This window comes from Nipponia nippon, unplaced genomic scaffold (genome assembly GCF_047370975.1).
Source record: "Nipponia nippon isolate SJK-2023a ecotype South Korea unplaced genomic scaffold, ASM4737097v1 scaffold_1, whole genome shotgun sequence".
Classification (NCBI taxonomy): domain Eukaryota; kingdom Metazoa; phylum Chordata; class Aves; order Pelecaniformes; family Threskiornithidae; genus Nipponia; species Nipponia nippon.
In genome coordinates, this window is record NW_028262290.1 from 63,785,318 (window position 1) to 63,857,406 (window position 72,089).

The window sequence follows — 72,089 nt, forward strand, 5'->3', positions numbered from 1 at the left end:
AGTACCCATAGAACACCACAAGGTCAGCAAACTCTGTCAGAACAACATATGCAAAACCGCCCAACACATCTCCACGCTGGCCAGGATGTGTAACCCCACAACAAAATCTGCAAATGCATGGGTCCTACCCACGCACGCATTAGGTTATCACGCACTGCTCGGTGCCCCAGGGAAGGTAACGGGCGATGCCGCCGCCCCTGTCCCCTCGCTAATGCCTCCCCTCTGCTTTGCAGGCACCAGCCACGGCTCCTCTCAAGTCTGATTAAGGCAATTACTCAGTCTTTTCTGAGCAGCTGTTCTCAGTGTGTATTTAGCTTCACAAGTTGCCAAGAATTTAAAATCCAAAGACCTTTTGCTGTACTTGCACAACAGAGTGTTTGTTGCAGAAAGTGAGTGCACGTACACCCACCATTTCAGCTTGAACTGTATCCCAAAATTGCCAACTGTGCTTTTAGACCTGAGAAGTCATGGAAGAGACAGACCACTCTCATGAAAGTAACCTGAAGCTAACACATCCCACGCCCCCAGCCAGCACTGCCAATATCCAAACAAATGGTAAATGGAAATAAATGAAATGGAAACTAAGTTGAAAATATGTTGTAACTAAAATATTTGCAGCATGTTTATCAAAAACAGCTAGGGACTTTCCAGAAATGTAAAACAGGATCATCTTTTCCCTGAAGAAACTACTAAACAAGGGCAAATAAATGTCAGGGGATTCTTATACCTGAGATACACTAGAAGGTCACCAGAAGTTATTTAATTAGAGAAAATCAGAAAAATTAATTTTCATCAACAGTGGGAAAGTTCTTAAACAACCACTGAATCCAACTGAATTATTTTTCACCCAAAGTTATTCTTACAAAATTTTGCATCACATAGCATAACTTTTAATAAATGGCTGAAGAGTCATTTCACATGAAAAAAATTGTCCTTTGGGATCACAGGATAATTCCGGCTGGATGGACGCTCAAAGCACCTCAGTCCAACCTTGTGCTCGCAGTGGGGCCAGCTCAGAGCTCAGACTTCATTGCTCAGGGTTTGTCCACTTCATCCACCTCTTACCACAATGAACTTTTTTCCACCTCAAAGTAAGAGAAAGAGAAAAACACGAGAAGAAGCTGTACTGATTCAAAGTGAGGAACCACCTAGGCCAGGATGTCGTCTCCAGTGGTGCTCCACCAGCTGGGGCATCAAGGGCTGCCTTCGTTCGTGTTCTTCGCGTGTGGCCCCAGGCGGCTTCACCTGATACCCCAGTGCTGTACGGAGAGAGAAGGTGTCAGTCTCCCTCTAACCTAGTCCTACCAACCATGATTTTATACCACTGACGAGCTACAACAATGGAATTTCCTCCTTTACTTTCCTGGATTGTTCCATTTCTTCTGTTGTTTAATTAAAAAATACCCACTAATGAGCCCATAGATCAACAGTACCCGGTGTCTGAGCTTTCAAATATGACAGAAAGGACATATTCAAACATGACCAGATTAAGAGCAGCCAAATTATTGCCTATCAGAAAATAACACAGGCCTAGCAAAATACAGGTTCTTGTATAACCTTCAGGGTAAGAAGTTTGCAAAAAATGAACACATCAAATAATTTTTTTTTTCCCAGAAGATAAAGTTCTAGGAATGAATAAACATCCATACTACAGAAACTTTATATGATTTTATACTAAATTTGGTCTTCCAGAAAAATCTAAACTGCCATGTTGAACAGGAAGAGGGGGCTTAAAAATGCTACTAACTTAAAATTCATCACTGCTCTAGCAAAGGCCCCTAGTAGTGTTGTAAAATAAGTACTTTTGAAGGCCACAAGAGAGGTCCACCCAGAAGCCTGAAGGGAACTGAAGCACCTTCTGTAGGACATAAACAGAGTGGAACAGACATCTCAGAATCCGACTTGCGCAAATGTGAACAAGCTCAAATTGCTTGCTTTACTTTCATGGAGGATATCAACTTCTGATCTAGTAAAAAATGCTTACAAAAATGTTTTTTATTTATGAAAATGAAGTCCCAATTGTTAGGGTAACTCATTCCTCCTGCAAAATCCATGTATTTGTATTGCTGTTACCTTAAATATTTTTCAGCTGCAGGTAAAGACTTTTAACTTGGGTTTGAAAGAAAACACTCTCAAATTCACCATTAACTCACATCGTTCACCAGCTTATAGATGTGCTGCTTGTGAGACTGAACTGCTGCCATATCTACTGCCATACTGCAAAGAAATTTTGATAGCATTTATCTTGGCCATGTCCCTTGGAGGTGATGGGTTGCCCCAGTTCACTCGTAGCTCCTGCCAAGGCCTGGGGTGGCAGTTTGCTACCTGCAAATAACAGAAGAGAATAAATCCCAAAGAAAAAGAATTGCTGGCCTGTTTTTATATGTGATTGATTTGGTAGTTTGGGGCACAGAAACATGTTATTCCTTTGTATGTTACTAGCAGAAAGTTAATAGCTCCTTTCTTTCGCTACAAGGGCAGCAGCGATAGCTGCTTGCCTAGCGAAGTCTGTCCTGTTTCTCAGCTTATTTATGAGGAATGAGATCAGATGAGGAGCATTTTGGATCCTATTCTTTAGTTGAATAAATCATGATTAATTCTTTTGGGACATTTCAGCCCTGTTGTGTTTTACACCCTTCTCCAGAACATATGCAGTGACACACAACTCATCCCTGGCAGCTGCTTATTTTTACAGTCAGTTTTGTACACCTTGCTTTATAGTAGGCTAACACATGCGAATATCCACTGAAACGCATTTAGCAGCTTTCCTCTCCTTGTATTTATCTAAAGCTTTTGTGGTCTGTTCTTCTTGTTGTTCCCGGACATGGGAGTTTTCGACACGCCAAGCAAAGCTGCTTTGGCATCTTGCTGCTGAAATGTAAAGCTGCAAGGCATATAGAAGTTGATCTGAGTTTCCTGGTTTAAGGAATGCTACTGCATGCCTTAAGTCAAAATGGTTGTAAGAGAACAATTCTTGCCTTAAAGAAACTGAAATCACACAACATTGTGTGGAAGTAGCTAAAGCGGGCACAAAATAGGTATTGTGGATACAATTCAGCAAAAATTAATTTTATCAAAATGTACTCAAATAAAACCTCTGATACATTTTTTTAATGAAGGTTTATATATACCTGAAGATGCAAGTTTGTTTCGAACAGACAGGTTTTAAGCAAGTATGGGAATGAGGTTGGGTACCTACAGCGTCTCTCAAATGCATTTTAGATCTGCTGAGTTTACAAGGTCAAACAGCTCTTACATAGTCATCCCTGCAAAGCCTGCCAGAGAGCTGTCAAATTAGGTTGTGGTTTTTTGGGTGGGTTTTTTTTTTTTTTTTGTATCTTCATTAATTAAGGTCTCACAGGAGAGAAGGTTTCCATGTTCCAGCAGCACCAACTGTATCCTACTCTTCGTTAAGCTATTTAAACTACACTGAAAACTATGCAGTGGCTTGAGAGTTTTTGACTGGCTTCCTGATTGCAATACAACATCAATTCTGGTCCCAAGTGCACTTGCGGGAGAAAAATAACTTGTTCTGAGCTCTTAGCTTATGGGTCTTGCCTACATTAGGGAGTTTTTTACACAAGAATCCTCAGTATTGCAAGTAAAACTGAGAAGACATGCATTTAATGTGCTGCTGAAAAAAAAAAAAGTGAGGTGCCCTGAAGTTTTGTATGGTAATATATCCAAAATTAACATTTGAAGATGTGATCTCATCAGAGGGAATGAAAAAGATCTAATTACAGATGGATCTTTTTATGTCAGTATTGCGATGCTAACAACTCTAAAAGCCAGAAATAATTTATTTTAATTTCTAAAATATGCATAATTGACTTCATATACAGCCTGGATGCAAATTTACTGACACAGAAGACACCATTCTTGTTGTCATGTGCAAGAGAAGAACTGCTCTTTAAATATAATTAAAATCCTCAGAGAGACTAGTTTAAATATTTAATGATTTTTCAGGTCTTGCTAAAGTGATGCTGATGATTTTTCAGATTCTGAACCCTTCCAGCTTTGGGAGATGTTTTTGCTGTGAGTGTTACGTGTTAGCATAAATATCTCATAACCACTGAGACTGAAATTTAAAATTATCAGGGTGGTGGTTTTTTCCTGATTGTAATGGCCACAGTGCACAGGATGTGCATGGTAGCTGACAACTGTAATGTCCCTCCTCCTCCCACCTCCCCTTACTGGATTTGCAGAAAATACTGCTTTTCAAAGTGCATAAAGAAATCAGTGGAAACTCTTTAAATATTTGTTAACTCTGTCTTTCTGCACATGCTGAGTATTCTGTGGATGAAAACACATTAAATAATAAGAGTATAATGTGTGTGGAGAGAGATGGGGGCTGGGAAAGAGGCAGATCGCTAGAGGAGCAAGCTGGAAGGAAGACATGGGATGATACATCAGGGCTGCAGGAAAAGAGCTGGTCCCTGGCCCGCGCTGATGCTGTCTCAGCAGGACATGGAGAAATTGCTGGAGGTGACAAATGGCAGTGGGAGAAACTGGCAAAAGTTAGGGGGAGAGCCAGGAGGGATGGCTGGATTTCACAGGGGGCTAAGGGGAAGGTATGTGAGAAAGGGCCAGCTGAAGGTTGCACGGGGGACTTTTGTACCTCGCGAGGCCAACAAGGCCTGGGGATCCACCTCAGTAATGCCCTCCAAGGCTGACGTTATTTCAGTAACAGTATCACAAATCACAAAATTGAGGTGGGATGCAGCAAAACTGGGAGTAATGAGGAAAAAGTGATTAGGGACAGGCTGTTTATCTGAGTGGAGATAGGGGGAGGTGGAGAAAGAGATATAAAAGAGCAGCTAAAAAAGTGATCAAGAAATAGGAAAAAGGAAGAGAAAGTATACAAATTATGTGATCTGGGCAGTCTGGAGGTACTTGCAGAGCAGCCCAGCATTTGGTGAGAAGGCTCGCAGGACCATTCAGGCTGGAAGATAGCTCAGGAGGTCTCAGTCCAGCCTCCTCCTCACAGCTCTGAGGTTAGTCCTGGTTGCTGAGGGCTTTGTCCAGTTGGGTCCTGAAAACCGCCAAGGACTGCCAGAACCAAGATGCTTAAACCACATCAGTTGCCTTGCCCACACCATGTCTGAGCCCTGCTGCCATGGCCCAGAGGCTTGGAGGCAGGGGAGTGCTTTCCTCCCCAAGCCGCAGGTGGTCCCAGGGTACACACCAAGCATGGACTCACTTACCAAAGCTGCATGTTATGGTAATGCAACCCTCCAAAACTGTGTTTGGCATGTCCTGGATGGCTGTCTGAAAGCTCACTATCCCTTTAGCCCTGCCTCGCCCCTTCTCTCAAGTCATCTCAATGGACGCAGACACAGGGCAGGGTTTAGCCAGTGGCGAGTGACTGTCAGGGTACAAGTCAGGGTTAACCAAAAATTTGACCACAGCTAATTCTCCTTTAGCACTTTGCATCAAGCCTTTCCTGCAGAACTAAGGATAATTCACAAGAAAGTGGTTTTAATCAGGATACAAGCCACTTATGCAAATCAGGCTGCCTATCCAGTGTTTTAAAGTTTAGTAACTTGTGACCAGTTCCTAACATTAAAAATTTTGGTACCTAATCCATCATTTAATCACTCAGTTCTCTGCATTCATAAAATTAACCAGGACTAGAGATGCCCCATTTCCTTACATTTCATTTTTGATTGACTCTTTACATGAATCACTCTGGGACCGCAATGCCAACACCTCTTCCTCAGGCATCAGACATTACGATTTAACCACAGGAAACATCATCCATGTAGCCATAAGGCAGTAAAAGACCACAAGAGGTCAGCTAGTCTCGGCCCTGCTTCAAGGCCAGGGAAAAGTACACCTAAAAATAAACTATCTATCTAACCTGAAGACCTTTGGCTGTGGCAGCTCCATAACCACCTGCTCAGCCTCTTCCACTGCTTCCTTGATACGTTATTGCAGTACTGTTGGACCTGCAATCCCCAAATGTCCTCTGATCTTTTCCTGCAGAAGAGAAAGGGCTGTTCCCTGTGCAGTGGTGGTACTCAGTGACTCCTGCCCAACTGTACCACCTTTCTTTTATCTCCATGATAAAAGTCCTCCGTATCTCCAGTTTCTCAAAATTTTTGAATTCTGACCTCGTTCTGCTGTGTCCACACCTTCTTGTATCCAAGGAAATCTGCACAAGAGACACCTTGAGCAAGGTGTGAATTACCTGCTCTCTAATCAGGTATGAGCCACTAGCAAAGGTCTGGCTGGGCACTCTCCATGTCAGCCTCCCACGGGTACTCTGTGTCTGCACAGACTCTGGTCATACACTGCTGTCGCTCAGGGCATGCATTAGTGGCTTTTCCTTTGTAGCTGGCTAGCTATTTTTACAAGTAGTGTCAAAATTTAATATCTCCAAAACATTTTTCCTACTGCCAAGTTATTTGACACTAGCCAATAATTTCTAATTTTTTCAGGGGAAATAATACACACTTTTGATTCCAAAAGTAACAGTTCTTTAGAAAATAATAAAAGCAAAAGATGGGTTAATACATTTTGCACTCACATTAAGTAAATAATTTCTTCAGTGGCTGAGCAAAATTAGATGAATCCACACCTGAATCTAACATTTTGAGCCCTCGAGCATCTATTTCTGCTATGATTTTAAAATCCCGGCATAGGACAACTCTTAAAACAGTGACATTCTCAGGCCTGGAGAAGATGAGATATTTTCTAAACACTAAGAAAAGAACTGATGAGTTACCTGTTCCACCAGAAAATGCATTATGATACTCGTCTTGCTTTCAGACATAGTGGGTTTTTTTATGCAGAATAACAAACCTGGTGGGAATGCATATTTAGTGCACAACTTTGTTTTTAATTTGAAATAGTTTTGTTTGTTTGTTTGTTTTTTTAATGGTAAAGAGTCCTATTGTTGATGCTTTGACTTCATAGTGTTCCAGATCCAATAAACTTCTGATTTTCTTTTCCTCCCCTCTTAAAGTAGCTGTTTGAAAGGAAGGGAGAAACAACTACTCTTGCTGCACCAGTACTTTAGATAATGTAGAATAATCTGTAGTTGACATATTTCATCACTAGAGGGAAATCCATCACAGCGCTCCACTCAGTAATGCTGGTAGGCACACTATTCTCCAGAGCTGCAAAATGCGCGACAAGCTTGAGTTTGGATGCAAAAATTGTAGCAACCGAGTATGACATAGGGAAGACTGTTTTTCCCTTTCTTAGAAGGGTGCTCAGGGGAATTGTCCCTAGTCTCATCACATCACACCAAAAAATAAGAAGGAAGAGGCTGGAGCACAAGTGTTCCCAGGAAAGAGAAAACCCGAAACTGGGCCAGCCTTAGCAGTTCAATTGTCCTACAGCAGGGTCTCCACGCCAACGCCAGGACAGAAAGCTATCTCCTTGAGGGGAGCACAGGAAAGGAGAGAGTGAAGCCTATTTGCACCACCAGCCCTCAAACCATGGACATTTGGAAGAAACAGCAGCATTTTGAGACACCTGTAAAAACCAATTCCAGCTGCTCTTTCCCTAGCTAGTCTCCATCTTACACCAGAGCTCATGTTGCTGTTGACCATCAAACAAGATACTGAAGACACCTTGTTCTGTCCAGTTTTAAAGGCCTGGGACCAAAAAGCCAATTTGGAAATTAATGGTCATAAATGAAAAGCATGGCAAGCAGAGAGCTGGGATGCTGCGAAGGCAAATTGAGGCACTCTGCCTCATAGCCTTGATTGTCACCTTGCGTATTCCTGTACTCACTCCCTGTCTGCTATGCGCACTGTGAGCTTTTGGGACATGAACACGCTGGATGCGTGCATCCTTGCCTCACTGAGCCTGCTGGCTGCCAGCCCTGCTGCCTGGGGCAGCCGCTCGCTCCAGCTCCTGCCGCACATGCCGGCGCAAGCGCAGCACCCGCCCGCGCCCGGCTCCCCAAGGGGAGAGTCCCAGCCGGCACCTGCCCCAGGCACTGCTCCAGCCCTTGCATCGCTGAGGACGACCTGCGTTGCTAAGAGAAAGAAAAAAATGAAAGAGAACTGCTAACTGCTAACCTGATTTTCAGTGCTGGCTCTTAGGGATTTTATAGTACATTTTATCTTTGACCTCATTTGGTAGGAGTCAAAGCAAGTCAAAGAGAGAATAGAAGAGGATTGCATGAGCCATTGCCATTTTTCATGACGGTTTGTCCATTTCTAGTTTAAATGTTTCATTTCAAGATAATAAATTGAACTTGACTCCAGAAAGACCATTTGATGCTGTTTTTACAGTGACTTTCTGTGGCAAAGCACTATAGAAATCGGTATTGTGTGTGTAGCTGGCATTAATTATGCTCCTTTTAATCAAAAACTCATTTTTAATGAAACATAGTTGCCACAATTCAATTCTTACTACTTTTATTTTCCTTTTTAATTAGTGTTATGCTCCTTACCATTCAAATATCGCATCCAAATATCAGGACATTCTAAACCCTGAACTTCATGCTATGAATGAAAGAAATAATAAAGAGATTTCTGAGTGATTTCTTGATAGACAGATCCTCACTTTACCATCCATGCTTTCTGTTTTTTTGTTTTTCTCTCCACTGCAGTTGTATACACTAGTAACTACTTTGCTACTCTGGTGTCCTACGTACAGATGCTGAAAAATGGAGTAAATCTTTGGATTGACACAGGATTACATTGACTTATAGTAGGAACACCCTAAGCTCTGATCAGCCTTCTATATAATTTCCCAATTATATTGTTCCTTTAACACACTGCAAAGCGATTTTCATCTTCTTATGCAACTTTGAATGCAGCTGAGCATTACGGTACAAAATTTCAGGCTTCACAGATGAATGCCTGAACCTAAGAATCATCAAATCCTGAGAGATCAGACTGAAGAAATACTTGCTATAATTCTGGTTTTGAACAGCTGTCAAAATCCGTTTAACTTTCAAGGTTTCTTATTCTGTTCCAAAAACTGGAGTAGCTCTGTGTTTGCACATTGAACAGCTGAAAAACCAAGACACAGTTATACATCATGTGTCCTAGGAGGCTTTTTCTAGAGTACTCTAAGAGTATTTTCTTTTCCTATGAACATATATTTTAACACACATATTACAGCCATTTAAAAAGGACTTATATGGGATTGAAGTGCTATTCCTAGAGAATAGCAACTGGCAGAGAAAAGAAGATGAAGAAGAGCAGGAATAGAGGGAGGAAAAGAAAAAACTAGGGAAATTGCAAACAGGTTATCAGCAAAGGCTGATCAAGACGGGCTGGTGGAGACACCAACAACCTGCCTCCACCCTGTCTTAGGCCACCACCTCCGTCTTGTTGCTGCAGGTCACTTTTTGCTGTGCAGACAGGCAGGACTTCTAGATTTGCCTGTTTTGGAGCTAGAAATGCCAAAACACCCAGGATTCAAGCCTGTTTCTAGATTTTTTTTCCTCCAAGAAACAAATATCTTGGGAAAAAGAAATTTAAATTGCAGAAATCCATAAACAGTAGCCCCTTAGTCACATGGGTTGGTTGTCCTATAGCTGGTTTTCCATACTTATATGCTTTAGAATAGCAAAGAAATTTACAATAATTTTCTTTACTCACTGATTTAGCCAGAATGCCTTTTGACAAATTTCATGCTGATGTTTTCAGGGAAAATTATATCCTTAGGCTGGAGCCAAGGAGCAACCTTCTTTCCATACTTGTTTGTATACACATATACACATACAGAGAAACTCACAGAAAACCTCGGTCAGAAGGATCCTCCTGATCTCATCTAGTCCAATCCTTGCTCAAAGCAGGGCCAACCTTGAAGTTAGATTCAACGTTAAAATTAGATCAAATTGCTCAGGGTCATGTCTAGTCAAGTTCTTATTATCCCCAAGGATGGAGAGACATGCTCTTTCCATAATAAACAAGTGGCTTAGATACAGAGCAGGCAGCTCAAGGACTTAACCTTTTGGAGTTTATCTGCAAAATAAATTAAGAACACTAAAAGAAGGGATTATGTGGAAGCAAAGACACTTCATCCCATTCACTAGACTCAGATCTGGGCTTGGTTTATAATCTACTGTTCTGTGATTAATTTTGCTTTTCCATTCCCAATGTTTTACTCTCACCCTAATAACACAAAAATCATGGCTATTTTTTTCCCTCAGGGGAAAAAATTAATTACATTATATACAGGTATGCAATTTAAGGGCTAAAATTAAAATTGTATCAAGATGTTTCCTTTTATGTTCTCTCTCACACACAGACTCTGAAAAACTTCCTTTACTGATTAATAGACTTCTGGCAATCAAACAGTCCAAAGTTTTACTGGAAGGACTGAACTCTTTTGCTCTTTATCAATGATGAGCCCTTTCAAAGAGCTGTAAAAGTAATCAGTTAGGCTTTTTAATAAATTACCTGGGGAAAAAAATTTCCTTTTCACCAGCTCAGAGTTATCAGTAAGCAAAATAATAAAATCAATTGGCAAAAAAATAGGTTCATTTCAAGATAAGTTTCAAAATGTTGTGGCATTTGATGTGTTCCACATTTATTTTGAAAGGCTATGCAAAATGTTGTTATTTTGCATTATAAAATATAATTGCTTAAAAATATGAATTGTTTTGGAAAACGTTAGCACAGACAATGTTTTAAATACACAAAATATTGAATAGCAACATGAAATTTTTCAGCTAGGTAGGACCCAGGTGAAATACAGGGTCAGACTAGAAAACAAGGGTTGCTGTAGCTTAAGCCAAAGTTGTTTCAAATATTCTTGACCCCGCTGAAGGTCTCTCTTCCCTGCTGAAGGTTGCTGAGCCCATCCCTGTCTCCATTCTTCATCCCTCACAATCATGGCCACTGCAAACCTCTCTCTTATAAAGACGGGCTTATACTAATATGCTGATTTGTAAACTGGGATATATGCCAGCTGCCACTGGCACAGAGCTGCGACCTCCAGCAGAATGGGGCTAAATCCACCATCACACATCTGTCAAAGTTATTAGGCTCAGCAGCAGACAACATTAAAGCATTTGTCCTCAAATTAGGAACAGACCCCAGATTCCTTCTCCCTTTACCTGCCCCTCATCTCTTAAAAGAAAACTTTATCCCCACCTGTGTAGCATGCTGAGCCTCAGCCTGTCCATGTTCTCAAAGGATACCAAAGCCATTCCTCTCAGATCAAGCCCTCAGGGACTTTAAGCAGAAGGACATCTATTTTATGGTTCACATGATCAAAGTATCAATTTTCTCAGCCTGGTTAATGCTGGGATACCTCTGGATGCACATACAAATGCTACTGTAGTCACGGGGAAACCTAAGTCAGACAGAGAGGTTTTTCTCTGGCTACTAAGAGATTCCCGGGATAAGCAACACCCAGGCATGGTTTTCAGGACCTCTAGTTTTGGACATTGGGTGATACTTTCATCTGGCTTCCAGCACCATCAGCAACAGTACATCAAGAGAAGGAAATAAAACAGGACCAGGGCACAGGTCCCCACTGTATAGACCTAGCCCAGGCAGCCCTACACAGCTAGGAGGGTTGTGGATGGTGCAACATGCACAGTGGCAGGCAAACTACCTGCAGAGGAGGAGCGCATCTGAGGAGGCTGGTCGCAGCTTGCTGATGTAGTACCATTGCTCCACAGAGCAGTAGGCAAGTGAGACGGCATCCTGCAGAGATGACCACAAACCAGGAAAGTCACTTGGTGCAATGCCAGCTGACTTCCCTCTGCTAGCCTGGGCCTCTGGTAAACTGGGATTGCCATCAGCTCCTTTTTGTCCTCACTTCCAGGCAGAGTATCCTGCACATCAATCTGTCAGTAGGTCGAGAAGCGTGATCCTAAATCATTTAACAAGCCTCATTTCTCATTGCCTGAGCAAAGGCAGCCTTTACTGCAAGGCTAACCCAAGCCCTAGCGCAGCCTGTGCCATACCATCCCCAAGTTGTTTGCATGCCATTTCCCTGTTGGGACATCAGAAGGCTCCCACGACCCACCAGGACACTTGTCCTGTGCTCAGTCTCCAGCCTCCAAAAGCTAAAAACACAACTGCAGCATCAGCCATAATCTTACCCCACTGGCTGTAGCACAGAACATGGCAAGAAGTCCCAAACTTGATCCCTTGGGGCTTCTTCTAACTGAGGCCTTATTCTTGTTCAGTGAACTCAAGTACACAACTCATGCACTAACTCCCCTGCCCCCCAAATCAACCTATGCTGATTTCCAAATCAGCTCCCTGTCTGTCCCAGGCCTTATTCCTATTGAATGTCCCATCATTGCAGCCCAAAAGCAAAAAGCTGCAGTTCCCTCCAAAACAAAATGTTACCTGTTCACATCAACTTCCAGCAAACCAAATGCATCTAAACTATGGCACTAATCCTTTACACATGCTTAGAAAGGCAAATCTGATCTAGCCGTCTTCCTCAACACATTTCACTCAAGGTATTCTGAGACTCCAGACTTACCACTTAAAAATAAATAACCAATAGCTCAATCTAGAAATTAGAAAATTATGTCTTAAATATTCATTTTATTTCCCTAACTCCTCACTTCTTTAACTGAAACCTGTAATTAACTCTAACTACAAATTATGCAAAGGCACTTCTATCAGCTCAAGAGGAAAATCAAGCTAGGACATATTCAACAAAACTGGGCATTTTTTCTGAATGCAAGACTTACCTCTATATTTAGATCACTGAAAGAAACTACTCCTGCAAAGTCCAATCAAACATTGTACCTATTACTAGGAAAAAAGGTGCTTTGCGAGCCCAAAATGCACGAATGCTAACCTGAGCCCTGGAGGAAGGGCCTTTTGAAGGTGGAGACTTAAAAAAATGCCCTCAGACCATGCCAGTGCACACCCATAGCTTGGCGTAGCTGCCCTTTACACCAACTTACTCCACTGGAGAAAAAGGTGATCCTTCCACAAGAGACTCGGAGGAGCAACCCCATGCGTTAGCCTAAACTCATGGTAGCTCAAGTCAGCCGTTTCTGTAAAAGCAACCAATGTGTGCCAGAAGCACTCTACCAAACCTCATTTCAGAAAAATGGAGTCCGAAACATATAGCAATAAATTCAAATCTTCCTCAGACCTAAACCCAGAGCCCCAATATAAAAATTTTTTCTGCCTGCATCATCCTTCCACCACCACTAAAAACTGTCAAATCCCAAACCAAACCTCCAAATAAGTCTTATTTTTTCTAAATGGCTCCAAAACATACACACCTTCCAAAGTATCCCCCACTCAGAAATCAGGCTGATCAAGGAATGAGACTGGGGATAAAGTTAGGAATACAAGTTACTGAAACAATAGCCAAGAATGTAATATGATAATTACAAAATAAATTAATCCTCCCCTCCCGCCTAACAGGATTAAAAATTTATCTGAAAAACCTTGGCCACCAAACCCATGAAGGATCCCACGCTTCTTTGCAAAGTTGTCATGGCAAGGGGATCCCGGCACACGACCCATGTCAACCCTAGGCCAAAACAGAGAGAAAACAGCCTCCTCTGGTTTTGCCAACACAAAATTCACCTTGCTACCTCTGACGGATCTCTAACACCTCCAGTCCTCTCCCACCTCTCTCTGAAGCTGCCATGAGTTGGTGGCTCCTGGCCCAGGATAGCTGAAGGTGTTGGGGCTTCCCCCACAGACCTCAGGCCAAGGCGAAAATCTGCCTTCAGGCAGGGTCCCCACCACCGCGGGAGGTCACTGCCCCAGTGCCAAGGATGGGGTGAGGGATGAGAGCACAGCACCATAACCCAAGGCGGTTTAGAAGGCACCGGGGACTGACTGGCAGGCTGATGCCTACACGGATCTCTGGACAAGCCTGAACTTGCTTTCTTGTGTGAACCCACACACCAGCACCCCATCCCATAGGGGATGGTCGTGCTGGGTCACAGGCTCATCCTGAGAGAAAGCGAAGGCCTGGGATGAACCCTGAGGCCACTTGCACATGGGGCCAGGAGCTCAAGGTGGGGTTTCAGACCCTGCAAAGCCCGATGCAGGCAGGTGACTCAGCCGATACAGGCTCACCGGGCTGGACCAAGGACTGCTCTCCGTGTTCGGCACCATGACGTTTCAGCACTTGAGGCTACATGGGATGCCTAGACTAGGATTAGGTTTGAGGTAACTTTTCAGGATGGCGTGAGTACTCAGGTTTAAAAACTGGGGTGTCTAGGACACGCTGCAGGCTGCAGCCTCGTAAAGATGGCACAGCTGTTGCAGGTAACAGGGCACAGGCTTTGCTTTGACTTTGCAGAGCCTCAGGACGGAGGTTTACCAGGCTTGCTTTGCCTGAATTTGTCTAGACCTGCTCGAAGCTTTCCTTTTATTCGGTTTGATTTGTTGCTGTAGCAGCCATTTTCCTAATGACCAGGTAGCTACGCCTAACTTGCTTTGCTTATCTTCATACAGCATAGCCATAGCTTTTATACAGATAGTAGTAACATGCAGCTGTTATGTGTAGTGTGAAATGTTTATGACCTTAGCAGAATGATGTAATTCAGAGAAGTGCAGGCCTGGTATGAGAGCAGAGGCCCTGAAGGTGGGCTCGCAAGGGGTGGTGTAGAGGGGTATAGGCACAGGATGGCAGAGACGGGGCATGGGATAATGAATGCTGAGGGCTGCAGGGCTATAACCAGCGCACCAGGGGTCAGCTAGACAAGGACCGACCTGGGAGCTGAACAAAACCCATCTTAGGAGCAACAAAAAGTAACTAAAAGAAGAAAGGACAAATTTCTAACATATTTAAAGTGCACCATATATAGTAAATTAAGATGTAACGTAGAATTGCAGACTGATAAAGAAAGAAAAAAGTGAAAATGGCATTGGGAAACATAAAAATGACCCTAAGTGGATCCTAGAGAAGGAGGAAGAAACCTCCAACACCATACTCCTCCCAGCGAAGGACTTGGGATGCTGTTGCCTCGCCATACCCGCTCCCCCCAGGCTGAAGCCATTGACCCAGATGAGCAGTGGAAGGGTGAATGGAACACGAGGGGAAAGGGGTAGATCCTAGACAGTGCATGCATAACAGTTTTGACTGTAGTATTATTATTATTACTGAGGCATTCCATAAATAATAATATTCCTATTTTTTCCCCCTTCTTGTGTTTTGAAAAACAAACAAAAAGAATCGATCTGCATAATAACAATTTTTTTATTAGCCTGCTAAGACCTCAGTTATACTAACAACTAAATTCTTGGTATAGCCTGCCCTCCCCCCATAAGATGATTTTGAATGTCACAAGGCTTGTACAAGCATGAATGTATTTAGGCAAAGGGCAGCAAGGGTTGCTGGACTGGCTAAGGCTGGAGTCAGAGTTTGGTTTAAGGTTGGGTTCATAGCTCAGGTTTGAAGGGCTCTTCCAGAAAGCATAGAGCTTGGGGTCCAAATGGTCTGTCCGGTGTGGCTGAGCTAAACCAATGTCATTCACTGTGATCCCTTCACATCTGCAGCTACATTTTTGCAGGCATCCCTCACTCTAACAAAAGCCTTGGTCCTTGTTCAGTGACCCTGTGCAGAGGCAGAGCTCAGTGACCTACGCAGGCATCAGCTGACAGCTTAACCTGCCACCACATTTTTAACCTATCTGTTGCCTTAGAGTATCCCAAATCCTAGCTGCGGCCAGGTTGCAGGTAAGGATGATGGCTCAGGCTTGCACACACCCGTGAGCAGGAGTAGGCTGGAGGTGACCCTAGCTGGTACTGCCTCCTCTGCTGCTGCTGCCCAAATCTGGGGGCCTGAAGCTCAGCAAAGGGTCATGCTGTGCCAACAGGAGGGGAAAAGGAGAGAGGCTGCCCAGGGAGAGCCCGAATCAGTTCACTGTCCCCAGGACAGTCTCACCTTTTCCTGGGGCTTCCTGCTCTCTGGTGTCACTGAACTTGGTTTAGGTCTTGGGGAATGCATTACTCTGGATATTTTTCCTTCCAGTTTGGATACTGGACCATGACAATGGCTCTTAGGCAACAGAAACAGTTAATTAAGCAGCGAACCTCTGAATGGAGTTGTCATGCAACAGGGTCGATTTAATTCTTTTGCCTTGGACCCTGGCCCGGGGCCATTGCCTCCACACAGTCCACAAGGACACAGTCAAAGTTCAGGTAAACAAAAGATTATTGGTCTGCTTGGGCAACTGGAAGAAGAGGAAAGGTAAATTAAACTCCCTGGATAACCATAAAAAGATTGATTGTTGTTACCAGTGTAGGACAAAGATAGAGAGAGGATAAGAGGTTTATCCAAGTTTTGCAGTGACAAAATATAGAAAAAACATCAAGAACAAAGCCTTATCTACTTATATTTATATGACAATTATTCTACACATAGACACTGAGTTAAAAATTTTACCGAATGAGTAGGAGGGAAAAGCTTTTTATCATTTTCCCCCTTTTTTAAAAGGAATCAAAAACAAGTGTAAAGACCTTGTTTACTTTAAAAAAAGAACAAACACATTATATTCTTTTCTGTTTATACACTTCATATTTTCAAATAATTTACTAAACCAAAAAAATATTCTGACCTACCATTACACTGAAAAAAAAAAATAGATCTTAAGGGGTTTTTCCCATCTTCTTTCTGCTTTGGATGTTTTAGCAAATGGTAATTTTTACAGAACAAAAGACAACACTACTCTTGTTCAAGACATCAGCTTCATTATGTCTCTCTAGTTAAGCCCAGAGCCTGACATAACTATATTCCTCATCACCGTAGAAAACCTTTTTGACAGTTAATCAACTTAACAAGATTCTTGCAAAGATCCCAGCATTTGCTGTTCCCTTAGTGCAACTTTATGATGCTTCTGGCTTCTAAGGTCACTGAATTTCTTTTCATTAATATGCACTTGCGTGACAGAGCTGATCCTGGCACACCTTCAAAAGAAACGCCTGAGCAGCCTCTCACAACCCCCCAGAGAAACGTTTGCTCTGAGAGATTAGCAGTCTTCAGAGGTGCCTGGGAAAGGAGACTTGCAAATAAAGACATAGTAGCAGAAAAGAAAGAATTATGGAAACACAACAGGCAGCCCTAAAACATCACCTTTATGACCCAGCTCCTATGCATTTTTTTAAACAGACATTTGTTTAAAAAAAACCCTCAGCTGTAGCTAATTAAACCCTTGGCCACAGAGGGAGTCAGAGAAGTGCCTTCAGCCAACAAGCCAGCGCTGGCAAGCATTGAGAAAACACACATGAATACAAAATTTCCTCCACTGTGGTGGGTGTGCAGCATTTCTTCCTCCTCTGAATTTTGAATACTGAAAAAAAAAAAGTCCACTAAGACTGAGAGAATCATCCAAAAACTCCAACAAACAGACCAAGCCTCGCCACAGCTCAGAGCCCTGTTATTTCAAGCAAGGTCAGTGGGAGTTACCCTGAACTTACAGTCAAGGAGCATTTGGCCCAACATTTTTTTAAAGGCACTGAGTTTTCTTCTGCCTCTGCCTAACTTTCAATTAAAGGTATAGTAAAACTGAGGGAGTGGGACTGAGCAGGGCATTTATACTAATCACCCAGCCGCCCCTGCCTGTGGCATGCTCTGCATCACCAATACTGGGGAGGAAAACACTTTGAAGGAAAAAAACACAGCAGCGGCACTTAAAAAAGCCAGGTAACACCATATCACACATATTTCTGTAATTTTATCTTGACAAGGAAAAAAATTAATAGATCACCTCAACCTTTTAGAAAACCTTTTGTTCCTCACTTGTCGTGTTGTCTGGCAACAGAGCAGCTCTGTGTTTGGGCCGAGACCTGTGTCAGCTCTGTTTTGGCACAGATACAAAATCCAGACACAGGGTTTGCCCCACAGAAGGCAGCATTAAGGACTTGAGAGAGAAGACAGAAGAGAGCTATTCATTCTTAGGTAAAAATTTGAATGGATGTTTTCAAAAAGAAAAGGATTTTTCAGTGCTCAGTTCTCAGGAAGAGCAGATAAGCTTCAGAAATGATTTTGCTGTGAGTGCTTTCCCTGTTTCTGTTATTAACATGTATCTATATATATGTGGCTAGATACACAATTAGGAAGATATCTAGGTCCTTTCAGCAGCACAGAGCAATAATCCAACTAGTTTTTGGCATTAAGCAACCTTAAGACCCTGATACCTTAGCTTAGTAAATGTCTGCTTCACTCAAGTATTTCTAATAAATACTGTGTCTCCTTCATGGTTGTGGCTCTGAGAAGTGCAGCTACCTCAGCACTACGTTGCAAGAGGCTTGGAGTATATGTAGAACAAGTGGATGAAGGTGGATGAAGGTGGATGAAATGCTCTGGAGTAAGGATACCCTCTGGCACCTGAGGAAGCTATGGCAGCCCAAGCATGGTGGCTTAGTAGAGTACAGGAGCTGCAACGTGCGAGGAGCGGGGCAGGAAGACTGTCACCACCCAAAGGTAACTCTAGAAATCCTCTGCTTTCAAAAATTGGCACCAGCGAAGTGTTGCAGGACACTGAGAAGGTGGCATAAGAAAAGCAACTCTTACTTATTGAGAAGAGTTTCCCAGAGTTTTCAAATCCATGTGCACTGTCTTTGACGCACACTGCCTGGAGCAAACCTTACTTTTATTTTACCAATTAAAACTTGTTAAACTTGCACTTACCTTCCTTATTCTTTTCTACTGCCAGCAATTTAAAGAGCCCTGATGAATCCCATATAGTATTTCTCTTTTACTGTGATACTTCTAATCTCTGAACTGCTTGGTGACATGGTTACTCACAATATCATTAGAAACTGGAGGAACTTTTGGATGCAAACTTCAGTATTTGAAATACTACGGTTTAAAAAAAAAAAGCAATGTAATATGTTGGCGAAGCTTTCGTTTGTCTTTTAGAATGGAAATCAAATCAAGTTCTGACCCTGTGAAGTCATTGAATGTACCTTATGAAATTTCTATTACTGGGGCAGAGATATGAAATGCCTGCATTCTGGCTTGGGCACATTCAGTTGTAATAATAAGACTCAAACTATTTTGTGAAATGGAGAAATCAGGAGGAGGATGATAACCCAGGTATACAGTATATCTTTTGCTAATGTCTTAGCCATTTAGACAAAAGACACTAAAACTTGTTTTGATACTACTTTCTATTTATATTGTTTATAGTGCAACACATTGATAAAGATGATGCCTATTTTCTTTTACTCGTAGGAGACAAAATTTGTCATATGCTGAGCAGCTGCTTGAATGGATTTGTGGTCTACACATGGCTGATTTATGCAACAAGATGCTAAAAAGATATGTATGCCTAAGCGAATGTGTTTCTGGAAGAAGGCTATCCTTATTCCAGCGCATTTTGACAGCACTTTGTTGCATAGACTGGGTTGATCCCTCTAAAATGAACATTGTTGCCTCAGTTAGAAGTTTATTTAAAGTTAAAAATTAAAAAAGAAAGCATTTTTATGACAGAACAATCTAATTTCTGTGGAAATACTGTTTTCTTCATGACATCCCTGGTCACTGATCTCCATCACAGCCAGGATATGACCAATGAATATTAGAACTCATAACACTTATGTGACACTTTAAAAACCAAGAAGTCCTTTTTTATTGTGTTAATAAAACAAGTATTAAAGTAAATTTTGCTGAGCAACATACGTACTCCCTTTGCTTACTTTTAAATAACACTCCATAGCACGGCACACAGCCACAGTTCATCACAACGTTCACACATGGTGTCTCATTTTGTGCTCAGTTTCAAGACAAAGTTTGTAATCTTAATTCATTTCATACTTCAGATTTTTAATTGTTCTGGTAGTTTACATAGTCAACAAAAAATCTAATACTGACACATACAAATTTGTATTCGTAAGGGAATTCAGACTCAGCCGCTTGCCTGCAAGCCCCGTTAGTGATACCCTTTTCAGCAGTGTTATTAGAACTAATGAGCACTCCAAACAAGATCAGGATCTGTTTGCACTAGGTATTTTACACACGAGAGTGAAGTCCCTGCACCGACAGGTTTAAAATATGTGGATTTTTGAAGTACAAAAAGAACGTAGTGTGGCGATTTGTTATTAATGTTAACCCTATGCTTTTTTTTTTTTTTTTTTTTAATTCATATTGGCAGCTGGAAATAAGAAGGCCACCTGTTTTTAAGGGATTCATAATGAGTTCACGCCAACTTCAAGAACAAACCGAAAGGTTCCCCCTTGGAAGTCTGCAACAAGTCTGGAGCTGTATTCGTGTGCTTCATGCAAACCAGAACTGAGGCCCAGTGGAAACCAGTAGGGTCACGCCTGCGGGAACGATGCAGACGCATCCAAGCTTGCTCTAAACTAGGCCAGAGTTCACCCAGGCTGTAAAACTTTGTCCAAGAACCAGGGTAAATATTCAAGCATTTCATCTCTTCCAGCAAGAGAAAAAACAATGCCGGATTCATAGCGCAGAGGAGAGTAAGACTCTCTGTAGCTTAGCAGTTAGGGCACAGAGCTCAGAAAGAAAATTCTAGATGATAGTCTTTGCTTTGCAGGCTATTTCTCTTTTCTCCAGTGACTGTTCCCACTCTTTTTCACCTGCTGACACTTATTTGTGAATACCAACTTACTGTATGAAAAAGCACAATTTGTTGTGAAGAGTCTGATCCTGTTGATGTGTGTTGTATGTGATCTGAGACACCATCCTGGATCAAGACTCCCATGGGACCTCGAGGCAGCAAGGTCTTGTTTGGCCAGACTTACACATCTACTAGATGTTGAGCTTCTCAAGCATCTGATTATATATCCTTCAGCAAAGGTGCAATAAATTATCTTGCATGCAACCAAGACTTGGAGCAGCCCATCATCAGGATCCACCTGGGAGTAGCTAGCTTTAAATCTACACACCCTAGCTTGGATTCTATTAACGTGTTCACCCATAGCCTCAGGCCTGAGGATCTCCTCACCATGACAACAAAGTATATAATAAGCTGTATTACTCAAGTGTCTTCGTTACATCAACAGGGTCAAAAAGTAGTTCTGCAGAATCACCTAAAAATAAAACAAGGTTTTCTCATTCTAATCCCAGAAGCTGTGACTGCTCAAATGCCAACTTCCCTGTATTATTCATAAATTGCTCGTCCTCCTCAGGCTGATGCAGAGGATGTTACTCATTGCCAACACTACTCTGAAAATGGATCAAAAAAAATACAAGTTGGGAATCCATTCAGTTTACAAATGAAAGGACACATTTTCTTGTTTCCAGTTAACCAGTCCACCAGCCTGCGGGCTTCTAAGCAGCAGGCTAAGCTCTTATTTCATGTCCGCCCTCAACGCACCTATCATGCCCTTATGGACACCCCTGCAAGCCATGTTAAGACTTGAGTAACAATAAAAGCATCAACTGGCTTCTGAAATTTGCGACAACTGAATGCGACAGAATGTCCTCTCCTTATTTTCCAGAAGTCACTTAGGAAAGAACTCCCCATGCTTGGCTTACCTTTTTCTTTCCAACCAATCCCTCCTAGACCTTGAAGCAGTTTCCAGAACACATTCTCTTTAAAGAGGCATTTTCCCACGGTGGACAGGTAAAAACCTTGTCATTTCAAACAATACAAGGCTGCAGTTATCCAGGACCTAAGTAGGTGGAACTCCAGAGATGCTGTGGAATGCTCTCATCTTGCAATAGGATCAGTCGATCAATCAGCTTTATCCATAGCCCGTGGTCTAGGGAAAAAGGCGAGATTTCTGTGGTAACACTGCTACTGGGTACCGTTCCTGGGCTCTGGGGGGCCGCACACGTCCTGTGGTGTTCTGCCTGGAGATAACAAAACCCCTGCCCTCGGGTTTCCCTGTGCGTAACTCTTCCTGCCTGGCAGTGCTACTTTCCTCTCAGCAAACAGAACTGACAGGTCTTGGCAGTACGCTGTCCGCCTAAGTGCAGTAAATTGTAAGACACAGGCACAGAAATTATAGTACACAGGGTAAAAGTCAGAATCTGCTCCTTATACGTGAGACTCTGCAGTGCAATTGAGTCCATTCTGACCTCTGTTTAGCAGCCATCGATAGAGACCCGTAGTTGCATTATACGTCCCCAGTTTTAGAAAGCTGGCAAAGAAAATGTCAAGGGTTGTTTTATGCACACTCTTACATGTAAGAAGATTAAGAACAAGTCTAACTAGTTTTCAGAAAGAACAGAAAATCCAGCATTAATCATCTACTGAGATCCAATGTTCCAACATTTCTCATGAATTCATGTGCTTGTCTGCCAACCTACTTAGAAACCAGGTCATTCGAAACTCAAAAAGTATTTCAACACATAATGAATTAATCATGAGAAGGAATGTAATGTAGTATGAAAGGAAAGTAAAACGAGGAAAGTAAAATTCAAATATATGATCTGTCAGTTACTACCTTCACCTCAGATCTGGCCAGGCATTAAAGCTAAGCATACAGCAGTATGAGCCTCCTTCCCCTCCTTGTTCCTTCTATACTGTTTCTGAAATCCTTTTCTATATTCAGGAGAAAATGCTGTAATACTATTAACGTTCTACACGTTTTGTATGATACTTTGATACAGCTCATTCATTCTCACTGAGTTTTGGTTAATAATCTTCATTGCCAGCCTTGCAGAAAATACAGAAAGTTTTGCTCAAAATGGCCAAGAATTTTTAAGCATTCATTTACCCTCAGTAGTCAAACATTCAGAAAATAAAACCAATAGCACCTTCACATTTTTTTGCCTCTGAAGAAAGATACACTATGACTTAAAATATGTGATCAGCTTCCATTTGCCTAGCTTTTACCCCCTTGCCAGTTCCTCCCTAGCATTCTGCAAAGTCCTGACTGCGGCACGGCATTCAGCACTATAGAAAGGCATTGCCTCGCTGTGCCGAAGCAAGTGAGCCAGAGAACAGGACAGCAGACCATTTTTTTCTCATCATAGCAGAGGGAGCAAGTGAACACGTTGTGCTGGCTTTACTCCACAGACACAAGAGGAAGCCAAGGCCACCTCCACTTAAGGGAGCTCTCTGTCACTATGCATTCTCATTAACAACAGAGGAGAGGCAAATGAAGGCCAAAAAGGCAATGCCTAAAAAATTTATTTCAGTTTCAAAGCCAGTATAAACATTGTGAAGTTGCACAAGTAAACAACATGAGATGACATCTGATTTAAAGCATCGACCACCAAAACCAGCCTGTCCAAACAAAAATGAGTATTAAAGCTAATTGCCAGACAATTAGAGCAAGCACCTTCAGATCGGATCTGGGGACAAAGGATTTTGTTTTGAGAAGAAAGCAGACTCTGTCCCTTCTTTTCTTGTTGCTGTCAGACCATAAAAACATTGACTATCCTCAATTCATTCGACTAGTTTTTCAATAGCATAGTTATTCATTCTTCACCACGCACATATACCTTTTTGCTTCTTCTCATTCATAATCAAAAGCTAAAGCCACATAAAAACTCCTGTATGACCCTTTATGGAAAGCAGCTCTAACCTTAGGGTATTAAAGAGGAAAATTATAAGCCTGATTATTTTTTGAGTTTACAAATTTATCAGTTTACATTTAAAAACCTGAAACAGTCATGTCCACCTCTGAGGAAAAACTTACCCACACTGGTGGAAGGGAATATGAACAGACCAACTACAGGGAACAAGCTGCGTGCTCTACACGAGCACTTTAACTTGTGTCAGGTTTTGAAGCATTGCCTGCTCATCTCCACTCACTACGCTTTTGGTTCATTGCGGAAATTCCCTGCGCATACCAGCTGGGCTGCTTTTAGATGGAACCGAGCTTGCACAGGGACTCCAGGAGATTGCATAACACGCTCCAGCCCCCAGTAAACACCCAGTATATGGGACCCAAACAGAGCTATACTATACTAAAACTCCCAAAACCTACACAGCATGGAAAAAAAGCTTTTTGCAAGAACTTTGATTGCACTACCCTCTCTGCTGATGGGGACATAATTATCCCAGTCTGAAATTCTTAAAAAAAAAAAAAAAAGAGATGAAAGGTTAAGCTGTCTAAAGTTGTTGTTTTAGTGTTTTTTTGCCTTGCCTAGACATACAAACTTAAATATTTTAAAAACAAACAGAAAATTCAGAACTTCAAACTTGATTTATGAGTCTAAACACCAACTCAGAGTTAATAAATCATTTTTAAAAGTTATTGTAAAAAGTCAATAAAGCCTGAATTTTTAAACTCAGCTTCACCACATTCAGAGGAAAAGCTAGTGCAAGAACAGGACAAAATAAGTTAGTGCTAGACACAGTCCCCAACACTGCCATTTATACTGCTGGTTAAAATTTCCAAGGTAAAGAAATTGATGGGATCTACTGTGAGTGCATGTGTCTATATTTAAACCACATCTGACAGAACACATGACTACAAATGTAGAGATCCTAAACACTTTCACAGTTGAAGCTGTATGAGATCTCCTTACTTGCTATAACAGTAAAGGAATTCCCACAACAGGAATCCCACAGTAAAGAATTCTTAAAGGATTCATGTATTGACATATTCCTACATATGTACAAGACAGTCTCCTGAAGTCACAGCACTTTCCTCCCCCATTTTTTTTTTTTTTTTTTTTTTAAAGCTGGTGTTTACAGTTACCATCTTTCAATTTGATTTGACTTGACACAGGGCCTAAACTGCATGCATCTTCCCTGGTGCTGTGAAGAGGCAGCCCTTGGAATAGTGTTTCAAGTCCTGATGTATGTCAGGGAGGCAGAGGTTGCAGTGCAAACCCACTGTTAAGTCATTAGTTGGTGTTGGGGTTACGCTGATGAAAACATTTATCTATGCTAACTGCTCCATAGTACACTCTTCCCACTTTTTATATGCAACTTTCCTGCATAAGCGAAGCGTCTTGACTTTCAGGATGCACCAAACAGGTACTCCTGAGAAGTGTGCCAATATGCAAGAGCATCCCTTCCAAGGCCTTCAAAAAAGTTTGAAATGAATGTATTTGATACAGCAAGAGTAAGGAATTAAACTTTTATTCATGATCATTTACATATTACTAAAAATGTTCACCACAAAATGGAAATTTTTAGTTACCTTGTATTTAGCAGTGAAAATAGTCATCTCTGTAGTAAAGCACCAAGGAGCACACCACAGAACAGTCAGAAACAGATTCCATGTATCAGTTTTTCCCCTCACAATGTACATGACAAAGATTTTATAAAAAGTCTAGAAGTTCCAGAACAAATTCTAGAGTCACCTGAGTGCCTGGCAGGAACAGTATTATTTAGTAGCAGTTACATTACCTGTACTTACGTAACACCTTTTTCTGCCTTTTTTTTTTTTTGCAAAAAAGAGCTACTTTTCATAAAACTGAGACAGAACTAGTTGGGCCAAACATTGGGTTTCACAGTTCACCTGAATTTTTCAATGGGAACCAAACAGAACAGTTTGCTAGTAGGAATATCTACAACAACTATAAAAGCAGATGTCAAGAGGAATGGGGAAAAAAAAAAAAAATCAGCTCATTATAGCCTGATTGGTAGGGCCCAACTGCTTACAGGCACCTATATCCACTACTCCACTCAGCTTTTTCCATTACATTTAATTAGCATTTCATTCAAACATACTACATTTAAGACAACAACATGATTTTTCAACTTAAGCGAAGTTGTATACATGGACAAAATACATGTACACAGTTTTGGTAGTCATTTAAAGCTGTAAAATTTATACGTAAAGAGAGTCCTATGGACCCCATTACAGATTACAGAGAAATAACCAGAATCAGAGTGTTAAGTACAAAACAATATTCTAACACAGAAACCAATACAGTTATCAAATAATTCATTAGAGAATAAAATTGTTATACAAAAGGAGAAATGCTGCCTTTTTATCACTTCAGAACAGCAAATAAGAAGGCAACATTAAGAAAAGTGCACAGCAGAAAAGAATTGTTCAGTATTCTGAAAAAGTTGAATTTTTCTTCAGACATCAGGCTTTTGTCTGGAAACATATTGGGTTAGGATTGCTTGTATTCTCTCCTAGATCAGTCTCTTCTTGCATTAGTTCTCAGTAAGGCGCTTACTCTGACATGTAGGAGCGATACATCAGGGCCACGATAATTGCTGCTACTGCCGGGATCACCCAGTTGGACCATGAACTAGAAGGAAGTTTTTGAAACAGCAGTTTAGGAAGTGACAACTAGCAAGTTTAAAAAAAAAAAAAGTCACTGCTTAAAGAAGTCCTTCCTCCCTGCCCCAACAAATACTTCAAATTTAGGGCAACAGAACACCTGGGCTGGCCAGTAATACTCCAGCCAAGTAAAAAAGCTTGTACTATTAAGGCTTTGTACTAGAGCTTACAAGAAGTTTACTTACTAGAGAAGAGTAAGCCTCTAGACATGTTTAAAGTCATGGCATGCTGCCCAGAATATTATTCATTCAAAGGCCATTTAAGCAGCAGCATCACATGATGCTTTCAAGCACCCAAGCTCCCCACTCAGAGGGGCATGGGAACAGTCCTCTACAGTTTCAGCAGTAAGCAATTGTCAGCAGGATATAACTTTCTAAAGTTTGATTCAGTGGTGTTCCAAAGTGTTCCCCCCACCAATTCCAACAGGTTTTCCTTCTTATAGACACAATCCTCTTATTTCCCTTAGATGCAACAGTCATAGCAAATTTTAAAAGTGAGGTGTGCATGTCAGTAAAAAGTCAGTAATGGCACAAAGCGTCTTCTATTCACCTGATAGCCTCCAGAAATGAAGGCCTGTGCAACATAAACCATTTGGTAGAGACTGATACATATCAATGTGAGAAAAAAAATCTAGACAGTAAGCTAACTAATCCTTGTGAAGTGGTACACAGATGCCAACTTGGACTTTACGTAGAACAGAAATTTTCATGCACCATCCTGACATCTAAGCTTCCAGCAGAGAGAAGCTATTCAGCTTTCTAAGCTTCAGAAACAAAATCACGAGGAACTTCAAGTTTGACATCAAGTGCAATACTATACCTGGTGTTAGACTGAGCAGTGGTAATAAGAGTTTCCTGGAAAGCAAAGCATAAAAAAAGATATTTACATCAGGCAGACATCCCTCTCCATCTTAACTAGCCCCTCAGCTTCTCAAAACTCATTAAGTGGGACTAATTTAAAAGCAACTCGGTGCACTGCATTTGGAAAGCATTTTCTCAGAATTCCTATAACAGACTGCTGTATTAGAAGATAGCTAGCAGCAGTTTCTCTAGTCAACACTGCATCAAAAGTTATTAAAAAATATCATCACAAGGAATTTTGCTGCAAGTTTTCCATGATGTTAACTTTAACCTCAGGTGACATTTGAAAAGCTTTAGTCACCTAAAAGACAAAGATCCATTACTTGCCCAAAATCTAATTGAAAAGACTCTGAATTAATACACAAATATTTCTTATATGGAACCTACACGAAGCAAGCTACTAATTTACATCCACAAGGCTTATTAAACTCATTTTTTAGTGTGGTGTTTCAGATTGCATAAGAATCAGTCAAATTATTATAGTTGTTTCTGATAGTGATTTGGACTTCTTGTTCAGTTTCCACAGAAAAAGAAGCACTACAAGATTAAATCCCAGTTGGGTACATGTGAACAGTTTATATGAAGACTTATTAAGTTGAATACTACTAATTGCACTAAGTGCATTTAAAAGGTCCAGGCATTAAAACTGTACTTACATTTAGTGGTACAAGATCCATCACTGAGAAATTAATTGCTTCACTATCAGAATATTTGCAACTCATTTAAAGAGCAAAAGACTCCAAACATCCTCTCACAGGTTCAAACAGGCTACTTTTTCAAGCACCCAAATCATCACAGTTTTACAGATGACAAATACCATGTTTAAAAGAATTAGACTCAGTGATTACATCTATATTGGTTTTGTAAACACCTCCACAAAAAAACTAATCCCAAAGCCAAACCATATGGAACAGCTTGTGCCCACACTATCAAGGCTAACACCTTCTACAACAGACTTGCCACTTCCAGGGCCAGGGGATGGTACCCCCCACACCAAGACAGTAAAAAACATGGCCCAGCTCAAAAACCTGTTTTTAAACAGTATGACACTGGACATGTACACTGAGGGTACTTTAAATACAGTCCAAGGACGAGAAGGACATTTGAAAGCACAAGGCCTTCTGAGGGCTTCTAGAGAGCCAGGGCACACAGGGCCTAAACCTGTCACGTTACACAGAGCGCAATGCAAAGTGAAACTTATCAGCTACACCCACACGTCCTGCTGGAGGAAAGTGCTCCGGCTTCCTTCTGGAAGGATGGAACACACAGGTAGTGTAGGTAACTATGACCAGCACTAAAACAAGGGGATAAGCCAAATAGGAGTGTAGTAAAAAGTCATTTGGATACATCTTAACTCCCAACTGCCCACGCTTTGGCCAAACTAATATTCTAAGTACTTCAGTTTAGTAAATTCCTGTGAGCTTAAACAAAGGATTTTATTACTACAACTTGCACTGGGCACTCTGTTTACCAGTTGCATTTATGGCTGCTGCTCTTACAACCTAGGTGTAAATTGCCCTGAATTTCAAAAGAAATCTGAATAGCAGATGTTATTCTTGGTGGGAAGAAGCTCTGAATTCCAGTCACCACTCCATTTCTTATTTTTATTAGTATACTAGTTCCAGTCCTTAATTAATAATAAAATTAATAATTGGTACAGCAAACATTTCAGTGTATATTTTTTTACTTTCTTTCCTTTAAACTTATTCATATTATTGGAAGGTCTTACAAAAGTGATTACTTTTAAGAAACAATCTCTCAAACAGCAAGAGTAAGATCCTATTCCTACTACACTTCATGTAAAAATAATCTTCAACTATTTCTTAAGCACACTGCTGTACTGTTAAGCCAGCCCTGAGCAAACATCCTCTATACACACAGCAGAAGCAACTATACAAATCAATGCCTGATGCACTTGCTCCTTTAAGGGACATCTGAATTTTATGAGTTTGGTAGTTGAGTGCCAATGCAACTGTATTCTAGTAAAAGATAAAAAATTAGAAAAGAAGTGCAATACTGCATTGACAGGACACTCAAAATCTACTGAAACAGTCAGGAAGCTAGCAGTATTTTCGCCTTGAAAAGGGTTTGCAATTGCAAATTAACTGATCTCTAATACCGCAATCAAATGCCTCTATATTCTATATCTACTAGTGTTACCAATATATTGTTAAGCACCATATTTTTTCCCCACAAACACATATTAGTTTAATCCATTCTGTCTACAAGCTGATTTTTTTCTTAAACTGAATACTAGAAAACCATTGACTGATTCTAGATTCACCTTTTTGCTATAGTGTAACGCCATCACACTTAGCAACCACACAAATCAAAGAAAAGAACAGCTAACAGGAAAAATAAGTTGAAGCCAGATTAACAGGTTTAAGAGATTTATGACCCGAAACACTACACTTAAATCAAGGTGAATTATTTTTGCCTCTGGGGTGCACCATTTATAGAGAGACACCGCTCCTAATGCTTACAAGAAACAATGTGGCATTTCAAGAAACACACTTACTGTTGGTTTCTGAAGCTTTTCTCTATCATCCTGCAAGAAAACAAGCAGAAAAAAAAAAAACATTTAGACAGAAACCCAAAGCATTCAAATAACAGTTATCACTAAATTCAGTTTGCAGTTCTATTCTGTTAGTGCATACCTATTTTTACCTAGGAAACAGACTGGCAAAAGAACAGATGTCAGTGTATGATTTTGAGCTACCATAAACAAGATCACTTCCTTAAATAATACTTCTCAGTATACAATAACAACTGAAACCCAAGTCCCCAACATATTTCATTATTTCTTGTGCCCATGTTTTTGCATTTCCTTTGTCTCTAAACAGTACACATAGCCTTAGCTTATGCACCAATTACAATCATATTAGTTTACTTCTACCTAGTCTACTCATATTATTGGGCAAAGTCATCTAACTAGTTTTGGTCCAATGTCCAGTACAAAGGTCCCAAATTCTATGGATCTTTCATAAACTCATTAGGTTTTACCAGAAACAGTCACATTTGTTACAAAAAAGCCCAACAGTATATAACCTTGGCAGTGCTGTATTTGTACATTAAACTATCAAGCCACTTGTTTCATATCAAACAAAAACAGGTACTTGTCAAACAATGAGGAACTGGACTGATAGCCAGGTTAAGAACAACTTTACTGGCATCAACTGCAATCCTAAATAGATGACAAGCCTGAAAGGTTACAGATGTGCATCCAAGCAGAATTATTTCTTATTACGAGAAGCTACACAATTAATATTTATCAAGAGAGGACCTAAGACAGATACAGGATCAGGAACCTTACTGTGAAATATGCTACTCAAGACAGTGATATTTACCCTGAATGCAAGACAAAACATACACAAGACAGAAGAGAAAAAGAGAAGAAGAGGCAGGGACGGGCAGTAGAGTAGAGCAGGCAGGCACACTAGCAGCCTAAGTCCCCAACAAGTGGTTTTCAACTATTAAGATGAAGAGCTTAAAAAAGGCCTATCTGAAGGAAGCCAAGGCAGCAGCTCTGTAGCTAGAAATAAAGCCTTCAAAGCTTGAAGCAGGCGAAAGGTGCTTGTTAAAAGTACAGGAAATGGTAAGGACAGTACAGAAAAGAAGAAGTGACTGATGATCCAGTGGGAACTGATCATAAACAACCCTGACAACTACAAGTAGGGAACACAGATACAGGACAAAACAGGGGGAGCCAGGGAGGGGGAAGACAGAGCATCAAACTAGAAGTAAGATGCTTACAGTAGCCGTTTTCTAAACATACATATGAAAAGCCAGGATTGTACTTTTAGATCCAGATGGAAGCCTGGCATATATATTTACAATGAATAAAGAATGAAAGCAGCTGTTAGTAATCACTCTGTATATTGATACAATAAAAGGTCTAGACATTGACATATCACCTTCAGGTGTTAGTCTCTTTATAATGTCTCATTAAAGCCCACAGGGTACACCAGAAATGGCATGATTCCATATTCAGTTTATTCAAGAAGGGGGCTGTAAAATATTTCAAAGCAGGAAACTTAGATGTGACCATCCTTATGCTACACTAATCAAATCCCTTCACATTGGGGGAACCCACCTTCAGTCCAAGTACATCCACAAACAGCCGCAGGGCTGGCATCCAACCAAGCTAGCAGCTCTCCTTTATTTTCATTTACCAGAGAAGTAACTAGACACAAGAACTATAGTAAACAGCAAGTACTGGTACTCTCACATACTCACCGGATGAAGTTCCCCAACAATAAAGGTTTCTGACAGTGTCCTTGCATCTGTGGAATGGCCAACATCTTCAAAGTTCTCAGTAGCATCTCCTCCAGCTTGCTCTCTGAGGACCTCTTCACCACCTGGGTGCTGCAATTTTTAATGTTTGAATTTGTTACTGAAAACCATTCCACATTCTAAAAGCGGAATTCTTCATTTCTACATTTCTAAAAATAAAAGAAATTGCCCATGCAAAATCAGCTGCTAGATTTCTTAGAGCAAACATAAGCCTCTCTGAATAACTAGAGAGCTTTACATACTCTCAGTGAAAGAGCAGTAAGAGGCATTACCCCTAGCAACTGAAGCATTTAGAACATCATGGGAATCAGTCAGTCTTTTAATAGCCCAACTATTATCTAAAGTTACATTCCATGTCCTTCCTTCTGCAGGAAATGTATATTTTTATCCAAACAACACTTCATACAGCAAAAAGATAAAAGCCAAAAGGTGTAAGTTGTAGCAAGAACATTCCAGGTAGATATATAAAAAAGCTATTCACAAGAAGAGCAATCAAGCACTGAAACAAGTTGGCAAGGGAGCATACAGAATCTTCATCCTTTGAGGTTGCCTAGACAAGGCACTAAGGAACCTGACCTTCAAATTAATCCTAGTTTGAGCTGGGGGTTGGACCAGATAACCTTCAAGGGTCCTTTCCAGAAGAAATTATTGTATGGTTATCTAGTAAGACAGCTACTTTGGAACTGCTTAAGCACAACTGAAAGCTCATAAAAGAGAGCAGAATAGCAATTTGGTTTTAGCAGACTATGGAATCCCAAAGCCACATTGCTGGTAAAACCATTGAGATGTAGAGAAGTCATCTCCCAGTATCTCCTAACACCTCAACCCATCACCATTCCTTTAACATAAATCCCTGCTCTCCATTGACTTTTATTCTTCCCCAGGATGAACTTGAATCTTTGCATTAAAGGCAAACATTTATTTTAACAAATTAGAGGAAGTTGCCTTTTTTTTTTCTCTATTTCGAGGAAAAAAAAAACCACACGCTTTTTTTAAAGAGCCAGCTAGAATGGTAAGGGATCCCTACCATGACTAAGCAAAAGCAAGATTAAGCAATTGATAGAGAGATCAGGCACAGCAGCTGAGCCAAAAAAGGTTAGAAGAGTGCATGCAGAGTAAAGATTATGCAAGCAGACACGCAAATATGACACGCTCACTAAAATCCTGCCCTTGAATCCATTCTGATAAGTATTCAAGGAAAGAACTAGACAAAAGTTGAGGGATCACTCAAGTTCAGTGCCTTGAAATGTGTAGTACGTTTAAGAAGCTGAACTTGGGTCTAACAGGCTCTCCCAGATATTGCCACAACTAAGTCTTCAAAGAATTCCTTCAGCAATGTGGAGTTTGGGATTTGTTTTATTTTTTTGATACCACGCTAAAGAATTGCACTCCCCAAAATAGAAGAAATATGTAGCATCTTCAGCAAAAAGGAAGGCAAAACTCCTTGGAAAACATACTTAACACATAACACATCAACAAGTAGCAAAAGGCACCAAAGTTAAATTACCCATAAAGCACGAGTAGCGTGCACACTCATACTCATGCATTGCAATGAACCCAAACCCTACTTATACAAGTAGATAAAACATCAGTTACACCAGCAAGCTGTCAAGATCACATGGTTTACACTAGTTCCCCACAAAAATTTACCAACCAGCCAAACAAGTGGATACCTACCAGTATAACCGCATCTACATTAAAACTATTCCACAGAGTACTTAAACTACCTGTAGGTTGCTCACTACAGAATGATCATATATTAATTTGTTCCCAAATCCCTCCCTTGTGCCCCTACAAAGCAATCATGTAGCTACATGAGCAGCTTCACTGAGGCACTCCAGCTTTTCTCTGGAGGATTAGGTTTTGGTCTAATTACTAACTGATCCCTCTGTCTACAAAACCACAATATTAGTGTCACCACAGTGACTGTGACCAACCCTCTCAGTGGGTATCATGTATCAGCTGAAGGGGACAAATTCACCCTGGCCTCTGCTACGATAGCTGGACAACTGATAGTATTTTTTCCTCACATCAGCAAGACTAAGGTAGAGAGAATCAGATAAGGAGCTCCTAACTTAAGCCGTCTAGTAGATGTTACTAGTAACCTAATGTACATACATAAAAGTACTTCGAAGCTAAACACTTCTTTTAGATGACACTTCCACTTAGATGCAAACAACTAGCACATGATACAAACAATTAATGAAAAGACTTTGCCTCCCCTAATGAAAGGGAACAACTGTAATGTCTCACAAAGGGCACGAAGTGACTTCTCTATCAAGAGCTGAGCGTTTTCCATGGTTCCATGAGTTTCTCAAAGGTTGTTTATACAGGGCCTTTGTTCACACTTCTGCATGGTAAGCAAAACTTGCTATCAGAATTTCTATTTTAGTGAAGAGCCTCTGGATAGACCCTGAAACTGGAAGCCCACAAGACTATGCAGATAATGACTCCTAAACAAAAATCTTGCTGATACCAATAACTAAAGTGGTTTTGCAGGTAAAACAATGGTTCAAGGGAAGTGAAAAAGCTTTTGCTGATAAATTAAGCTAGTCTAGCTCATTCCTAGGACATTCCCAATATAATAACTTTGATATTTAAGTAACATGCATAACAGAAGTCTGTACAAAGCCAGCACTAGCACGTAGCATAGACTAATTCCTAACAGCAGCACATTAGAAAGTTTTAGATAAACCAAATGAGCAGTTAAACTCACTGCTCTCATCTGGGTCAGAAGTCTGATTACTTCATCATGAACGCCTATCACCTCTCCTCTCCCTCGCTACATGCGACTTCCTCTGTATCATAGTTCAGACTCTATTAAAGTGTAACTACCCTAATTCACAATTCCTGGCCCCTCCTGCCTCCCATACTGGAAGAATCAAATCTAGGGTTCAGTTTAACTTTTGGGGAGATCAGCAGGTCTCCACCAGTGGCAGTCTTATAAAGTCAAGTTTTGCTTTCTGCACTACAGGGAATGAGAAGCAGAAAGGGGCAGCGACAGACCCAGAGAACTTCAGCTTCACTGTGCAAAACAGACAGACTAACACTTGTTTGTTTTAAGAGCACTTTCTTGTAGTCTGAAGAGTCCTCCAAATTATTTCTATCACCTATTTAAGTTACAAGACAAATTCTGTACTCATGTAAAATTTTAGGAGCATAGGAGAGTGTATCTCTATGAGAATATACTTTTGAAGACCTTCATTAGGGTATTAGATGAACTGCAAAAGAAATGCCCAGTAGCTGGGTGCCCATTTCCCCACTTACAAAACAATTATAGCTTGCAGCATCTTGCACAAAGGACTGCTAAGAAGTGCTGTTTTTCAAAGTATTTTCAGATCTTCCTGCAAGCTTCATCAGAGCTTAAGGAAGTGATAACACGAGGTTTGATCCTTAGACTGCAAGGTTCTGAAATAAAAATTCACATGGTACACTGACAGACTTCACAACATGCTAGTACCGGCACCTTTCAGTGTAAGCTATTCATTACCTTAAACATGGAAGGTATTATGCTACTCCTCCATGATATCATCATACTGGATGAATGTAACTTATCACCACATAGTGGAGAGAACATTTTTCATTCTGACAGAGTAAAACAATATTTGTTTTTCTGCGCTTTATTTGATCAGCATTACAAAACACATTTTGTGGGAGCTGTTCATTCTGTTTAGAAACAGTGCTATGAAAGCACAAGTTCACACATGAAAAACCCATTTTCATTGGCCATTATTTTCGCTAAATTATGACACCACCAACAATTGAAGTAACCTAAACAAAGTTAGCTGAATATTAAATACATACCATAGTGAGTTTCCAGAATAAGAAATTTCTCTCAGGTAGAGATGTTCCTATTCTTGTTAGCTTCTCTGCCTAGCTTAAGGAATCCAACCAAGTTCCCACAAAAGCCATAGGGAGGACTCTCACCCCAATGGGAAGTGAAGCAGGACACTGATCATTTCATTCTTATTTTTATAGGCCCAGCTACTCTTGTTTAGCTCATTAGATTGATGTCAAAGCCTGACTAGAGGGATTGCCTTATTAAACTATGGAGAAATACTATCAAGCATTACCAACATACTTAATCCATTAATTGACATTTAATATTATTCACATATATAATTACCTGTAATACAGATAAGCCATAAGATCCCTCTGTGAGTACACATGCATTTCTAGTAGCTATTTTCCCTTAAATGATGTAGGACCTGAAACTATGAAAAGGTTTCCCAAATTTTCTGTAATACAGGTCTGACAGCCTTTGAATGAAAAAGATAACATACAAGTTTCTGGTCTCAAGAATACTCTTTCACGCCAAGAGCTTTCAGATATTGCGCTCCAAAAGCTGAGGTCTCTGAATTTCCTCTCCTAGAGGATTTTCTTTGATTATCAAAGAAAATTCAGATAAATATATTCAAGTTATAAAATTTTCCCGAGATCTGCCATTTAAAAAAATACATAAAAGAAAAGCAGTCACTGGAATTTTCATCTTCAGTAACCCCTAGGATAAGGTGTCAAAGTGCACAATCCTTTCCTCCTCCAGCACTTCAGCTGCATTTCAAATGATCTTTTTTAAGCCTTGTCCTTAGGAAGCCGAACTAATACAGTCACACTACGCAATGCCTCCACTCCTTTTCAGCCTCACCGCTCCCAACACACATACATCACCACCCCCAGTCCACTTACTATCCAGCTTCAATCAAGTGTTCACATAGGCAGATGGTTCCCAAAAACCAAACAAGTTTCACTAAACATCTACAAGCTTGAAGAGACAACAGCTGGACAAAGGAAACACACCCTTTAAGTATTGTAATGGAGTGAAAGGCAGCAGCATACTTTCACTTACTAGGCATGAGAGCATCCAGGGTGTCTTTAGCACTGAAGCACTGTAAAGTTTTCAGCTTCATAATCAACAAGAAAATATTTCCATAGGTTAATGCTCTGGCTGGAAAGATTGCTTGTCAAATTAAGACAATGGGACTGGTGAAGTCAGCTTCCATTCCCAGTTCTTCACTCCCTCATAAACTGATACTTTTACTTACTTACTACTTGGGAAGAGCAGGAGTGAGGTAATGCTTTAGCAGTGCATCCTCTTTAGTACTACTAGACTTATTTCAGTAGCCTACATTTAATTCTTGAAATATTTTAAGTTTTCCACTCCTGCAAGGAAATGCAAGAAGTAAAACCCAATTTGACCAATAACGCTATTGAAACAACTAACGTAATCCCCATTTCACTGAGAAGCGTTGACTGTACTCCAGAACACACCAGCAAGAGGCTAGCTCCAATTTCTTCTCATCTGTCACATGGAAATGACTCAGGGTGTCTGACAGTGTCAAAAGAATTAGCACATCACTTGATAAATTAACCAGGTATCAAAAACATTCCAAAAAAGGTAAAAAAAGTGTCCTATGAAATATTTTAATCCAAGGGTTCCATCCCAAAAATCACCAACACAATAAACATGACAATATCCAAGAGCTTTCCTTAGGAGTATAGCTTCATCTAGATACTTTGTTGAAAATAGTTATCCAGTCTCATTCATTTATTATCTCAGAATATGACCCAGAAATTTCAGCTCCAGAACCACCCAGATTCTATTCAAAACTGTTTAGTGTGAGGCTAAAGTTTGACCCATGTGTACCAGAGTGCATCAGACATCCCACAGTTGTCCAATAAACAACTATTCAACTGCTTACAGACAAAGTGAATTCTTTTGAATATGCTGCTAAGTAAGCAACATTAGCCTGAAGGCTGAATTTGCTCATTAGATCCTGGATTTTTTTAAGTGTGTTTTTTTTCTTGGGTTGGGGGCTTTGGGGTGTTTTATCTTTTTTTTTATGTGTGGGTACCCCCCAATCTGGAAGCGCTTATACAATTGTATATCAGCCAAAACTGATCAAGTTTCCAAGAACAGCTACTTCAATTTCTCAGACTGCATGAAAAACTGCATTCTGCTGCAGGGCTTCGATAATTAAATTGGCCTTGCCTGCATAACCAAACACTTCCATAACTAAAGGATGAACCAGACCAGGGACAGAGCCAGTTGAAAAATAATCAAGAAAGAGTCAGTAGATCAGTTTCACAATCCACCTTGCTGAAAAGCCAAACAATTTGTGCTGGCATACAGCTTAAGAATGAAACACTACCTGTGTCAACACTGTCTTTGACAATTGCTTGCCGACCTCTATTTGCAAAATGCTCAATCTATACTTCAAATTTCAAGTGTTTGCAACCACAAAAATCAAGATGGGGCTACAGAACTCATGAGGCTTGAATTCTGTCATGCCTTTACTGCTCTGAACTGCATTGTCAAAGAAATTAATGTAAGTCTACCACAACACTTTTTAATTGGATGCCAGATCTTTGCAGATCGGGAATAACAGGAGTGAAGGAGAAAACTCAAAATATCACTAATAAATCCTAGCTACATTTAACACCCCCAAAAAATTGCTCAGAAGTTGCACTTCTGCATTGCCACAGAAGCATGTTTTAGTCCAATAACTAAACCGCTTCTTTATTAACCATGACTATCAAGGATCACATCAATTGTTCATCAGCAGCATGCGATCAAAACCGCCAGTCGTTAACAGGGGAAAAAAACAAAACCAAAAGCCGCACGCAAAGGCATTCAGCCTGGCCGCGGCCCTCTACCGGAGCCTGAGCTTCCGCGGCACGGCGCTGCACGCCCACGCCCGTTAGGACGGCGGGACGAGCACAAAGCCTTCGGGGAAGTTCGGTTTCTACGACGGCAGAAAGTTTAACGGCAGGTGAAGGGAGAGAGCTGTTCCCAGCGGCGGGTCAGACGCGAGGGAGGGCGGCGGGCTCAGCGCACTCGGGTTTTTCCCGCCTGAGTAGGCGGCCGCTGCCCGGCCGGGGCGTCCGGAGCCGGCCCCGCGGCCCCCGGGTGCTGCAGCCCGGGCCCAGGCCGCCGGCCGGCCGTTTCTGAGGAGCACCATGGCGGCAGGCTGCGCTGCACCCGCCTCCCGCCCGCCGTCCGGGGGAGGCCGACGAGATCCCGCGGGGAGCCAGCCGGCCGGCCGGCCTGCGCCGCCCCAGGGGGCTCAGGCACCCGCAGCGCCCCAGTGGCGCCGGGCCCCCCGCCTCTCCTTCGCCCGCCCCGGACACCCACCTCGTCCAGAAACTTGGTGACATCGTAGATGCGGTGGTGCAAGATGATCCAGGTGCTCTGGCTGTTGTTGTGCTTCTGCACCTCCTCCAGCCGGTAATACCGGCCCCGCCACGACTCGCCCCCGGCCTCGCTGGCGCCCACCATCTCCCCTCGGCGGCCGCCGCCGGCTCCGCAACGGGCTATAGCCCCGCTCCCACCCGCGGACGCCGACCGCAGCCCAATCACCGCCCGCCCCCGCCCCTCCCCTCCGCCCGCCCCCTTCTTTCCGCCTTCTCATTGGCGGAGCGAAATGCCTTTCAAAGGAGGCGTCGGGCTGGCGACCGCGGTGACCGCGGGGGAGGGAGTTGCGGGGTGAGTCGGCGGCCTCGTGCCCCGCCCCCTCCCCCCCTCGCTCCTCCCCGCCGCGGGGAGGCGTGAGCGGCGCCCTCCGCGTGACTCAGCCGGCGTCACGTGCCGCGCTGGGTTGTACCGCGGCTCGCGGGAAGCGCGCGGTTGCTTCGGTCCCTCGCGTGGCCCCTGAGGGAGCGTCCCCGCCGGCGGTGCTTCCTCACAGCTCCTCGGGTCCCCCAGGAGCCCCTCGCCCTTTAACCCTAACCCACCCTGCTTTCCTTCAGTTTCGTTGAAGCTAAAGCCTGGTTCCTTCACTCCGGCTTCAGATGTGTTTGCTGGCTTTGTTTGCTTGTTGGGCCTGAATGGGTCCCCCCCATCCCCTTCACGCCAGCGCCCTGTGCTGCGCTGCTGGCGCTGGGTAATGGCCGTATGCTACTTGGGTGACTCAACAGCAATAGCTGCGCATACATGCTCTGGTGTGATTACAGGCCGGGTTTTTTTTGTGGTGTTTATTTACAGCATAACTTTACTGACATAGAATATAGCCAATGTGACTTGTCGAGACCCCTTTCCTCAAAGCTGGTGCTTAGGTAGTTGTTTTATACCCTGTGCGCTTGTTGTTGGTTATCAGTGTGCAGGACAGCTTCATACTTCCTCGCTGAACACCACCGTGATCTTCGGATCCCCTCTCCAGTTCGTTACAGTCAGCCTAACGGGAAGAGTAGCTACTGTCCCTCACAGCTTGGTGTCGTTCTCCACTTTAATAAGGTCGTTACTGAAAATAACAAATATTGCCACCAAGCTCTGTGATTTACCTGGCTGTTATGACAGAAAACCAGTGATAGCCATTCTTTGACTGATGTCATGTTCAGCTTAGCAGCAGCTCTGTGGTGGTTTTAAGTTCATGTGTTGTGATTATCAGCTTCTAAAGATGTAATTTCTCCCACACACGTTAAGTTCTCCTACTTGTACAGAAGACAGTTGGGTTTATTTCCTATGATTTATAACTGATAGTGCTATGTTAACGGTACTTCTCTCTTTATCCTCTCCCCTGAAGGGAGAAGCCATTTGCAAGCACTCTGTCCCATTAGCTTTTAAGATGACTGGGAAGATTTGACTTACGCTGAACACAGCAAGTGGTGCCCATGGGGGAGTTGGCATCAAACAGCAAGCGGATCACTGGAGCGTTGCAGCATGTGTTTTACAACATCTTTGCCACAAAAGTCCTTGGTTGGACATTTAGGATTCTTTTAAACATTATGAAAGCTGAGGACACAGCCTTTCTTTTCTGTGTTTCCCAACAGACAAGATTTTTTTCTCATTTGTTTAAAATGGTCCTTTTCCTTAAGCGGTAGCTTTTGGAATTCTCTGATGAAGTGATAGTCTTGGCTGGCATTTTAAAAAAACTTACTTTTCGTAATTGCTAGAAAAAACGTGAAATGTGTTTTCTTTTAAGGGTAAGAAACAAGGAAACATTATTTTCTTTAAAAATTACAGTTATAAAGCACTGATCTTGTGATTTTTCTAGGATACAAATGAGGTTAATCTTTTTCATGTGTTACACTGTAAGCAAGGCAAAGCAAAATCAGAACAGCAAAGTTATCTTTGACATTGTTCCCCAAAAAATGTTTCCAGTTCATCATTTTTGGATCACAATTTGCAATATTGCTTTTCAGGTGAATACCTGGTGACTTCATAAAATTTGGAAATAAAATATCTATTGCTATCTTCACTGCGCTGGTAAGACCATTTCCAAAAAGGATTTTAGGGTTTGGAGGGGAGAGGACTATTAAAACAGCTTTTTCTGGTGTGCAGTGTTTGTTCCTGGCTTTTCATAACAAGCAGACTTTCTACCTTCCTGTTTTTCTTTGAAACACTTCGATTGAGAAAGGTGCTATAGTTAAAAGGTGTATTTTCTTTAAATAATGAAATGTTAGATGTTCTTTTTTGTCATAAATATTCTCGTTCCTTTATACTGAGCCTGGCCTGTGCTGCAATACATAGGAGCGTACAACAGGCAGCCAACAGGTCAGATAACAGCCATAACATCATATAACTCCCGCTCACATGAAATTTATTAGTATTGCATCAAAGGATCACATTCTCAGTCTGAAATTCTGGTTCTTTCAGTTCTTCTTTTTGGTGCTTTTTAGGAAGTTCCAAAAATGACAGAGTTGCAGCACATCTGCTCAGTGGTATGGCAGTGAACATACATGTACTCTGTATTCTAACTTGGCGTGAAATATCAGGTCATGTGCACTTCAAGATAATGATTGTGGCCTAAGCCCCAAACTGCCTCATGCTCTTGAACACAAAATATAGTCAATAATTTCTATTATAAGCCAAAGCTTAGGATGTGTGAGACAACTTTGTCAGAACCACTATATGTCTAATCACATTCCACTCCAAATACCAGCTGTGTTTTCTTCATCTTTTGATAAGTATGTAGGAGTGTCCCTGTTAAAAATTCTCACCAAGACAAAATGCTTCCCTTCATACATTTTTCCTTTGAGAGCAAGAACGGGAGAACAAATTGTCTGTGTTCATTATTAATCATATAGCTGAATGCAATTCTGGATTAGTACAGCTTTCGGTACAGTGTAAGAATGTACTCAGTTCTGCGTAGGTTAGAATACAGTGTTCACCTGTTGCTTGAGAAGAGAGATGGATTTAAGCAGGGAGCACAAAAGTTCCCTGTACCACTAGGAAGGGAGCCTGCTGTGGGGAAAAAGGAAAAGATTTCCAGTGTGCCTCCGTGTTTCTGTGGTTTTCGTTCTCTCCAACAGGCCAGCCATAGTCTTTGTATGACTTACTGAGGACATCACTGTAGAGCTCCCGGGAATTAAACTTTCTTGCCAGACAGGAGGGGACCAACATCACAGAGGGATTCCTCAGCTCTTGGTTCCCAGATAGATTCTAGCCCCAACGTAGACAGAAGGAGGTGGAAAGGATGCTTTTGTCATTGCCTTTACTCTGAATGTTTTGACTCTTGTAAATAATTATTTTTTCAAGTATAATGCATTATTTATAGCAAAAGTATATTGAGCTGTCTGTTTTAGTTGACCAGATTCTGTTACATTGCCTACCTAATCTTAATCAGAAGATAACTGATGATTCATTTACCTGATACCATATACTTATAAAGTTCTGTAAACAAATATCAGCCTTATAAAAATGAATTAAATTTTTTCTTTTAAGACCCAGGTGCTGCTTTGGGGCAATCAAGAGTATAACATGAATAACACCAGGCACCAGTCTCTGTTCTTTGTCAGTCTGCCGGAGCTGCAGAAACTCTGTGCCACTACAGTAACACTGAGTTCGCAGATACCGGAAACTGAGGCAAGGAGTACACAGATAAAGATTTGCAGGTAAAGAATTGTGAGGGTTATTATTTTCAGAAGCTATTGGTGGTTGTTATTAAAAGATTTTATTAGCAGTACTAGAATTAACTGTAATAAAATCAGCAAAATTCTTATCAGCAGCAAACAGTATAAAATTGTTCAAATTTTTTTTTTTTTTTGGTGGGGAACTTGCTGGCTATTGGGGAAAAAAGACACTTTTCTATTATGTTTGTAATGTCATCAGGTAAAAATAACAAGGCCACCTACTTCAAATTAATAAATAGTTAAAATTAATCTGTGTTCACTTGCAAAGTTTGAATGCTTTAGGTACATCATTGGAGTTATTGTATTACTTTATGTAGGTTGAGACTGAGTGAAAAGAATACTCAGGAGGCATATGTACGCTCCTTAGTGTTCACCAAGAATTGTCTCATTCCCTTTAATAGGAAAGGGAAGAAATGAGAAATTCTGCCAGAAGGAACACTTTTGGAGAGTTCTGTTCATGTGCCAAAGCCCTGTAGTCTTTGTCTTGGACCACTTTGGGTGGGTTAAGAGCAAGTAACTTGGACTAGTCCAATATATTATACTGAACCACTGGAAACCAATTAAAAATGGAATGTATTATGTTTGCAGAAGGTGAAGAAAATAAATTTAAGCTGAGAAAATCAAGTACGTAAAATTATTTTTGATTTTTTTTCTAACTTTTTTTTTTTAATAGACAGTTACTATTCCTGCATCAAGACGTCCTTTCTGCACCTGTTCTTGGAACACCAAATCAGATTTCCATTGTAATGGCGGTCAGTATCACTGTGTAAATAAGTATATGTAGTTACATACTGTCGCGGATGAGCGGAACGCACCTCACTCAAAAGAGAGAAGCAGCAATATATATTATTGAGGTAAAATAATAATTTGATAGAGTTCAATAAGATCGATGGCAAGGTTCATCTTAGTAATTACTACGTGGAAGAAATATACAAAGGAAAATTGAGTTAGAATGACTCATACAAAGACCAGAGGCATGAAGAGTAAAGCGGACCCTTCCGTTGAGTCACGAGGTTCGGAGTGGACCCCCTCGCTTTCTAAACTCCTTTTTGGAGCCTAGGTGCAGCTGGATCCAATCTTAGTCTCAGACTTGGTCAATTCATGTCTAATGGAATTATCCATACAATGTTTATAATATCTGAGTAGATACATGGGTTAGTAATGCTTCATAGTATTAATTCAGCATGCTGTCAGTCACTGAGGATCTGCCGTGGGTAAGGGATCTCTCCGCCTTGGGTAAGGAAGGACCTCTTAGTCTCAGGTAAGGAGTCGGTAACCATGAGAGGCGTCCCTGCTCAAGGGGAGAGTCGCCTGGCGTGTAGGCCAGCTGCCATTCAGGGAGAGCTCAAATTGGGCCCATCCTGATTTCATTATTTATAGGGTGAAGTAGTTGGCTGCTAGTCAATAGTATAGACAAGACAGATGTCTTCGGTTTAACTCTGATATCTTGTTCTGTACTTTGGTTAGCTTGTACTTTCAGGTTTCAAAACCACCTTTCAAAATATTTTTCAAGGCACTTTCACTCCCTTGTACATAAGCCAGGGGCTTTCCAGCTCTCAAGTTCACTCCAAGGACATGAGGCACGCTGCTTCTTGGTCAGCCTGAACCAAAGTACGGCTAGGAGTCAAGTGTATCCGTCACACATGCATGCATGTTTCTCTAAGGAGTGTTTTGTTTGAGGATCAAGGATAAGTAAAACTATGCCATTTAAAACAAACTTTTATTTTTGTGCATTAGTAAAGTAGATGACAGCTTATGTCTTCTACTCTTGTGATGAAATGGCCTTTTCAGATGGTGAACCTTTTGTGGAACAGAATGGACTCAATTGGTAAGATGCCACCCAATTCACAATGAGAGCAGCAGGGGCAGAGTTCTGTGATTTTGTTTTGGGCAGTCTTTTGCTTGCTTGTTAATGTATCTTTAGCTGGAAATGAGATTACACTATGAAAAATGCCTGCACTAATTTTAGTTATCATTTTCCTTTAAAATACAGGACATGGTGTTTGCTTTAACTATTCCTTAGCATGTTTTTCTTGGGCAAAGTCACTGATGGACCAGAATTTAATTTATGGTTTGCTAAAACACCCCTTAACTTCAGACACTTGATTTTTTCTTTTATTTTTAGATACCATTTTACAAATCAGGAATATGTCAAGCCTATATAGAGAAACAAGGAGCTACTGTAAGTGCTGAAAGATGTCACAGTTCTTAAGACTGTTACGCTTGTCTGCAATTGCTGTTGCCAGAGATGAGTATTTTTCATAGGGCATGCAATTTGTACTGCAGAAGCCAAGTTTCAGGGTAAAAAAAGTCTGTCCCATAGACAAAATGTCTCTCATGAATCTGGGTTAGTAAGTATACTTTGTCAGAGTCAAAAGTTTTAAGAAGTTCTTAAGCAGTTTCACTAGATTTCTCTGCTGCAGTGGGATCCTGATCCTGTTCAGGGGCATTGGGGTTTGACCTCGAGGCAACGACAGACCTGGCCTTTGGGCCACAGACCTGCAGCTCCCCTGCTGGTGTCACCCCTTCTGCGTGTACCCTAGAGGTTCCACAGGTGGAGGCGTTCAGACGTCTGAACTATCTCCCCATTCACGTTTTGGGTCTATCCAACCGGTGTAGGACAGTCTCAGAGAAACAAAACAAAAACATAGAGAAGAAATGGAACCCATGAGCTTAACAGCTGATATATTTTTAGACCATTATGCATATGCTTTACTATCTTCTAGTATGCACTGTGTGAGTTTTATGAATGTATGTGTGGATGCACTAAAATTGCTGAGCCAAAAGACTGGTTGTAAGCAAAGCCAGAATCTTGGGATTCATTTGCACAGCCAGTTGGGTGTATTTTTCTTTGTTCCAGGAAGTGTAACTGCATATCTGGATTAGTAAGACATGTACTGCTCAAATATGCTTAGCTTACAAAACTGCTTTATGTTGGTATGTGTAACTGACCTGTCATTGTTATATTTTCCAACACCAGCAGATTAGTAGTATGAAGTGTAATTAATAATTGTGAGCTGCAAGCAGATCCTTGTAGGATCTCATTAGAAACATCCTCTTGGAGGTGTATTAGTTAACTGGTTTTAACCCATTGTAATTAGTTTATTTTTCTTGACTAATGCTAATTGTCGATAGAAAGCCATGCAGGACAGGCAAGCAGTCAGGCAGGTAGTACTGCTGGGTGAACAAAGCTACATTTATCTATTGTTCTTGTGATTGCAAGAAAATGTCTCTGGTCTTGAGTTTGGCAGCAGAGTTAATATATGTAAATTTTGGATGTTGTGCCTGTTGTCTGGAAAGAGATGCATATCTAGTAAAGTACTCCATATAGTTCAATTAATCTTTTCCCCAAGTCTATTATCAGCCTTGTGAAAACATTAAATGAATTGTAGCGCACCTTACTTTGATGACGCATGAAATCTAAATGCCTACATCAAATAACGTGCTAACTTCTTGAAGATGAAAAGTAAAGATGTGTAACATATACTAGGATTTGGCTCCAAGATGCAGTAGCAATATCTTTGATTAAATTTTGATTGAAGCCTTTAAAAAAAAACGTTAAATTAATAATTACATATATTTTTCATTTCTCACTGATGTTATTAGCTGGAAGCACCACAAACAGTTAGTCCAGCCATTCTCCAAACCTGTCTCTCGTACACACTTACAGCCAGACTTGCACCCAGATGGAACAAGGCTGGTCATCTCTTGGTGCAAGGTATTTGACTCACGTGGGTCAGGGATCAAGCATTTAGTTTTCAGTTCTTTATTGTTGCATTTATTTTCCATAATTTAAATTCCAGAATTATTTCATTTCCATCATTATTTCATTCATTATATTCAATTATTTCATTCATTTAATCTATGATTTTTTTCTTTGATTGCATTTTTATTGTTCCTTTATCCAAGTTCAATATTCAAGTTAACAATTGGAATGGATGTATCATTCACTTTTTCATCTTCCTCCTCATCTTTGTAATAGATCAAATAATTATTTCAACTGAAAGCAACATACCAGATTAATGATTTCCAAATCAAATATTGTTGGATAGTAAATGTCTTCTAAAAATGGGGCCTGTTTTTCAGATTCATGCTTTCATCAGTGGCACTTCTGCACATGGTTTGCATGCTTTTCTAATACAGCAGTGTTTTTCTGTCAGACCACCTCCTTCTACCAGGCTCCGTCTTTTTAGATGGTGGTTCCTTTGCCTGACATCTCTCTACTAACTCCTGTGTAGGATAAATGTGAATTACCGAAGTATGGAAAAACAGACGTGTTTCAGATACTGTGGTGTGCTCTTATTAAGCTGAGTAATTTTATAGTTCATTCCAAATATACATTGAGAAAAGTGTATATGTTATTGTCTTATTTCCAGCCACAATATTAAGACTATCTTGTTTTCAGTATCTTCAAAATATATAGCTCTCTGAATGAAATCAACTTATTCAGGAATAGCAGCTAGAAGTAGAGGGCTAGATGGTAGCTGATATAAAACGGGTTTCAATGAAAGACATTGACTAACAGCAATATGACCCTGGTACATGCAGCTTGTCTAATCATCTACGTTGCTAAAGCTGGGCAAAACTGATGATAGATGGCAAAATATGTAGTAATACTATACAGATTTGCTTTTGAACCGGAGAAATTTGTCAACTGTTAGTCAATTAAAAATAGTTCTATGTATAAATTCCTTACCAGGAGGAAAAAACGATACATAAATTGCTGTCCACTAATATACTTTCATATTATCTTTCTTCTTTATATAAGATGTTAATGAATCAGTGAAAAGTTAATTGATAGAGGGGTTTTTCTCTCCTTAAAAGTAACAAACCTTTCAGCACTCATGACACACACAAACAAAACTGAGTGATTTCTCCTTTTTTTTGCATAAAGACATTAGGCATGTGGTTTAGAAAATAATGTCTATCTATTTTATTTATTAAGGAGAAGATTTTTTGTCTCATTCAGGAAGGCAAAATGCTGTTGGTAAGTACAATATTCTGTTCGTGGTAAACTTGTGAGAGCAAGATATAGTTATGTGCTTTCATACTGCCATGATCATGGCATTACCACCACAATGTCTTTTCGTTTCTCATTCTGAAAGAATCTCAGTCAAAATACACTTGGTGGCAGATGGTGCTCTGTATGTAATAGTAGTCAGCTCAACCGCACCTCTGAAAAATTGCCCACAGAAAAGGTAATTTTTCTACTATTAATCTACAGCCGTAGATTGAAATTTACCATTTAAAACTTATGATTATTACAATTAAATGCACTTGCATCAAATTATGAGTCTTGCAAGTGATGTGAATGTTCCATAGTAATAGATAGGAAAATGACCTGAAGTGACTGTCCTGTATGTACTACGTTTGCTGCTCACAAAAGTTAAGTCACAAAACATGCTGCTTAGCTATTGCAAAAATTACAAAGTAATATTTTTGTTCCAGTGTAAATGTTAAAGATTACATTTGGGGATATTGAAGCCTAAATTTGTAACAGAGACATATGTTGAGGAATATAATACATTCAGTTCCTGTGCTAGAGCTTGCTCAGAGCTGGGTGGACGTTCTGGACGTGTGTCAATAAATGCTTGCCTTGCTCATATAGTCTTTCCTGTTGACCACTTCTGGATGCATAATACTGGGCTAGATGACTCAGTACAGCCAATGGTTATCATAACTACATTTGCTTTGAAAATGGGTGTTTGTGTATCAAGGATATGAGTATCAAGCATCCAGTTGCATGGACAGCCATGAGTTCCTAGGGAGGTGTACTGTATGGATGGTAATTCATTATTATTTTAATTTTTCATAGTTAAAATTAAATTAATTTTAATTTCCATGCTGAGGAATTCTAGCCTTTTGATTTTCCAATGCAGCATTTTGACTAACAATTACTTTAAGTAAACATTTGGATTAGCTTTCTGTCTAACAGATGAACTGTAGTTCAAAACAGGGCTTTGTGCTTTGTTTTTATTGTAGTTATAGACCTCAATGTATCAGAGAGACAGCTTTGCATCAGTGTGGAGGCTTGCTCAATTCGGTTGCCACCCCCTGAGGTATAAAACAGCTATATTTTCTGTGACTGTATTTGTCTTATTCATCTTTATCTTCTTTTCTGTTAGGTGACTTGCAATTAGCATGATGGGGATAGAAGTGCTTATTTCTGCTTGTATTGAGAGTAATATTCATTGACTATCTGCATCTGCTCTAAGTGCATAACATCCATATTTTATCTATATTGATGCATTCTAGCAAGCATTGTAAAACTGAGATTCTAGACTAATTAAGAGACCTTTCTAAATGCTAACAGAATACAGTAGTGAAGTGTCTTTATGATTCTAGATTTTCTTCTAGCACTGTTTTCTAGAAGGCATTCACTGTCTCACTGTAATACATAGACAGTTTTGAGTCACATCTTAAAAGTGAAGCCATGGGTAAGTTGTCAGCACTATGTTTAAAGTTCCTGTATATAATTATTCTGGAATCTGCTTCATTTTCTATGCAGCTTCCAAAATATGGGAGCAGCCTGGATTACGCTGCATGTAAGCATAATTAATAAATTGTTTAAGAAATTGTGGTTGAGGTTGAAAAGTTACCATTCTTTCTGACGGCGATGTCACCTTTGTTGAATATGTCCATACATACAGGGGCATATTTGTCAGGCTTGCTGGTTTCTTCCAAAATAAGTATTTCTGATCCAAATTTTTCTTTCTTAGAATAGAAGAATAGGATTTTTTCTGTGACCTAGTTGGACAGCACAAACATTAAAGCTATCTTTAGGAATCCAATTCCAAAATGACACAAAGCAATGATGGGAGCGATCATGATGTGGCTTCATTATCAGTTTGATCATTTTAATACTTTTCTGAAACAGAAATGGCCAGATTTTCTTGTCAGTGAATAAATGCAAACCCTGGTAGAACATAGAGAGAGAAAATGTTTCTCAAATCTCACTGTTTGATTGGCCCCTGCAGTCAACTATTTTCACATTGTGAAAATGCGTGGTTTTTTTGACTTCTCACGGGGTGAAACTGTATGTCCCATTAATGCTGTTGCTTGGATCTTTGCACTTGTTTAGGCAAGGTGGCATACACGGTTACTAGACTGTCAAACACATGTTTCTGATTTGAATTTTTAAAAATGTGCATGGAAGTGAGACAGTTCTTAGTTTGAGAAATTCCTTCTGTACTCTTACTTATTAAAACACTTCAAATAAAGTTTAAATCTCATTGATTTAAATAAGCTTTAAACCTTGTACTTTCATAACTTTTGGAAGTGTCGGCTCTAACGTAAGATAATGTGCAATTTCATAATGGGAATAGCTTCTGAAATAAGCACTTTGTGAGAGCTGATAGAATAATAATGTATAAACTTCAGTGTATTGTGATACACAATTATTTTTGAAAATTTAAATTTTGTACTGCTGTAGAAGTATTTGCAAATAACTTTTTTTTTTTCTGTTTTAAGCTGGGAGATTTTGATATTTCACCAAACACCTTAAAGCTGTTTGACAGCAGTGAAAATACAGTTATTCACCAACATTCCATATCAAGTAACTGGTGCTATGTTTTGCCAAGGTAGGAATGTTTGTCATACAAATTGTGAATTTGATACTAGTGATAAGAACACTTCTGTTTTACAGTCTGTTTTACATTCAGGAATCTTTCTTTTTTACTTTTATGGTCTCAGTGTTATGGAAAATGAGAAAAATTAATCAGTCAATCATAAATTACAGATTTAAATATTATTTCAGTTTTAGTAATCTCTCTGCTACTTCTGTGATATTCAAGAGCATTAATTTTTCTCAAATATAATTTTAGCAGAAAGTGTCAATTTAAAGAAAAAACATATTTCCACCTTTGCCACAAAGTATCTCTATTTACACCTATGATTTTCATCATAAAAATATGAGAAGTAAAGATATATTTTTGTTCTACATTCACTGGTAGTGAGTATTATAGACAAGAAAAATTAGACCTGTAGGTGCCAAGTTCTTTTCCATACTTCAGGAAATATTGCTATTTTTCTGTCATAAACTTATAAGCTAAAGGTATTAGCCTCAAAACATAAAAATAATCCATAAATACTTTCAATGCCAAAAATTAGATTTTTTTTTTCCAAAAGTCCACTAAGTTTTCAGCTGAGTGTTATGACACCCTTTCTAAGCATCCCTTCTTTACCTATGCACAGCATGAAAATGGGTCAGATCATAAACATCAGCCACATAATTCCTCCAGAATCTCCTTTCCGTTCATATAAAGAATTTCAGATGCACTGGAAGAATCTGGTAAGAAAAAAAAATACACTGCTTTCGTTTTTGCCTCCCTTTTTTGTACCTATTGAATTTGTATTTGTAATACACGATTGTGGTTTCTTTTCTTTTAAGTATGGATATATTCTTCCAGAGGATCTTGAAGAGACAAAAATATACTTCAGTGTTTACTTCAAGCCAATAGGGGAAAGGTTCTTTACGTATCCTTTCAGAATATTTTTGTTACATTTCCTCTACTACACCTCTAGCAAATATCTAATTTTTCATTTTTGATTGTGCCACATCTTCTTCTTCCATAATTTCATAGAAGTCCGTGGAGAATTGTTTCACTAGACAAATTGGAACAAAGTATTTAGTCAAGTCTCTTTGTCCCAGTATTGAATAATAGTAAGTCAAATAGATCAGTTTGCTTCACAGCTTCTGTAACCATGATAATGCCACTCTAAATGGTGATGTAAAAGGAAGAGTTAAATTCCTGTAAAAATATGGCCAACAAAGACTTATAAAGAGAATTTTCCTCCTAGGAAAGACTAGACTAAGGATTACTTATATTGAATAATCATTGCTATGGTAGATTAGTGTGGTATAATCATGTTGAAGCCCTGTAACTTTATAAGCTTCAGAAAGCTTAAGAAAGTAAAAGTGCTTTTGTTCACCTTTTTTCAAAAAGCTTTAGATGTGTTCGTGCTCAACGAAGGATGATTCATAGTTATAGAAATGTAAAGAAACTTGTTACGTGTACCTGAACACTTACTCAGGTACCCTTTAAGTTGTATTCGAAGTCAGCCAGTGCAGTATTTCCCTAGAACAGATTCAGAAAGTGTGTTGAACTCTTTTCTTTCCGACATGAAGCGTAAACTTTCACATCTATGTGGATTTCCAGTAAAGATGACAAGTAAAGCACTTTATGCTACACAGGAACTCTCCAGGGCTCTGGTGTGTGTAAGGTTTTTTTATAAACATATTCATGACATGTACTTTGTTCACTGTATGAAGTGGTCTTTATCATGTTCAGAACACAGTAAAAGCATAAAACTATGCTTTTCACAACAAATAACTATAAATCATGTAACTTTAATTAAATGTGTAATTAAATACTACATTGCTATTTGTTATGTTGTTGTTCACATCACAAATACATTAAAAAAATGGACTTAGTGTTAATTAGTTGCTATCAATATTTGCAGTTCTATAGACCTTATTTTACAGTTGGATATCCAGAACTTTCTCACACCTCTTCCACCATCATCATCATCATCATCATCATCATCATCATCATCATCATCATCTCAACAATAATTATAAGAATTTTTTAATTATTGTTATTGTTATTATTACTACTATTATTACAATTTATTTTTTAAAAAAAAACAAACCAAGAAAAATATAATGTTCTGTGGACTTACTCATTTAAAAACACTCACGCTGTAAGATTTACTTCATGGCTGGTGATGGCAAGGAGGCAAGCAATCAAAACTCCTTTAATTTGAGGTTGTGACAAAGGCTGAGGCTCAAATTTCTTTGGTAGTAGTGTGTGAAAGAAGAAATGAAGTAATTAATTCTGAACAAAGAATACTGACAGAAATTGCAGAGATTCTAAAATGCTATAATCCTCTTTCAGAAAGCAGTTCCTGTTTATGTCTCTTCAGTGATCAAAGCTAGAATGGCTCCTCTTTGTCATCTACAGTTTTTATAGACATCCAAACTGTCTTTTGCTCAGAATACAGATGCCCTTAGAAGTCTTAAGAGATGAGGAGCCCTGTCAGTCAAACTCTCTGCAGACACCCTCAAAAGGGCTGGGCATTACTCAATTGGAAAGCACTAAACCAAGACAATGACTGTAATTTAAGTCTTTCCTTCTGAGAAATACGATATTGCAGCGTAGTTTATAAACAAAGAACTGGGGGGAAGAGAAAACAAATCTTCATTTATAGTGATGACAAAATATTGTTTAACAACATAGTTAATTCTAATTCAAAACAGGAAAATGTATGGTTATATATTGTGCTGTATTTTAGGTAGATATCATATAGTGATGCATTAGGTGGCACTATCAGATTTTTAAATCCAGTTCATTCAATTTAGCAGCTCTTGTTGTATTGCAGGAAATAAAATCTAAGCATGTGAAATTGGCTGGTGAGATGGTTTGCGTAGTCTCTCTAATGCAGGCTCCGCCAAGAAAACAGACGTTGCCTAGAATTTCTTCACCATGCAGTATGGAAAACAGCCACTGGATGGAGCATTTGATCAAAGAGCCAGAAACACAGACTTTTTCGAGTAGCAGTAGGGGTACAGAAAAGGTTAGCATTGAAGCAACAGAGAATTCAATTAATAATAGGCAAATACCAGGAGTACCAGAGTTACCAGTTGTGAAATCTTTAGGAATGCCTGTAAATTCAGCCTTTGAGCTCCCCCCTCAAAAAATCAGCAAAATTATACCAATTTTCAAAGGAAAGTTGATGCAAATGAATGGAAAAGCCACAAATCAAATGGATGGGAAGAAAAGAGAAAATGGTGAAAGACATACACCAATAAAAATTACGGGTGTTTCATCTTCTGTGCTGACTGTGTGCAAGTCCAGCATAACTCAGGTTTACAAACCCATTCAAAATGTGTCGGTCAAAAATCCTACTCATAGCAGTGTACTTCAGGTAATGAACGCGAAAACGCATGCAAAACCTGGTATACCTGTATTTCGATGGAAAACGGAGTCTGGTGGACAAATGACTAATTCTGATTTTTCTGATAACTCAGCTTCAGGTGGGAATTCAAATGAAGTCAATCACAAAAAGGCAAATTCTCCTTCCTTTCTTAAGAATGTTGGGTCGGTGCTTCAGAAATCAAACATCAATCTGAGTCTGAATACATATGCATCTCCTATGTCCAGTGCACGAAGGAGCAAAAAGTTTGCAAGTCAAAATACCATGCAAGTTCTTGAGAAACAACACCAGTCAAAGAAAGTAGATTTGCACATTTGTAAATTAGACAACGAAATGACAAATTCTGGTTTATCACAGCAACAAATAAAGAGATCAAATGAAGGAGCAGTGTTAAATATTCATGAATCTGTTTTAAATGATACAGCGTGCATCGCCAAAAATGAAGAAAATAGAGCAGCATGCCATTCTAAGGATTATATCGCTAAGACAACCAATCATCATTCCAAATCTAACTTTGAACAGGTATGGTGAATAACAGAGCTCATTCTCACTGGTTCTCACAAATTCGATATATTCTAAAATAACATTAAGCAGTAAAGAGCGTGGCTTTCATCATGTTCTACTATCATTCTAAATATGGTTTTCTAAAATTTCTACCATATAAGTTAATGTTTTCAGCCACTGCTGCTTTTTTTCTGAAAGGGAAGATGATTTACTGTGTTGTCCGAGATACACGCTTTTTTTATTTGGGACTTTTAAGGTGGGAGAATTAGTTTTCCTTTTTTTAAGATCAGCATATCAAGTGTGTGAGGTTAACATGCTAAAATTTTCGGTGTTCAGTCTATCTTCATATGAAACCATATTAATGAACAGCTCTTGGAAGGAATCTCAAACCTCATCAGTTGTGTAGTGCTGACTGCAGTGTGTGTAAGTCATTGTGCTGGTAGACAAACATGGAAGTTTTGCAAATACAAGTTTAATTACAATTTCACTAAAAGCACAAGTTTTGACGGGAAAAATTCCTACTGGGCATAAGGAAAAAAAATCTTCAGAGTGAGAGTGGTTAAGTACTGGAACAAGTTGCACAGACAGGTTGTAGAGTTGTTATCCTTTCAGATTCTCAAAACTTGATTGGATGGGGCCCAAAGCAATGTGATCTAACTTTGAAGTTATCTCCGTTTTAAGTAAAAGTTATGATTAGATGACTCCTAGAGGTACTTCACAACCTAAATTTTCTATGATTCTGTCTGCATTTCAGTAAAATAAATAGCTGAACTGATTTCAGTGCAATTTTTGTGAGGATGATATCCCACAGATTGGTCACATGGATGAAATATGTTGTGCTTATCACTTTTTTCACCTATAAAATATAATTTGGTAGGTTATTTCAACTTTGTGTTACGAGGGCATCTTTTGAAAAAGTAGGTCATTTTAACAAGTAGAAAAATACTGGGGTTTTTTTGCTAATGAAGGTATCAATTTCTATACTTTAAGGTGATGACAGAGAACGAGTATCTGACATGTGAAACACTGTCCTCAAAACTGACTTCCTCAACCAAGGAGAGCAACACACAAGCATCTGTAAAGAAAAGTTGTGCCAGAAGAAGACAGGTAAAAAACCCACACACATACACCCCTTAGTCCAGTCTACAGGGACCTGAATTAAGAGATAAAAAGGAAAATTTAAATTTTTTCATTTTAACATGTTCCAGTTAAAACAGGGAGATGAAGAAATCTTATTGAGCCTGCTCTGGATAAAATTAACCTTAACCAGGATAAAATTAACCTTAACCATTGGTTATGGTACTGTTACTTCAAGTGTGTATTTTGTCTCCTGCAAAAGATACTACTAAAATGAAAACACTTAATGATGTTACTTAATGTAAATATGTTTCTGAAGCACATTTTCTGATTCTACAGAAAACAGTTTTATACTGCCCAATATAACTATGGGCGTTCTCATTGGCTCTGTGTCTCATCTTAAGTGCTTAGATTCAGCACATTCTGTAAAAGTTAGTTCCAAAAGGCTATCTGTAATTCATTCTGTGTTTTTAAAAGTTATATTCTCTTAATTATTTGATATATGTTGTTATTGTATTACTAGATGGGGTCAGCAGCAGCAGTTAGATAGGTTCCTAATAGGAATATGTTTTTTTAATACTTTTTCCTTTGGATGTTGCTCTAATGATAATAGTGTGTACTTTTAAATTTGTGTTCCAAATATTTTTTCATTATTCTTAAATATTGCTTTTACCTACCGCTGGGCTACACTTCTGTTTCTAAATATTGTTCTTTAAAACTTAGTTGTATCTTTCACCTCTGTCTCCTTACAACCACATTCTCTGTGGTTTTGCTACCTTCAAATTAGGCCCATTAGAAGGAACAGGTCCCAAGTCTCCGGTGCTCAGTACAATTGTAGTTTCTTACATAGATATGTATGTATTATTTCTGCTAATAGCCAACTGAAAATACTGTGCAATAACTACAAAATAAGCCAGGAGGAAAATTGCACGCACTTAACTCCCTTTTCACCCAGGTTCCCTTGCCTTTTGTATTTCATTTCAAGCATGACCATTTGAGGTCTGATTACCCATGCTTGATCTCAAGTGCCTTTGCCTAGTCACGTGTTGCAATGTATAAACTTAGCTTGTCAATACACTCATTAACTGTTGATTAAGAACTTAAGAGTATGTGTCCATAATTCAGATTCTTCCACTTAATTTACATTTATTAACATTACATTTTATCTGTCAGCTTTTTGTTTTGTTACGCTTTTAAAGCCAAATACAAGACAATTCCGTAACTTTCAATGGTAATTAAAAGAGCACAATCTGTGCTATCCGTGCAGTTCAGAAAGGGCCAGTAGAGCAGTCTTAGGGGCCTGCTGCAGGAACACGCTCGTACCCTAGAGCTCAGGCTGCGGCAGGGAAGAGAGGAGTTGCTGTGGGAAACGCCAGCCCAGCTGCTCTGAGCTGGCCCCATCCACCTGCAGCTGGGAAAGGCCCTTCCACAGGGCCACAGCTGAGTCACTAGTTACAGGCCCAGCACTGCGATGCTACAGCAGTAGAATCAGTCTCACAAAAAAGAAAAGAAAAATAGCAACTAAAAATAACTGTGGTTTTAAGAATAACAACCCTAGGGGTCTGAGTACTGAAGGCAGGCTTCCACCATAATACGAATTAAGTGCTGAAGTCCTTTGCCTGCCACTTGGAATGACTCAGCCACACCAGGGCTTGTGAGCATGGAGCTAACTCTACGGCTTGGGCAGACTGGACAAGCAGAAAGCTTGTAGCTGGTCTGGCAGCACTGCTGGGATGGGAAAGGAGCACTGTCCTGTCCTAGTCATGAGTCCCAAGTGCCCCGTGCCATTCCTTTCTCTCCAGGTGCACTGTGAGTAGCACAGGTACCAGCCTGAGCCCTGCAAGCTACTTTTGGCAAGTTGTCACTGTCTGCGTGCCACACTGCCAGTGCATCACTGTGATGCTGGAGCCAAGTGAGGTGGATGCACAGCTCTAGGGAAGCTTCAGCTGGAGTCTCAGGAATAGGAGGGGGACTTGTCTATTAACTGGGGTAGGGATGGACTCTCCAGTGCTCATGAGTCTGGTTCCACCTCTCTCCAGACTAAAATACAACGGTACTGACTGAGGACACTGCTAAACACTTCTCTGAAGAGTAAACCTTTGTCATTATCTCAAGTTTGGACACCAAAAATGATCAGTTTGTTTTCAAAGTCTTGGCTTCCACCATGTAAAAGGGTATTTTCAAAATAGCTCTGGTTTTAATTATTTACCCACTGTACATATAAACACACTTTACATTATGTTTACCTTGGAAAATAAAAACTTTTATTACTTACTTCTCATATTCAACTAAGCATTTCACTCAGAAACAACTTTTTAGTTGAGCTGTTAGCTTAGTATTACTGCTTTGTTTACTGTACTGGTTTTTGCCTTTCTGTTTATTTGTTTGCTTGTTTTTTGTTAACAGAAAGAAGAAGGTTATTCAAAGTTAAAGAAAGCCAAAAGAAGTAAGCCTTCTATTTAGGAAGAAAACTCTGGGTATGCTCATTACAAATTTTAAGTATTGTTCTTTATTAAAATGATATCACGTATCTATAATAGTTCCTACTCTTTTGGATCATGGTAATTATGTCAGCTGTCTCCAAAGGAATCACTTTACTAAACAAATGGCTTGTAGAGCAAAATGACGAGGTAACAGAAGCTAAGATTCTTGGTTTTATTGGGTACTAGCAAATAAAGCTTTGCTTTTTTTTTCATGAAACAAGCAATATCTTAAATACAAAAGCATCTTGTACTTAGTAGAACTTAGAATTTGGCTTAAATTTCTATTTTGATTGACTCATTTTGTTTCACACTAAAATAAACCTGTTTTTTGTGCTGCTAAGTTCATTTGAATCTGAGCTGAAGTTAAAACCATAAACCATTAAAGTGAAGCTATGTATATTATTTAATATCATTACATGAAATGGGGTGGCTAAATGCTTTTGTGGTGCTAAGATCTAATCAACGGATAAAATCGTCTGTCATACAAAATGAATAAATTTAGTTTTATGACCAGATATTTCAACCCACACTGTGGGTGGCTATCAATAATAATCTTGCAGGATAGAACAGGCTTTTCCTGTGAATATTCCTTTGAATATTAAGGATACATATAGCATATGAAACCACCAGTTTTGTTGACCTAACGCCTATCACAAGTTATCAGGAATTAAAACATGCAGGAAGGAGTAGCATATACAGCTAACTGTTTCAGAGATAAATGGATATTATAATGTATATTATACAAAACAAATAGAAAAACATAGCAATAAAGAAGAAAAATATAAACTGCATCTTTTAATCTGGCTTTTGGCTTTAATGTAAGTGATAACAACTAGCCAAATATGCATTTTGTTTCAGAGATGCACTTTATGTCCTTCCTTTCTTTACACAGATAAATTTCCTCCAGTGAACATATATATACCATTTGACTGCTTTCCCTGAAGAAAGTCCGTTGTATGGGTGGAAGCTCTCTGTATAGGGCCTTCATATTTCAGTATTCAGCATATCTTGTTCGTGGGTCTAGCATTTTGTGTCTCCTGCTTCAAGCCAGGCAGTTCAGGCGTGGTCGTTCCTCAGAGGTGATCTGTTTTAGCGATGCAGCATAGATATCGGTAGGTCCAAAGTTTGTGACTTTCACTGAGGACTGATGAACAGAAACGGTGTCTCTGAGAATGGTCAGAACTTTAATTTTTTTATTTCTGACTTTTTCTTATTTATGAGTTAAATGCCACACAATCAAGTTGATCATGGTAGGTGATGCTTAAAGCCTGGAGAGGAAACAGTGTCTTCTGTAAAGTGTTTAAAATACGATTTCTAAGAATCCCTTTGGTATGGGTTCTTCATTGGTGTTGATGATTTAAAAAGAAAACTAGAGCTAAAATAACTTCTGCTATTGGATCGGTGCCTACAATTTTGATTCTGAAAAGCTTTGCTCTGAATTCCTTTATTATGTATTACTACATATGCATTCAGAGTGCGTGTTTTCATTTGAACACTTGAGAATTACTTGTAGGTTTTCAAATTTACTGTGTAGCAAGATTTATGGATGAGAAGGTCTTACAATGGAATTCAATGATGTAGTCAACAGGAAGGTCTCGGATCTATAATTCATGACAATAAAACATTTTTTTACAATTTTTTTGCAAAAAGGGTCAGTTTTTATAATTAACGTGCCAAGTTGCACAGCCTCTTAACTCGTCCAGGAAATCACAGCATAATCCTAATTTTCTTCTTTGTTTTGCTGGTGAAAATAGTGGGTATGTGCATAAAGCAACGTGAGAGAAGTATTTAACATTTTAAGCAGTTGAACATGTGATCCTAATACTAAATCATTCTCATTCATTCTGTTTTTACCCATATGTAGACAATCCCCCCCATTCTCTGGGGAAGGACTCAGGCTTTCCTTTGGCATAAAAAGAGTAGCTAGGTATTAAGCATGAGTTTCAGATACCCCTCTCCCATCCCCATATTTAGGGGTCTGGACTGTGCTGGGTGCATTGTTCTTTTTCAAGGCCATGCAGATTGGGCCAGTGGAACCTCTAAGACTGCTGAAGTGCCCAGCCTGTGGGGTGGGGGCAGGATATCTGCTGCTGAGTGAGCTCTGTAGAGTCTGTTGGGTATGCCTACTAGATTTCCATTGAATTTAATCGGAGTTTTGACATCTAACGCATGTGTAGGCAGCTAAATGTAGGTGATCTAAATCTGGAGCTGAAAACCTTCCCAAGAGTTAAACTTGAATAGTTATTCAGTTTAAATGAAGACTATTAAGTTATTTTATGTTTGCTGTCAAATTAAAAAAAAGTCTCCATGCTTAGTCTTTTATTAACACAAGTCATCCTATAATTTTTCAAGGCCAAAAACTACTGTGAAAGGGAAGACCAATCAGAAGGGCAGAGCTTCCAAAGAAGAGTATATGCTAGTACAGAAAAATGATTTAAAAGAAGGATTTGCATCATTACAAACATTGGTGCTAGAACAGACATATTCAAAACAGCAGCAATGAAGTTCCCAAGCCTTTTCCACTGTTCTGCAGAACTCTTTCTGTTGCTCTGCTCCTGCATTGTCTATGATACTGCCCTTTGGTTTTAGTTGCCAAATTTCATTTAGCAAATGAGAAGCTACCAATTCATCGCATATAGTAATAATAGTGTTATTTTACATGAAAGTAATTGCTACCATTGCTGTAAGGTTATTGTATGAACACAAGTTGAAGGCAGGGAATCCACACAACTGGAATGAGGTAAAAATTCTCAGTGGTTTTGCATATAAGGGCTAGAGATCTGTTGGGCTGTTTCTTCTGAAAGGTGGATTGCCCGAAGCCAACATTTAGGAATTTTTCTTCTAATTAGAAAGCTATGGTACACAAATTTCAACAAAGCCTTCTTTCAGATGCTTTCTTGATGTGAAATATTAGGCTAAAATAAGACCTTTAAAGATATATAAATATAATAGCTTGAGCTGGTTTTATGAAGAAAGAGATTTAACTTAAATTTGAAAATATTTTCATGGAAATTGAAATGAATTCATTGGAATTTCATGTGGGGAAAATATTTGGGTTTTCATTGAAAAAAGATTCTGAAAATGTTTAGTCTTTCAATGAAAAAGCAACTTCTTTTATGATGGGGGAAAATTAATTTCCTAATCAAATCTAGTATCAGAAATAACCTTTGGACCATGTTCATTAGTAGGTTGTTGGTACGTAAAGACTTGAGACATACGCCAAAAAACAGATGCTATCATAACATTATTGCTGTTATCCTGTCCGTTTTTCATTGCTGCAGGATTGTTCCAGGTTAGGGTTAATCTAATTTGCTGCATGGTTGACCATTTACAAATGCTAAAGAATAGTTTAATAAGATTCTGTCTCTTACTTTCTTGTAGAGCTAAGAATGTGGTTTGGCTACCTGATCTGAGCTGGTTAAGAAGGTGTGAATACACTTCTGCAACCAAAGTTCCTTCCTCCTGCACCACCACTGATATTGTAATATTTTGAGGGCCTTAAATTTAAAAACACAGACCTAAGATGAAGGATAAAGCTGAGAACAGTACCATAGATTTATCAAGGAGAGAATTCTTTCTTCTTCTGTATAAAAATGCAGACATTTCACTTGAATGCCCTAAATCCAAACTTTGTAAACAGAATGAAAATACAAATGTGGAAATATAGCAACTTTTGTCTGCATATTAACCATACAGTTCTGAGTTGTCTTTCGGTTTCTTTTGTGATCTAAACTTTTTCTGTTTTCCACCATTCAGGTTCTCAGGAGGGCATTAACATACGTGAGGATCTCTGAGCTTTGTGATTTTTTCTCTGTTTATTTCACATCGTTGGTACCTGTTTCTGGATGAAAAACTGAGGGTTAAATACATATAGTCAAGTGAATCCATATATCAAGAACTTCTCCAGGCAGTTTAGGTTAATAAGCCTCTAATGAATTTGAAAATTTAGCTAATTGCTTAGTTTTTGAATCGCATTATGTCTGTCCTAGTACTTGCTTACACGCTTAAGCATTCTTCCAAGTTTTTCTGAAGTTTCAAGTCTGTCTTTTTATGATATAATTATATTTGCTACAATGTCTGGGCCTCTTTGCTTCATCAGTAAAACATTCCTAAATAACTTTTCCTTGTCAAGTCAAATGGTTAGAAAATAAAGAGTACAATTTTTCTTAGGGGAATAATCTGAAGGCTGGGTTTGATTTCAGCTTCTTCAATTCTTGTTATAATTTTTAATGAATTTCCATTTTCAGAAATCAAACTGCTCTGTAAAAGATTTTTTTAAGTCTAATTGATAATGCCATTCTTCAGCAGTTCATGCAGAATGTGTATAGCTGCCCTTTGAGTAATTTTGTCAGCCTAAATGTATCTTCAATTACCTACTTGAAGGTGTAGTTACAAATATATACGTATATATGATTGTTGCCTCATAATCGCTGTTTTTAAGTTAATATTATTGTGTTACCTGGAAAATAAGAATCAAAGGTCACAACACTAGCTCCTAAACTCAAATGATAGTTTAACACTTGCTTTAGATATACATTTGCAAAACATTTTCCTAAAGGAGTTGGTACAATGGAACTTTATGCGCTTTATGAAAACCTTTTTAGGTTTATATTGCCATAGTTGTATTTTTATTTACCTCATTTTTCAAAGCAGGATTTTGCCCTACAACAACCACCTTTGTTTTGTTTGTAGTTTTTTTCTCGAATGGTGACTGTTAACATAGCTCTAATTTAACGGTGCCAGTGTATAAAAGGAAGTGGGCACTTCAACAACATGTAATTTTCTCATACGTAATACAAAAAATACAAACCAACGCAAATATTACAAAAAACAGAGCAATATGCTCAGCAAGAAATCAAATCATATTTACATTTTGTCTGGAAATTGGCCTACAAAGCTACTTTTCAAATGCTGTGGATTAATTATTCTTTCATAGATTTGACTATATATAATTGATCTTTTTCTTGTCTTACAATATGAAACAGGCTGCAGAGCAGTTGCATTTGTACTATGCTATATAAATTAGTGCTTCATCTGATCTGTTTCCTATTGTTGCTTTTTAAATGCTGCTGGTTGCCAACATTTGCCTTGTATTACAACAGAAGTCATTTTGCATTATTCTTGCATTTTAAAATGTTTACCTCGTTTTGTGTTATCTATTATACTACTGAAAATACAGAATATGTAATTATTGCAGATCCAATTTCTTCCATTTAAAATAAACTATTGAATTATTCATTCGTGCTAAATTGCCGGATACTTCCTCATTTATGCTGTGGGGGAGGGCCCTCTTATTCTACCCCACCCACCCCTTGTAAACATATAGTAAGGTGTTGATAGTGACTGGAAACATGCTGGGTGCAGGAGTGGTGGTGGAAATGCCTCTGACGGGGAGGAAGGATTAGTGCCGTGGCTGCCTTCGGAGGATTTGACGATGCTGAAGGGACCTTCGCTACTGCCTTACCCTTCACTGGTTATATGGAGGGGCTGGAAGGGCCCGTCTCAGTTTCTCCTTTTAATGTGTTCTTACTGGACAGAATACCCTCGCTCCTGGCAGGTACACGAAGCTGTTAAAGCACAGGAGCCCTCGACGCCTAGGATATCCCGGAGCCTCCACGTCTGATGTCTGCAGGCTTGATTTCTCAAGATTAAAGGAACAGACCCATCCACCTCCCCCAGAATGCATAAATGTACATCAGGAACAAGTGGAAGTAAAAGGTTAAAACAATCCCCAGGTGTGAGAAACTGGTAAGAGGTCAACTGGCAGAAGATATAGGACGAGAGGAAACGGCCTCAAGCTGCGCCAGGGGAAGTTTAGGTTGGATATTAGGAAAAACTTCTTCCCCGAAGGGGTGGTCAGGCATTGGAACGGGCTGGCCAGGGAAGTGGTTGAGTCTCCATCCCTGGAGGTATTTAAAGAACGGGTAGAGGTGGTGCTCGAGGACATGTGATGGACTTGGCAGTGCTAGGTTAACGGTTGGACTCGATGATCTTAAGGGTCTTTTCCAACCTTAACAATTCTATGATTCTATATCACCCGCCCTTTGATGCTGGCTGGGTTTTATAGTGCTTTGTAGATTTTTCATCAGTTTTCAAATCATCTGATTCTATGTCTAAATTGACTCAGATTTACATTTGAGAAGTCTTTCTTTGGCCACTGTGTTAGAGGATTCAGAAAGCTTCAGCTGAAGTATTCGTAATGAATGTACATTATTTAGTAAATATGCACTTCCAGAGAGTGATCTTTTCTCAAATATTTTCATAATTTGTCAGTGTTCTTTTCCTCCCTAGTCTTCACAGATGTAAGCCGAAGGGACTTCTTACATACTTCAAATTGGCACATGCTCAAGCGCTCTGTCAAATCTGAACTTAGAAGTTTACAAATTATTTTATAGGTGCTCATAGCAGGAGGGAAGCTTGCTGTTTAGTTCCTTTGGTGCCGGTTTCATACCAGCTTGTGGTTAATAGTTGGTTTAAAAATAGTCAGATTAAGACCTCTGAAAGTACTATATCACTATATCACAAAGTAATTTACTAAATACAGCAATTTAAGCACTTTAGGCTGCATGCTTATTTGCGTCAACATGCTCGTCCTAGCTTCATGGAGAACTGGGAACTGAAGCATTGTGGCATCTCTTGTACTAGTTGAGGAAAACGATTTGTTGCAGCCCTGCAGCAATACGGGGTTCGGTCTCTGCACAAAACCACGTAGTTCTGCTGGCCTGCGGACAGCACAGAGCAGCGGCTCAACCTCTCACCTAAAAATTTGCAGCCAGGATGAGCAAGTATGTCTTCCCTGGGATCTGTGCAGAACTTGATGCAACCTCTGAACAGCTTAATCCCCCCAGGGTAGCATTAGAATCTGGGACAAAGCATCTAACTTTGCTGGAAAATATGTGAAAATTGTTCCCAAAGAGCTTACAGTTCCATCAGGAACACACATCACTTCTTGCAATGATTTTTTTATTGTTCAACACAGTGACAGCAAATTTCTTTCTTTTATTAAACCCAATATGTAAAAGGGATTTAAGCTTGCTCCAGCAAGAGAAGTTCAAAAGTGTTGGAAGCTAATATGTCTGGTCTTCTTGCAGGATGAAGCTCCTTGTCTGGGATCAAATAATCACTTTTGGGAACAGGTACAGTTTTGCTCCATTGTGAGAGTGGCCCAATATGTGTATAAATAAATACATATGTAAATATATATACACACATAAGTATATGTGTTAAAGCATGTGTGCATGTATACACACATACCTACACATAGCTGTGTTTCATTACAGATGTTTAAAAAAATATGCAGAGTATGTGTAATGTGAAAAATGTTGTTCTAGTACCGACGGTTCAGGTTGGGCAGCAGCGTTTGGGAGTTCCCTGTTGCCAGGTTGCACGGGGGGATGTGCAAGGGATAATTTTCATTTTGTCATCCTGGTTCCCTTGTCAGAATCCACGACACAAAACTCTGTTTTGAACCGGCTTTTGGACATTTTGAACAGGGAACAGGCTACCAAAGCTTAGCTGCTTTCAACTGTGCTGTCTCTAGCAGTATATGAGTTTAATTAAACACTATTAAACCCTCCACTACTATTTAAATAAATCAACAGTTAGCCAAGTGCGCTGACGGTTGCAGCTTGCAGTGTGGCTGTGGTATGAAATCTTGGGTGATGCCAACTCATCAGTGAAGGTAAAACTTCCACTCTTCTACGTGCCAGGACCTACCTGTTTGTACGCATCGCTCTGCACACCGCAGGCGTGCCTGGGAGTCAAAGTGGGCACCTGGGCAGATGATCCAAAGTTGAACCTTAACATAAATAAACAGAAAGCACGTCATTATGTGCTCTTCAGCTTCCGCAGCCCAGTAAAATGCATTTTCCTTAATTATGCATGATATCGCAGCACAGATTTTAGCAAGAATAAACATTTGTCGTGCAAAGCAGCTGGCCACTTGTCTCGGTTCAGCCAGTGAACGGTACCAGGCAAAGCAGCGAAGACTGCTCAGTGCCGAAGTGCTTTCCAGAATAAAAATAAAAAGGATTATTCCACTGGGAGGTGCTAGCAAAAGATACCTGTGCCTACACAGCCAAAACAGCTGCAGATACCTATTTAACTTTTTATGTCACATTTTTTATTATATTATGCAGCAGAAGTATTTTTATTGCAACTGGAGCTGCATGGCTCTGGGATATCTCAAAGCAGATGAGGCAGGTGAAACAAAATTCAGCCTCTATTGAAAAGGGGAAAAAAAGAGCAATAAGTCATAATTCAAAATGATAATGCATGGGTTTCAGTCTTCAAAAGAAAAAATTATCAGAAAATTAACTTCATTTCTTTTTCAACCATTCATACAATGGAAAATAATGCGGAAAAAACAAAAACAGACCCTCTGTATCATTCTGCTGCTTACTGTGCATCTTTTAACATGTGTGACGAGCATTGTAAGGATCTGAAATTTGCGTAAATTCAAATATTTTTTAACCAGGAAATTTCTGTAGTGCTCTTTCTATTGAAAGAAAGAGTTAAGTAAGACTGAGTTCCGTAAGGTTTTATTTCCTGGGAGATCAGACGCTTTGAAGGCTGACGAAAGCATTTCATTTCATATCAAATCTCACGGCTCCTTTAGGAATGCCGTCACTAAAATGCTGCCCGGACAAAGTGAGCACTTTGTCCTATTGACCAAACTTGGCGTATTATTTTTCAGTCTTATGGTACTAATTGGATATTCTGCCTCTGCAGTTTTTTTTAATTTAGAAAGAATAACAATAAAATCCAAACTCTGCACATCGGTGAGAGTAAATACATTCCAGTAATGGAAAATGCATAGTTCCCAATACCTGGGCACCCGGCCAGCCCAGCTTGGTATTAAGCATACATCTTCATTAATTCTTATTTAGAGATTAATTGATTGATGTTAGCAGGGTAAGCTCAAGTAGTGTAAACCACCATTCAGATGTAAAGGAAAAAACATCAGTATTGGGATGTCACCCGTACTGGGAATACTGGATGTGCGTGTATCCATCGGCTATTGGCATGCATGCATCTGCTGAAATCTGAGGCCCCAGCTGGGTGAGGGATGCTGAACCGTACTCCCTCACGTCCTGCGCTCCCCCGGCAGAGCCAAATCTGCCGGCCTTTGGCTCAGAGTGCCGATTCTACCTACTTTCCCAGGCTTTTTCTGGGCTGGAGGGAGCCGACTGGGTGGGAGTGGGCAAGAAGTTGTGTTAAATCACAGAGACACTCCTTTAGAAAGCTGGTTTACATGTTTGACATGTGACTACAGGGATTAATTAATTTTAAATGAGTCCAAATTAAAAGGCTAAAAGCTACTTACTTCCTGCATTGTTATTCGGTGATAATAACCCAGCAGGAATTTATCATAACAATTATGCTGAGAGTTTCAGTACTCTGAATGCTGTGTACATCTTTATGGAGGAAACTTCTCATCCGCTTGGATCTTTTCAAATATTACTGGAAAGTTTAAAAGGTGCTAGAGAAGGTTTTTTTCTGCTTCACAGCTTAAAATATTTGGATTTTTTTCCAAATTCAGTCAAAAAACCCTATTTTTATCCTATCATGTGGAATTCATAACCCAAAATGGAGATCTAAAGCAGTCTTATTGGCAACTGGAAAGGAGAACGCAGAGTGGAGGAGCTCACAAGAAGTCTCTGTAGATGAAGTAGAAAAATAAAGATACACAGAAGGCAAGCTTTTGGTGAAGTGAGCCCATTCCCCTATACAGCGAGGGCATACTCATCTAGCTGGAATCTCATCTGAACCTACCGAGTTCTGCATCAGTAATGAGATAACATTGAAAGTATGCATCATTAATTTTTAAGACAGCTACTGTTAGAAGAAAACTATCAGACTTTGTGAAGAGTGTAATAGACCTGTCAGGGCTACATTTTAACACCACAACATTTTTATTTTCATGTCTCCGAAGAGTCGGTATCTGTTTAAGTTACAGCAACACTCATTTATTGTGCAGTTTCACACAGTACCCAGGGGAAATTTGATGCAAAGTTTAGCTCTTTCAAATCAACTGCACATGCCTCCTACTGCATAATCAGGTCGAGTATTTTCAGAATAATTCAGAATAATAACGCAGCAGTCTTTTAACATGTTCATTACAAAAAAAAAAGTTTAGCATAGAACACACCAAGTGGTTTTTTAATATTTTTGTGAACATCGGAGAAAAGATTTATGCAGTAACTCACTATCTGGTTAAGCTATAATATGTTTTATTATCACTTTTAGATATAACAATCACGTAAGCTGAGAAGGTCTGTAAAAATTTGGAAGTCGTATGGCATCGCTGGATATGACACTTGCTGTTCTGATGAGCTTATACTCAACCAGACAGGAGAGATACGTAGCTGGAGGCACAGGCTACAGATAGGAACAGAGGGCTGATAAGTATCAAAATTTATAACTGATTATAGCTCACCTGATTCCCATTGAGTTCTTTGTACATTTAATTGTGTCTCCCTTTACGATTATGGCGGCACTTCTATTAAAGCTAGTTAATTAATCGTATTGAATTCTGTGTCATTTTTGTCACTCCCCTCACCTACAAGTTTATGCACGCTGAGCCCGAAGGCGTAGTGCTCTGCCTGCATCCGAATGAGGGTCTTCCCGCCTCTGCCTCATGAACTGCAACGTGCTTAGAACTTCAGTGTGAATAATGCACTTTTGGGAATGCTCTACAGAAAGTAATTAATGGGGCTGGCTTTCATTCCTAGTGAGTCATGTTCGGGCCAGCAACAATTTTTGTACAGTTTAGGTCATTCACTCTGTTGCTTAATAGGACAGATGTGATTAAATGCATTCAGAGTGCCAGAGCCAGGTGTCTTTTGAAAAGGGAACCTAACAAGAATTGAAATGAGCTTTATTTTTCCCGTTTTGGTCTTTTGAGATTGAGGTATTGCATTCATAGCCATACACATTAGATTTCTTTTACCTTTTCCTTCTAACTTTTATTCTTGAGGGAAAAAATATTTTGACTTAAAATAAGACTGTAAGCATAGGTATTCTGCTCATATACTCGCTCATGTCTTTTTTACCCTTGTCCTTTCTGCATCAACTTCCATTGCTTCTTGCTTGTGCTTACGGTGTGTCGTCTCACAAACTCGTGATGATGTTTTGCTGCTCTTTGCCGCTTACTGCTTTTCCTCCTGCTCTGTTCCCAAGTGGGTCGCCCACAGCCTCAGTCCCTCGGGATGCCCCTTCCCCAGGGTGCCTCCGTCCCTGCCAGCATCTCCCTGGCCAGGAGTGCCAGCCCAGCTCAGCCGTGCCAGGACCAGCTTTGCCTGCGGGCAGGCGTCTCCGCGGTGGCAGGACTCCCAGGCAGGACAATACGGCTGCAGCCCTGGTCAGGGTGCCTTGCATGGGCAGAAGGTGCCTCTCTCTCCCGTCCCTCAGCCTCCCCCCTCACACTCGAACATGGAACACCCTGTTCCTGCACCCGTGGTCAGACGGCCACTGAACCCAGATCTCCCCTGTCAGCAGCAGCAGGAGAAGCAGGTGGCAGGGCGATGCAGCTTATGTCTGCCCAGTGCTCCCATGCCTGCAGCCACAGAAGGTGCCTGCCATGCTCCCGTCCTCAGACTCAGCCCCTATGTCATTTCTGAGCAAGCCAGAGCTTCCCACAGCCACTTTACACAAAGTCAGAAAAGTCCTTAACAGGAATGGTCTTTGTTTGGATGCAAACTATTTGCTGTAAGGTGCTGACCCTGCTCAGTACCCAGCCCCTGGCTGGCTGCCTGCCTCCCCTGATGCCCCAACACCCACCCCTCCATTTCCCAGTCCCAGGCTTGCAATGTTTATCCAGGTTGGTTGATGGCACTACGTGAGCCACATGGAGCTGATTCCCTCCTGGGCCCAGCACCAGCTAATTCTATCCAGGAGTACATGCCAGTAATCTATTTTTGAGCAGCCTGGCATGCCCCAGAAAGTAAGACAGCACCAGCCTCTCCTACAAGGCTCGCTCTCTCTCAAAGTCTTACCCCAGTCCAATGTTTCCCAGCCAGAAATCTCTGTCACTAGTCAGTGTTTTTTTACCCCTGCCTTTGCTTCCACACTTGTATCAGCCCAAGCAAAGATCGAGGGAGGACCAAGAAGTTTGCCAGTTGTCTACTCTTGCAAGATTTGCTTTGAAGGGACCTTTGAGAGGGGGACCTTGAGACGTGTCCTCTAGAGCAGTGGTTTTTCCAGGGTGCGAGGGCAAGGGAACATACTGCTGATTTCAGATGGATGATGCTCTTCACCTGACTGCACCACCATCTTTCTTCTAGCTCCTACATCCTTTTATACCCAATGATCAGTGGTCACTGCCAAGAAGTATATTCTTCCAGTTGTGTATATGGATATCTGGAAAGTGATCTCGTAGCATTCTGAGACGGGGTGACGGATATACCAACAAAGCCACCCCACCCCTGCCAGAGCTAGTGTTGACATGGAAGCCATCTAACAAGAAAGTCTGTGATGGCTGTGCCTGCTGCACAGCTTGGCTCCCATTAGGCACTACCAGAACTACCCAGTGAGTAGGTGTATGGCAGACATGAATGCTAAGAAAACACAGAGATGGATCCATGACTAACACTAACCAGTAGCCCTGCACACCTCTACAAGCAGCTAATTTCACTGTTTTCAAGCTTTCACTCCTTTCCTTCTTGCCTTCTTTCAGACTTCAGGCCATCCTTCAGACTCACTCTTAGTGACACCCCCAATCACAAAATGCCCTGCAGTGGGTTTCCTTGGGTTCAGCATGGTTTCTTTTGCCTTTTTAGAAAAACAGAGAGATAGCCTTGCTTCTCCTGCCATGGCAAGTCTTATCACAGTCTTCATGGTGGGCCTGGCTCCACAGTGGCTTCCAGAACATCCCACACTGGGCTGACATTTCACAGGGCATTGAGACCATGGGAGTGCACTTATTTGTAGCCCAGTTGCATAGATATGAGCAAAGCATGGGAATGAGGAAAGCAAAGATGTTTTTAACTGAGGCAATACCAATGGACTTTGACCTTTGCAATGGAATAAAGTCTATGTCCATGCAGGTGCTCAGGGAAACCTGAGGATGCAAGTGTTGTTTGCTTCATTCGAAGTCCAGCTTCTGGCTCATGCAGGGAGCTCAGGACTGGGTTTTCCACCTCTTCCCTTTTTGCGTTAAGTCGCAGTGGTAAACAGTAATGTAAGCCAAGCAGAGCCAGTTATGTGGGGGCAGATAGTTAGGGCCCTGGATGTGTGTAAGGTAAACAAGGTGGGAGAGAGCTGCAAGGGCTTGGGGGTAGACACCATGCTCAGGATCTGCCACGGTGCCCTAAAGGGCTGAGGTATGGATACAGCCTCAGCTGCCCTCAGGATTAACCTAATAAAGGAGTATAGATGTGGCCTCAGAGATGAATCCTGTAGTTCTTGACTCTGCTAATTAAAAGTCATGGGAGTTTCCATATGTAAGATTTGGTGCAAAACTATTCTTAGTACTTGGGGAGTACATTTTATTGCTTAGAGTTTATGATTAAATGGGGAAGTAAGTTCTCATGCCCCTTCATCTCCCATTTATCAGCATGGCTGCGTTGAAACTAAAATAAATGACCTTAGAAAGGAGAACTTTATGTTACAAAAATACTCTTACAGTATGTATGGGAAGCATGTGAATATTCCTGAAATATGATCAAAACAAAACCCAGATGACTCGAAGAGACTGAAGTAACATTATCTTTCCTTTATTCAACCCAAGCAGAATTTATATCCGCTGCAGGCCATCTCTAGAAATAGCCCTTAATGCGGTGCCAGAGTATCCTGCAGAAAAGGTGCAGCACATTAATGTATGTGGATTGTCTTTGATTTCCTTTAGCTGTGTGAAAGGGCATAATTGGATAACTGCGCTAATGGTAATTGTGTAATTGATTCATTCACAACCATGAGTTAAGTGCAGTATTGTTCTTCCATGGTGGAGAACAACAACAAGAAGTTAGACCATTCTCTCAATTATTAAAATAAATCTTGGCTAGTTTGTTTTGTAGGGGTCTTTGTAACTCATATTAGAAAGATGACAGTAACTTTCTAGAGTAGTACTTTGCAGGTTGTTTGGGGTTTTTTTAATATTTTTACTTTTCCTGCCCTTGTCCCTGGGCTCTCTGCCTGATTTTACATCTCTGTGGGCTTCGAGGCTGGTGGATTTACAAAGCATTCTTGTGCTTGTCTCAGGTTTTCAGTATGTCCTTATGGTGCCATCCTTCCGAACCCAGCCTGTAAACAGACCGCAGAGGGACCCACCCCAGCACAGTGACATTGACCCAGTGAGTGACATCAACAGTTCTTGAATCCGAGGGGACTGTGTAGAAGAAATATTTCAGTCAAAGCAGTAAAGCATACGTTAGCACTGAGAGCAAAACTTCCATAGGTTTCAATGGATGCAGACCCAGATTTTTTTCTTCTTCTCTCTGCTGTGTTTTCTGCATTCTCAGATTCTCTGTCTGTCCTGATTTCAGGGTGGAGTTGGCAGAGAAGAAACAGCTTTCGAATGAAGATACAGCTATTGAATGCCGTAGTTGTGTCTTTAAGGTTTTTCTCTGTATGTTTTGTTAGAAACAGGTGAAGCTTTGAGTTTTATTTCATTCTCTTTAGTCAGCCAGACCATCGGCTGGTATTTCTTTTGAGTTTCCAGTGCTGTTTTGGCCTACTCCTTAGACAATGGATTTCTCTAACTTCATAAACAGACACTTGAGGTAGACAAGAATGCAGATGTTCGTTATACAAAGCAGAAGAACAAATATGTAGTTTATTTTGCCAATTCTCAATAATACCTGCTTAGAGAAATATTAAAATTAAACCATATGCTCATGTAGTGCTCAATGCCTTTTAAAATCTATATAAAACACTAATTCGCTGTGGGTTTTTTATTTCAATTCATTTAAAGAGTTTATAATTAAAAATGCTAACAACCATTCTTGCAGAGTGTTTTGCTTGAGTGGACATAGCTTGCCAGTGCCTGACCCTGACTTACCCAAAGCTGTCTTACTTCATGAGAAAGACATTGTAGCATCAGACAGGTTTAATTGAGAAACAAG

General features: G+C 40.1%; 2 protein-coding genes across 2 annotated transcripts; one reads left to right on the plus strand and one right to left on the minus strand.

Annotated features, from left to right (window-relative positions):
- Positions 1-24,852: 24,852 nt before the first annotated feature.
- Positions 24,853-38,523, minus strand: CYB5A (cytochrome b5 type A). Its single transcript, XM_087757685.1, has 5 exons — positions 38,313-38,523; positions 31,124-31,252; positions 29,406-29,435; positions 26,847-26,881; positions 24,853-25,995 (listed from the first exon to the last, which is right to left on the minus strand). The coding sequence occupies exons 1-5, from the start codon at positions 38,454-38,456 to the stop codon at positions 25,917-25,919; spliced, it is 417 nt and encodes a 138-aa protein (XP_087613811.1). The 5' UTR covers positions 38,457-38,523; the 3' UTR covers positions 24,853-25,916.
- Positions 38,524-41,863: 3,340 nt separating this feature from the next.
- On the plus strand, positions 41,864-57,007 carry CUNH18orf63 (chromosome unknown C18orf63 homolog). Its single transcript, XM_087736500.1, has 13 exons — positions 41,864-42,010; positions 42,702-42,780; positions 44,154-44,210; positions 45,635-45,746; positions 46,974-47,015; positions 48,011-48,087; positions 49,499-49,608; positions 50,222-50,318; positions 50,418-50,503; positions 51,062-51,239; positions 52,409-53,485; positions 54,458-54,574; positions 56,951-57,007. The coding sequence occupies exons 1-13, from the start codon at positions 41,877-41,879 to the stop codon at positions 57,005-57,007; spliced, it is 2,223 nt and encodes a 740-aa protein (XP_087592626.1). The 5' UTR covers positions 41,864-41,876.
- Positions 57,008-72,089: the final 15,082 nt, after the last annotated feature.

What these genes read in the sequence shown, in the direction of transcription:
- CYB5A (XM_087757685.1), bottom strand. Translation starts at nt 38,456, where the DNA reads ATGGTGGGCGCCAGCGAGGCCGGGGGCGAGTCGTGGCGGGGCCGGTAT. An exon ending in TCACCAAGTTTCTGGACGAG is followed by an intron (nt 31,253 to 38,312) that starts GTGGGTGTCCGG and finishes TAAAAATTGCAG; the next exon opens with CACCCAGGTGGTGAAGAGGT. An exon ending in ACTGCTCAGTCTAACACCAG is followed by an intron (nt 25,996 to 26,846) that starts GTATAGTATTGC and finishes ACTTCCTTCTAG; the next exon opens with TTCATGGTCCAACTGGGTGA.
- CUNH18orf63 (XM_087736500.1), top strand. Translation starts at nt 41,877, where the DNA reads ATGAATAACACCAGGCACCAGTCTCTGTTCTTTGTCAGTCTGCCGGAG. An exon ending in ACACAGATAAAGATTTGCAG is followed by an intron (nt 42,011 to 42,701) that starts GTAAAGAATTGT and finishes TTTTTTTAATAG; the next exon opens with ACAGTTACTATTCCTGCATC. An exon ending in ATAGGGGAAAGGTTCTTTAC is followed by an intron (nt 50,504 to 51,061) that starts GTATCCTTTCAG and finishes ACACTTACTCAG; the next exon opens with GTACCCTTTAAGTTGTATTC.